The sequence below is a fragment of the Zea mays genome, chromosome 6 (genome assembly GCF_902167145.1).
Source record: "Zea mays cultivar B73 chromosome 6, Zm-B73-REFERENCE-NAM-5.0, whole genome shotgun sequence".
NCBI lineage: Eukaryota > Viridiplantae > Streptophyta > Magnoliopsida > Poales > Poaceae > Zea > Zea mays.
In genome coordinates this window covers 145,686,004-145,757,516 of record NC_050101.1, presented here as the reverse complement: position 1 = coordinate 145,757,516, position 71,513 = coordinate 145,686,004, and the positions used below count along the sequence as shown (strand labels likewise).

Sequence of the window (71,513 nt, the reverse complement as noted above, 5' to 3'; positions counted from 1 at the left end):
GAAGCCCCTGAGCAGCAGTCGGTTGGTGGAGGCAAGTGTCCCTTGACCTATCTATGTCCTATTCATTATTTAATTCACCTCCCGCCTTACACATTTATGCCTAAGGATTGACTAGCTTTTGTTATCCATGTCCTTGTTTACCTATCTGGGTTGGATTATTACTGTTTAGCTTTATGCTATTGCTTAACTCTAATCAATGAACATGATGAGATTATCTATGATACGCTGTTTTCCCTTCTCTTGTTATGATGTTGTACTTGTGGTCATCAAGGGGGCTCGAGCGGTTTCTCGAGTGCCTCTCCGTAAGGACCTGTTCTATGGATGACCGCCCGGGAAAACAGTGCAACCATGAGGGTGGAATGGGGTGCCCTTAGCTGAATAATTAGAGGATCCGGGGTGTAGTTCACTTAGCCGTCGTGCCGTCAATGGGGCTCGGTGTATGCGGCTCGCTCTGCCAAGTTTGGGTTCGCCCCTTGGGGAGGAGTGCGGTGCATTTAGGAAACCTAACGGGTGGCTACAGCCCTGGGGAATCTTTGTAAAGGCTACGTAGTGATGCCCTGCTAGGCCACCTAGGTAGTGGTCAATGGGGAGTAGCTCTCTCCGGGCAGAATGGGAATCACGGCTTGTGGGTAAAGTGCACAACCTCTGCAGAGTGTTTGAAAAACTGATATATCAGCCGTGCTCGCGGTTATGAGCGGCCAAGGGAGCTCCAATGATTAGTGGTACTTGATCAGAGATGCTTTGGTACAGGTGGTTATGAGATTGATGGTTTTGGTTATGACTATGATGCTGGTAAGTGGTACTCTTTCCGTTTGGAAAGGAGTACGTTTGGGTTAATAACTTGGGTTAATGCTAAAACTTGGCTTTCTACTAGTAAGTAATAATCTGACCAACTAAAAGCAACTGCTTGACTTATCCCCACATAAAGCTAGTCCACTACAGCCAAACAGGATACTTGCTGAGTATGTTGATGTGTACTCACCCTTGCTCTACACACCAAACCCCCCCATCCCCATGTTGTCAGCATTGCAACCACTGCTCAGGCGAAGATGAAGCTGTGGAAGGAGACTTCCAGGAGTTCCAAGATTACGACGAGTTCTAGGTGTGGGTTAGCGGCAACCCCCAGTCGGCTGCCTGTGAAGGCCGCGGTTATCTACGTTTCTTTTCCACACTTTGATTTATTGTAAGAACTATATGGACGTCTCAGACGTATGATGTAATCGACTATTTCCCTTATTAATACTATTTTGAGCACTGTGTGATGATGTCCATGTTATGTAACTGCTGTGTACGTGAATAACTGATCCTGGCACGTACATGGTTCGCATTCGGTTTGCCTTCTAAAACCGGGTGTGACAGCCCCTCCCTTAGCTTCAAGGATTTTCATCACCAGGGCTGGGGAGGGGAGTGTGCCGAGTGGGGTCGGTCCCTGCGTGGGCGGTGGCTCGCTCCTTCCCTCAGTGATCGGGGGGAAGGGCGGTTGTCGTCCGTGGCGTCGGCAGCTGCAGCGTGTCTGGCTCTCGGACCCGAGTGGCTTCGGAGCCGCTCTCGGCGCCGGCTTCCGCCACGGCAGCTGGAAGAGGTTCTTCCGCCGACGAGATAGCCAGGGCCGCCGACGGACCGACCTCCAACTCTACGGCCTTCTGCCCGTCCTTGCCTCACGAGTTTGGGTACGGGCGGGGGCCTCCTGGCAGCAGCATCCGCCCTGAGGTCATCGCTGCTGCTGTTCGGCCCCCCGGAGCAGAAGTCGTCGTCGCCGCCGCTGCTGGAGCGGGCGACGACGCGCCGTTCGTCGGTCTTCTGTTGCTCCACAGGCCCCCCTATCGAGTGGGGTTGTTCGTACCTGCGGAGGTGGAACCGGAGTTCCGTTTGTAATGGCACTTTGAATGCCAGTGTGTTTGTTCATTGTGGCTGTCGAGGCCTGAACATGTATGTAATTTTGGCGCGGAGCCGTGTTTTTTCCTCATTTTCGAGCACTAAGACTCGCCTGTTGGTTGTCTGAACCGCTTCACCAAGCGTGAGTCGCCCCGTGTAAAGGTGACGAGTGAGGTATCCGTATCCCGGAGGCGTAGGAGTCCCTCGGCTCGGTCGGCCTTGTTGTCCGAGGCTTCTCTAGCTTAGTTAAAGGAACCCCTCGGCCGCTCTTCGATGAGCCGAGGCCAGGGGTAGCGGTGTCAGCATGAACAGAGGCAGAGTTGGCTCGAAAAGAAAACCTAGTTGGCCGGAGCCTAGCCGGGTCGTCCGTTAGCGGGACCGACACCGGAGTTGACCAGCCGAGACCTCGGGTCGGGCTGACGTCCTTGGAGGACAGCTGGCTGAGGCCCCGGGGTGACCGGCCGAGCCGCCTGCTCGGGCCGGATTCCCGGAGAAGACCCTGGCAGCGATGGCCCGGGCGTGGCGATGACGTCGTCCTTCAGAGTGGAGATCTTCGGACCACGTCGCCGTCCGAGGCTAGGTCAGACCTCGCCGAAAGTGTTGTCGATGCCGAGGGTGCTGCTGCTCCCTTCCAGCGTCAAGACCCGAGCCTGCAGGATCGGATTGTCTTGTAGCGTGTGTTTCCTGCGGTCGCCGAGGCCAAAACACACCCTCGCCGTGCTGTAAAGCTGTGTCTCTTTTCCTCTTGTTTCGAGTATCTGGACTTTTTTGTCGGTAACAGAGATGTTTGTGCGAGCGAGAGTTGCTTCTCGCGGAAGGTGATGAGTGAGGTATCTGTATCCCGGAGGCGTAGGAGTCTGAAGCGTCCCGATCCTTTGGGACTCAAATGTGATACAATTACTAGTCCCAGGAGGCTAGTAATCACATTCATTACTTCAAATAGTTACAGAGTCTGAATAATGTTATTACAATACCGGGGATACAAGCTCGAAAGTGAGCCGAAACAAAATAAAGCGCAGTGGAAGATAAAATAGCCCAGGCCACAGGCAGAACTGGGTGAAGACACAGCCCCATCAATCAAGCATATCAGAAAAGAAGTCTTCAGCTGCTGAAAAACATAAATAAATCTGGGTGAATACACTAGGTATTCCGCAAGCCCACCCGGCTCCCGTAAAGAGAAAGTGACCTATATTGTACATGCTTATTATGGTGGAGTTGAAGTCACTCATACTTTTTCAGAGAAAGGCAGTACTCAATAGTTAGGGTTTTCCCAAAACAATAGAAGTAACACTTGTTTGACCACCACTGAGCTTCCCGCTCCCGTGGTACTACTTTCTTTCCAGAACATACACACACATTTCCCTGTTTCCAGTTGTAGTAGAAACACTAATTGTCATACCATACCAGACTCGTCCATACCAGTGGACACGGACTATTCGAATAGTTTTAGACTCTGCGCAGAGGGGTACACTTTACCCACTAGTCCGACTCTGCGATCTCATGGCCAATGAGATCCGAATCCGAAACTCTTTCCTTCCTTGTACGTCCGAACCTTAATGGTTATACCGGAAGGAGTCAGGCCACCACCATGTCCAAACCGGACAAAACATTCCCCTTCCTTATCCTCCCGGTGCTACCCCAGCCTTCATAACCCTGGGGTGGGACCGTACGAGTTCAGATTGAGTGGCTGCCCACACAGCCTCGAGTGGTTGTACTTTTTGAGAGTACAGGTAATGAAAGATGACAAACCGGTCCTTATATGAGAGGACGATCCTTCTGCTCACGCCTAAACCAGCTGAGCCAACACCTTAGGCCCTCCCCTAAACCAGGGAGTCCCTGATCATCCTACTTCACTAGGTGATGAGGGTGAGTACCCTTCATCGCACTCTTTTTGGAAAACATTTCACTTATACCCCTTTTTACTTGTCCCATATCTTTTAGTCGAAATAATAGTTAATGCGGGCTCTCTCATGCTTACCATGCAATTCGATTCCCATCCCATGATCCAGGCATAGGCAGTGGTAGAGAGAAATAGGTAAATAATGCATCAAGGGAAGGATGGACTTGCCTTCGTCGAAGCTTTCCTGGCACAAAAGGTTAATCTCGGAGGGGTCGGGTTCCTGCCCTTCTTCCGGAGCTAAGAGTTCCGGAGGATCGGATCCCTCTTCCGCTAATTAATCATAGCCAAAAACAATACATCAAACATGGTGACCTTGGTGGAGTGTGCAAATTGTTATACTTTATTATTTTTGTGCCCTAATAATTTATTTAAACTATTTTTGGTGCATAAAATATCAGCATATAAGTATATATGGGAAAATGGGAAAAAGAAAATGGGAAAAGAAAAAGAAAAAGAAAAAGAAAAAGGATTTCCTTTCCCTGTGGGCCGGGGGGGGGGGGGGAATTTTCGGCCCACTTGGGCGCGGGCGCTCGCGCGGGCGAGGCTGGCGGCCCAGTTGGCCCAGCTGTGCGGGGGAGACGACGGGGGACGGCGCGGAGGCGCGGGCCCACCAGCCAGGGAGAGAGGAGGGGGCTGACGGCGTTGGCGACAACGGAGGGGGGGAAGGGCTCGACCGGGGTTCGACCGGCGGTGAGGTTCCGCGGCGGTTCTCTGCCGTCGGTCCGGTTTTGCGACGGGGAAGCGGTGGCGGAGCATGAGTGGTAGATGAGGATCACAGGGGCAGGGCTAATTTCGCCTGCGGGGGCCTAGGGCGGCCGGTCCGCGTCACGGTGGCGGGCTTCCGCGGCGGCGAAGCCGCCGGTGAGTTTTCCGGCCGAGATAGAGTGGGGGAGGTGGCGTGTCGTGAACGTGGAAGTGTGGCGGAACTCTTGGCACTATTTAATTGAACGGAAGGTCGCCAGGGAGGGAGAGGGGAGCTTACCGGAGCGGTGGAGGGAAGCACGGCGGCGCTGCTAGCTCAATTGAGCTCGGGGAGGGGTGGAGGAGATGGCTGGGGCTGGTGTGGAGGGCTCGGGCTCGGCTGTCCCTTTTATAGGCGCCCAGGAGGGGGAGAGGGATGGCGGGGACGGCGAGCTCCGACGAGCTTCCATGATGGCGGGCATGGAGCAAACGGCGACGAGACGGCTCGGGCAGGCTAAGGATGAGGGGACGGCTCAGGCACAGTGGCGGGGTTGTCGCGGAGGCTGGCGAGCATTAATGGCGAGGCGACGAGGCGAGGGGTGCTCGGCGGCGATCGCGCCGGTGAGGGATGGGCGGGGGAGAAGGAGCTGACTGGTGGGGTCGGCTGCCAGCGGGAGAGGTCCGCGCGAGAGAGAGAGGGGCGGGGCGCTGACGGGCGGGGTCGGGCTGTCAGCGGGCGGGAGGTCCGCGCGAGAGAGAGAGGGGCGGGGCGCTGACGGGCGGGGTCGGGCTGTCAGCGGGCGGGAGGTCCGCGCGAGAGAGAGAGGGGCGGGGCGCTGACGGGCGGGGTTGAGCTGTCAGTGGGCGGGAGTGGCGCGCGGTGTGGGCCGCCTGGGCCGGAAAGAGAGGGGAGGGAGGCGGGCGCGCACGAGCTGGGCTGGAAGTCGGCCCAGCCGCGAGAGGGGAGAGGAATTTCCTTTTTCTTTTCTTTTTCTAATTCTTTCCTTTTTTTCTTTTTTTACTTTTGTGTCATTTTGTTTCTTTTTCTCTTAACAAAAATTCTCTAAATGAACTTGGTGATAAATGTGGTCTATGTGAGGTGCTTCAAATCATTTTAAGTATATGCAAATGATTGGGTGACCTAGGGGTAGGGTTAGGGAGAAGAATAAAACCAGGGGGAGATTAGGGGGGGGGGTTAGGGTTTCAAACCTGGGTTGGGATTTTGGGATGTTACAAACCTACCCCACTTAAAGGAATCTCGCCCTCGAGATTTAGACTGGATTTGGGAAAAGGTAAGGGTATTCCCTCCTCAAGAAGTCCTCACTCTCCCAGGTGGCTTCCTCTTCTCCTTCTCTGCTCCACTGAACTTTACAGAGCTTTACTTCTGAGGTGCGGGTCTTTCTGACTGCCGAATCAAGAATCTTCACTGGTTTCTCACGATATTGAAGGTCTTTCTGAATCTGCACTGTCTCTCCTTCGAGGTGACTTTCTGGTGCTTGCAGGCATTTGCGGAGCTGGGACACGTGGAACACATTGTGGATGTCGGACATGGATTCTGGTAGTTCCAGGCGGTATGCGGCGGGTCCTACCTTGCCAATGATGGGATAGGGACCTACAAAACGTGGGGCTAGCTTCCCTTTGACTTGGAACCTCCTGACACCACGCATTGGAGAAACCTTAAGGTAGACGAAGTCTCCTTCCTCAAATCAGAGTTCCCTCCGCCTGTTATCTGCGTAACTCTTCTGTCGACTCTGAGCTTCAAGCAACCTTCTGCGGATCAGTGCAACTTTCTCCTCTGCCTCCTTGACAAAGGCAGGTCCTTCTAGTGCTTTTCCCCCACGTTGGACCACATGAGAGGGGTCTGGCATTTTCGTCCATACAGTGCTTCGAATGGTGACATCTTGATGCTGGACTGATAGCTATTGTTGTAGGAGAACTCTGCGTAGGGTAGACTGGACTCCCAACTTCTATCAAAAGCTAACACACATGCTCTTAAGAGATCTTCAAGGACTTTGTTGACTCTCTCTGTCTGCCCATCTGTCTGAGGGTGATAAGCGGTACTGAAATCTAGCTTGGTGCCCATAGCTTTCTGAAGGCTTGTCCAGAATTTGGATGTGAACTGGGTTCCTCTGTCTGATACTATCTTCCTTGGGATGCCATGGAGTCTGACTATCTCCTTGAGGTAAATTCGGGCAAGGGTGGCTCCTTCAAAGGTAGTTTTCACTGGAATGAAATGGGCTACCTTAGTGAGGCGATCTATTATTACCCAGATGGAGTCATTCCCTTTCTGCGTCCGGGGTAGTCCGGTTACGAAGTCCATGCCTATTTCTTCCCACTTCCATTCAGGTATCGGGAGGGGTTGTAATAGGCCAGCAGGTTTTTGGTGTTCGGCCTTCGTCCGTTGGCAGATGTCACATCGGGCCACATACTGAGCTATTTCTTTCTTCATCCCCTTCCACCAGTATCTGGTCTTGAGGTCCAGGTACATCTTGGTAGTTCCAGGGTGGATGGAGTAGGCCGAGTCGTGAGTTTCCTTGAGTAGGACTTCTCGGGCCTCCCCTTTTGGTACACACAGACGGTGTTTGAACCAAAGGACTCCTTGATCATTTGTCCTGAGGTCCGGGAGTTGTTCCTTGCGGGCTTTCTCCACAAGCCTTGCCGTCTCTGGGTCTAGATGTTGAGCTTTGCAGATGAGGTCTTCTAGCATTGGCTTGACTTCGAGACTGTCGTTGTTTCCCAGACATGCATTTAGTTGTGCTGATTCTTCCTTCCAGTCTTCTAGAAAGTTGGTCCCTTTTATTCCGAATGGTTTTCGACTGAGAGCGTCGGCTACCACATTGGCCTTCCCGGGGTGATAGTGAATTTCTAGGTCATAATCCTTGATCAGCTCTAACCATCTTCGCTGACGGAGGTTGAGATCAGGTTGAGTGAATATGTACCTCAGACTCTTGTGATCGGTGAAAATGTGGCATTTGTTTCCGATTAGGTAATGCCTCCATATCTTTAAGGCATGCACTATGGCTGCCAATTCCAGATCATGGGTGGGGTAATTCTGCTCGTGCGGCTTGAGTAGGCGTGATGCGTAAGCAATGACTTTCTCGTTCTGCATTAGCACACACCCTAAGCCTTGCCTTGAGGCATCACAGAAGACGACAAAATCTTGATGAATATCTGGCAGTGATAGAACGGGTGCCGTTGTGAGTTTCTCTTTTATGATTTGGAAACTTTCTTCACATTTTGGGGTCCACACAAATTTATGGTCTTTCTTGAGAAGTTCTGTCATTGGCCTTGCGATGCTGGAGAATCCTTTGATGAAGCGGCGGTAATACCCTGCCATTCCTAGGAAGCTTCGAACTTCACTGACGTTGGTTGGTTGCCTCCATTTTGACACTGCTTCTACTTTGGAAGGGTCCACTTCTATTCCTTCTGCGGTTAAGATATGCCCAAGGAAGGCTATCTTTTCCAACCAGAATTCACATTTACTGAGTTTGGCAAAAAGTTGGTGTGCTCTGAGTTTTCCAAGGACGATCCGAAGGTGACGCCTATGGTCTTCGCGGTTCTTGGAGTAAATAAGGATGTCGTCGATGAAGACTACGACAAACTTATCTAGCTCATCCATAAACACTTTATTCATGAGGTTCATGAAAAAGGCGGGTGCGTTTGTCAGTCCGAACGACATTACTGTGAATTCATATTGCCTGTACCGGGTGACAAATGCAGTCTTTTGGATGTCCGCTTCCTTGATCCTCAATTGGTGGTAACCAGACCTTAGGTCTATCTTGGAGAAGTACTTGGCTCCTTGAAGCTGATCGAAGAGGTCGTCAATCCGAGGAAGTGGGTACTTGTTCTTGATGGTAACTTCATTTAACGATCGATAATCAATACACATTCTCATACTTCCATCCTTCTTGGAGACAAACAGGACTGGTGCTCCCCAAGGTGATGAGCTGGGACGAATGTACCCTTTTTGCTGAAGATCTGAGATTTGAAGCTTCAGTTCTGCTAACTCAGTTGGAGCCATGCGGTATGGTCTCTTTGCGATGGGTGTTGTTCCAGGAATTAGATCTATGTAGAACTCCACTTCTCTTTCTGGTGGCATTCCTGGCAATTCTTCGGGGAACACATCCATGAATTCTTCTACTACTGATATATTTTCCGTTGTTATATTGAACATCATTGGGTCACTGGCGGGTGGCTGTGCCTGGCAAGAGACTGACTTTCCCTGCTGGTCGGTGAGGAGGACTGTCTTGTCTGCGCAACTGATGATGCCTTTGTGTTTAGTTAGCCAATACATCCCTAGGATTACATCAATTCCCTTGGATGGCAAGACGGTTAAGTCTGCCAGGAATACTACCCCACTCAAAAGGATTCTGACTTGGGAACATTTTAGCTGGCATAAGAGGTCGGACCCCGGGGTTCGGGTGACCAAAGGAATCTCTAGGGGAGTAGAGGGAATGCCGTATTTTTCCACAAAGCTAGTGGCTATGAAAGAGTGGGATGCTCCAGAATCGAAAAGTACGGTAGCGGGAGTAAATTCAACAAGGAACTCACCGAGTACTACTCCCGGAGCCTGCTGAGCTTCCTGGGCATCTACGTGATTTACACGTGCCCTTCCTTGGTACGGAGTCTTGTTCTGCTGGCTGACGGCGGAGGGCGCCTTAGGGGCGGGTGCCGAGGTATTCTTGGGGCCATTCACCGAGTTGGAGTAGGCGGGTCCCTGAGGCTTCAGCTGCGGACAGTTGTTCTTGAAGTGACTTGGATCACCGCAGTGCCAACATGCATTTGCCGGAGGTTGGTTGCTTGCCACTGAGGGAGAATGGAAAGAGCTCTGACTCTGCTGGCTGAATCGTGACGGAGTGGGTCCAGCTGGCCTACTGAAGTTGGGCCCTTTGGGTGGAAACCCAAATGATCGAGTCTTCTGGTGCCGGTCCTGCTGTTGTGCCCGGAGAACCTGGAACTTTCTTTTGAGGTGTCCTTTTTCTTCCTCCTTAGCTCTTTCAACTTGCATGGCCTTGTTGGAAAGGTGAGAGAAGTTGAGGAAGTCTTGGCTAGCCAGAATTGTCTTGAGTTCTGGCCTGAGTCCCTTGAGGAAACGTGCCATCTTCTTGCTCTCAGTATTAACATCATCTGGCGCGTAGCGGGCTAACTCCGTGAACTTGTGCACATATTCGCTGACAGATCTTCCGTCTTGAGTCAATTCTCGGAACTCGTCCTCCTTAAGCTGTACTAATCCTTGGGGCACATGGTGCTCCCGGAAAGCTGCTTCAAATTCCGCCCAGGTAGCATCTCTGATGGTGACGTTGAAGGTGTCCCACCAGGCTAAGGCCATCCCAGAGAGTTGGTGGGCAGCCAGTTGAACACGCTGATTTTCTGGGCAACCAATGGCTTCCAGCTTCCTTTTGATCGTGCGCATCCAATCGTCTGCATCGAGGGGGTTGCTTGATCCGGCGAACGTGGGAGGCTTGAGTCTCAGGAAGTCCCCCATTCTGTCTTGCGGTCTTCCACCATTTGGTCGTTGATTTTCCAGATTTCGAGTGAGGACCTCGATGAGTCGGGTCTGATTGGCTAGAACTTGGGCTAGGTCTAAGGGTAGGGGTGGAGGTGCGGGGAGGTGGGTTTCACTTTCCTCTCTAACGACTTCCCCTTCAGCTCTTCGGGGGAAACCTGCTCCAATCCCTGAGGCGGTAGGCGTGGTTTTATCCGAAGCCATCTGCCAGGGAAGAGAGTCACTATTATGCACATGCAAATTGTTCTCAACCAAGTTATTTTATTCATTACACCATCACATTACAAGCATAAGACTACTACAGGGGAAGACTACACGAGTGCGTTCTTCGAGGTGCTAGCGAGTTCCTTGTCTAAGGTGTCCCCAAATGCCTTGAGAAGATCATCGAGGCTGGCTAGGGATACATCTTCTTCGTCAGACCAGTCATCGATTCTGGGGGGAGGTAGGGCTAGAGGGGCCTTCTTCTTCTTCTTCTCTGTCTGGCATCCTTGGTTAGTGGTCTTCTTCTGGATCTTCTTTTTGGGGGCGAGTGCCTTTAACTTCTTGTCAAAGTCTTTCTTCAAGGTCCGATAGGCCTCACGGGTGTTGGCTTCCTCGCCTTCCACTATGCTGAGACTCTCCTGGAGAGATGCCTTCTCTTGCGTAAGCTCTTTGACTTGCTGCTCTAGGCTTTCCACTCAGGAGTTTAGGTGGGTACAATGGGAGGAGAGCTCATCGTAGTGGTTGTCGAGGGTGTGGAGGTATCCGGCCATGTAGACGATAGTGGGATCATCTTCTATGGGATCTCCTCCTGACAGAGCCTGGAGTCTTTTCTTCCAGGTTGGGGTGTTTTTGTTGCTGGGTGGGAAATATCGGAGGGGAGTCTCAAAGATCTCTCGGCCATAGTTTTGGCACAGTTGTTTGAGGGCTTTTCGAGCAACGCTCTGGCATGTGTCTGGGAAGCGGTGCCCGATGAAGGTAATTTGGAAAGGAGGGTGGTTTGGGTAGTTCCGGCTTTCTCCCAAGTAGACCGCCATAGAGCACTTTTCCATTCCATTTTCACGGTACTCTTTCCAGACATATTCGGGCTTCTTGCGGATCCCCAAGCGCAGTGCGCAGCTTCGAAGAAGGTGAGGAAAGCCTTCCTCCTCTGAGCAATAGGAAGTCCTAATCACCCAGGGGTTTTCCATCTGGTAGACGAAAAGAAAGGTCTATTAATATCGGGGAAAAGGGGAAAGAGTGTTTCTTGGAGGTAAGAGGTGTTTTCTTGTTAAGGCAACTTTTAAGGTCAGGGCTGTGGTCTACGGCCAGTCCTATAGGCTTTGATACCACCTGAAGCGTCCCGATCCTTTGGGACTCAAATGTGATACAATTACTAGTCCCAGGAGGCTAGTAATCACATTCATTACTTCAAATAGTTACAGAGTCTGAATAATGTTATTACAATACCGGGGATACAAGCTCGAAAGTGAGCCGAAACAAAATAAAGCGCAGTGGAAGATAAAATAGCCCAGGCCACAGGCAGAACTGGGTGAAGACACAGCCCCATCAATCAAGCATAGCAGAAAAGAAGTCTTCAGCTCCTGAAAAACATAAATAAATCTGGGTGAATACACTAGGTATTCCGCAAGCCCACCCGGCTCCCGTAAAGAGAAAGTGACCTATATTGTACATGCTTATTATGGTGGAGTTGAAGTCACTCATACTTTTTCAGAGAAAGGCAGTACTCAATAGTTAGGGTTTTCCCAAAACAATAGAAGTAACACTTGTTTGACCATCACTGAGCTTCCCGCTCCCGTGGTACTACTTTCTTTCCAGAACATACACACACATTTCCCTGTTCCCAGTTGTAGTAGAAACACTAATTGTCATACCATACCAGACTCGTCCATACCAGTGGACACGGACTATTCGAATAGTTTTAGACTCTGCGCAGAGGGGTACACTTTACCCACTAGTCCGGCTCTGCGATCTCATGGCCAATGAGATCCGAATCTGAAACTCTTTCCTTCCTTGTACGTCCGAACCTTAATGGTTATACCGGAAGGAGTCAGGCCACCACCATGTCCAAACCGGACAAAACATTCCCCTTCCTTATCCTCCCGGTGCTACCCCAGCCTTCATAACCCTGGGGTGGGACCGTACGAGTTCAGATTGAGTGGCTGCCCACACAGCCTCGAGTGGTTGTACTTTTTGAGAGTACAGGTAATGAAATATGACAAACCGGTCCTTATATGAGAGGACGATCCTTCTGCTCACGCCTAAACCAGCTGAGCCAACACCTTAGGCCCTCCCCTAAACCAGGGAGTCCCTGATCATCCTACTTCACTAGGTGATGAGGGTGAGTACCCTTCATCGCACTCTTTTTGGAAAACATTTCACTTATACCCCTTTTTACTTGTCCCATATCTTTTAGTCGAAATAATAGTTAATGCGGGCTCTCTCATGCTTACCATGCAATTCGATTCCCATCCCATGATCCAGGCATAGGCAGTGGTAGAGAGAAATAGGTAAATAATGCATCAAGGGAAGGATGGACTTGCCTTCGTCGAAGCTTTCCTGGCACAAAAGGTTAATCTCGGAGGGGTCGGGTTCCTGCCCTTCTTCCGGAGCTAAGAGTTCCGGAGGATCGGATCCCTCTTCCGCTAATTAATCATAGCCAAAAACAATACATCAAACATGGTGACCTTGGTGGAGTGTGCAAATTGTTATACTTTATTATTTTTGTGCCCTAATAATTTATTTAAACTATTTTTGGTGCATAAAATATTAGCATATAAGTATATATGGGAAAATGGGAAAAAGAAAATGGGAAAAGAAAAAGAAAAAGGATTTCCTTTCCCTGTGGGCCGGGGGGAATTTTCGGCCCACTTGGGCGCGAGCGCTCGCGCGGGCGAGGCTGGCGGCCCAGCTGGCCTAGCTGTGCGGGGGAGACGGCGGGGGACGGCGCGGAGGCGCGGGCCCACCAGCCAGGGAGAGAGGAGGGGGCTGACGGCGTTGGCGACAACGGAGGGGGGGGGGAGGGCTCGATCGGGGTTCGACCGGCGGTGAGGATCCGTGGCGGTTCTCTGCCGTCGGTCCGGTTTTGCGACGGGGAAGTGGTGGCGGAGCATGAGTGGTAGATGAGGATCACAGGGGCGGGGCTAATTTCGCCTGCGGGGGCCTAGGGCGGCCGGTCCGCGGCACGGTGGCGGGCTTCCGCGGCGGCGAAGCCGCCGGTGAGTTTTCCGGCCGAGATAGAGTGGGGGAGGTGGTGTGTCGTGAACGTGGAAGTGTGGCGGAACTCTTGGCACTATTTAATTGAACGGAAGGTCGCCAGGGAGGGAGAGGGGAGCTTACCGGAGCGGTGGAGGGAAGCACGGCGGCGCTGCTAGCTCAATTGAGCTCGGGGAGGGGTGGAGGAGATGGCTGGGGCTGGTGTGGAGGGCTCGGGCTCGGCTGTCCCTTTTATAGGCGCCCGGGAGGGGGAGAGGGATGGCGGGGACGGCGAGCTCCGACGAGCTTCCATGATGGTGGGCATGGAGCAAACGACGACGAGACGGCTCGGGCAGGCTGAGGATGAGGGGACGGCTCGGGCACAGTGGCGGGGTTGTCGCGGAGGCTGGCGAGCATTAATGGCGAGGCGACGAGGCGAGGGGTGCTCGGCGGCGATCGCGCCGGTGAGGGATGGGCGGGGGAGAAGGAGCTGACTGGTGGGGTCGGCTGCCAGCGGAAGAGGTCCGCGCGAGAGAGAGAGGGGCAGGGCGCTGACGGGCGGGGTCGGGCTGTCAGCGGGCGGGAGGTCCGCGCGAGAGAGAGAGGGGCGGGGCGTTGACGGGCGGGGTCGGGCTGTCAGCGGGCGGGAGGTCCACGCGAGAGAGAGAGAGGGGCGGGGCGCTGACGGGCGGGGTCGGGCTGTCAGCGGGCGGGAGTGGCGCGCGGTGTGGGCCGCCTGGGCCAGAAAGAGAGGGGAGGGAGGCGGGCGCGCGCGAGCTGGGCTGGAAGTCGGCCCAGCCGCGAGAGGGGAGAGGAATTTCCTTTTTCTTTTCTTTTTCTAATTCTTTCCTTTTTTCTTTTTTTTACTTTTGTGTCATTTTGTTTCTTTTTCTCTTAACAAAAATTCTCTAAATGAACTTGGTGATAAATGTGGTCTATGTGAGGTGCTTCAAATCATTTTAAGTATATGCAAATGATTGGGTGACCTAGGGGTAGGGTTAGGGAGAAGAATAAAACCAAGGGGGGAGATTAGGGGGGGTTAGGGTTTCAAACCTGGGTTGGGATTTTGGGATGTTACAGAGTCCCTCGGCTCGGTCGGCCTTGCCGCTTACGCGCACTCTTACCCGTCCATGGGGCTCTGTCACCGACGCCGTCGAGAAGGCTCGAAGGATCGCTTCGGCAGAAGAGCTTCCGAACGTGAAGACTTGTTCGGTCCACGGAATCACTTATCCGAACGTGAGTTACTTATCGCAGAAGGTGATGAGTGAGGTATCCGTATCCCGGAGGCGTAGGAGTCCCTCGGCTCGGTCAGCCTTGGCTGCTTACGTGTACTCCGTCGTTTTCAGGATCCACTTTCGAAGTAGTCAAAAAGCACGAAAGACATTCTGGCAGAAAAGATCTTTTTTCGAGGAAAATTTTGACGCAGAGGGGGTTCCCCCCTTTTAGCCCCCGAGGGAGGGTCAGGCTTTGCCGAGGCGAGGCCGACCCTTCCTTGATGACTAAACTTTACGTGGGTGCGAGGTATATGATCAACTTGAAAACATCTTAAGGGTAGAAGCGACGTAGCTGTTGGATGTTCCAAGCGTTGCGGTAGACCTCGCCTTGACTGTTGGTCAGCTTGTACGTTCCGGGCTTCAGAACTTTGGCGATGACGAACGGCCCCTCCCAGGGGGGCGTGAGCTTGTGCCGCCCTCGGGCGTCTTGTCGCAGCCGAAGCACCAGGTCGCCCACCTGGAGGTCTCGGGACCGGACCCCTCGGGCGTGGTAGCGTCGCAGGGACTGCTGGTACCGCGCCGAGTGTAGTAAGGCCTTGTCCCGAGCCTCCTCCAGCTGGTCCAGCGAGTCTTCTCGGCTAGCTTGGTTGCTTTGGTCGGTGTAGGCCCTCGTCCTCGGGGAACCGTATTCTAAGTCTGTGGGCAAGATGGCTTTGGCCCCATAGACTAGAAAGAACGGCGTGAAGCCCGTGGCTCGGCTCGGCGTTGTCCTCAGACTCCAGACCACCGAGGGGAGTTCCTTCATCCACCGCTTGCCGAACTTGTTGAGGTCGTTGTAGATCCGAGGCTTGAGCCCTTGTAGAATCATGCCGTTGGCACGCTCTACCTGCCCATTCGTCATGGGATGAGCCACGGCGGCCCAGTCCACCCGGATGTGGTGATCCTCGCAGAAGTCCAGGAACTTTCTGCCGGTGAACTGGGTGCCGTTGTCGGTGATGATGGAGTTCGGGACCCCGAAGCGATGGATGATGTTGGTGAAGAACGCCACCGCCTACTCGGACCTGATGCTATTCAGGGGTCGAACCTCGATCCACTTGGAGAATTTGTCGATGGCGACCAGCAGGTGCGTGTAGCCCCCGGGTGCCTTTTGCAAAGGGCCGACGAGATCCAGACCCCACACAGCAAAAGGTCAGGTGATGGGTATCGTCTGCAGAGCCTGAGCGGGCAGGTGGGTCTGCCTTGCGTAGAATTGACACCCTTCGCAGGTGTGGACAATTCTGGTAGCGTCGGCCACCACGGTGGGCCAGTAGAAGCCTTGTCAGAAAGCGTTCCCGACAAGGGCTCGAGGCGCTGCGTGATGGCCACAAGCCCCTGAGTGTATCTCTCGCAGGAGTTCCTGACCTTCGGCGATGGAGATGCATCGCTGGAGGATGCCAGAGGGGTTGCGGTGGTAGAGCCCCTTCTCATCACCCAGCAAGACGAACGACTTGGCGCGCCGCGCCACCCGCCGAGCCTCGGCTCGGTCGAGGGGTAGCTCTCCTCGGTGGAGATATTGCAGGTACGGGGTCTGCCAGTTTTGATCAGGCGTGACCCCGCTTTGCTCCCCCTCGACGTGCAGCGTCTCGCCCTTGGGGGCCGAGGGTACCTCGGGCTGAACCGAGGGCGCCTCGGGCCGAGCTGAGGGTGCCTCGGGCTGTGCCGAGGGTACCTCGGGCTGGGCCGAGGGTACCCCGGGCTCGGGCGTGTCGTCGATCTTGACGGAGGGTTGATGCAGATCCCGGGAGAAGACGTCCGGGGGAACCGTTGTTTGCCCCGAGGCTATTTTAGCCAGCTCGTCCGCAGTCTCGTTGTAGCGCCGAGCGATGTGGTTGAGCTCGAGACCGTAGAACTTGTCTTCCAAGCGCCGAACCTCATCGCAGTAGGCCTCCATCTTCGGGTCGCGGCAGTGAGAGTTCTTCATGACTTGGTCGATGACGAGCTGCGAGTCACCGCGAGCGTCGAGGCGTCGGACCCCTAGCTCGATGGTGATTCGCAATCCGTTGACCAGAGCTTCGTACTCAGCCACATTGTTGGACGCCGGGAAATGGAGGCGTAGCACATAGCGTATGTGCTTCCCGAGGGGCGAGATGAAGAGTAGGCCTGCGCCGGCTCCCGTCTTCATCAACGACCCGTCGAAAAACATGGTCCAGAGCTCCAGTTGGATCGGAGCCGTCGGTAGCTGGGTGTCGACCCATTCGGCCACGAAGTCCGCCAAGACCTGGGACTTGATGGCCTTCCAAGGGGCGAACGAGATTGTCTCGCCCATGATTTCCAACGCCCACTTTGCAATCCTACCCGAGGCCTCTCGGCACTGGATGATCTCCCCCAGGGGGAAGGATGACACCACAGTTACCGGATGAGACTCGAAGTAGTGTCGCAACTTCCGCCGTGACAGGATCACCGCATACAGCAGCTTCTGAACTTGTGGGCAGCGGATCTTGGTTTCGGACAGTACCTCACTGACGAAGTAAACTAGCCTCTGAACGGGCAATGCATGCCCCTCTTCTTGCCTCTCGACCACAATCGCGGCGCTAACCACCTGAGTGGTCGCGGCGACGTAGACCAAGAGGGCTTCTCTAGCAGCTGGGGGCACCAAGATAGGCGCCTTTGTGAGGGGCGCCTTCAGGTTCCCAAGGGCTTCCTCGGCCTCAGGGGTCCAAGTGAAGCACTCGGCCTTCCTCAAGAGGCGGTACAGAGGTAGACCTCTTTCGTCGAGGCGTGAGATGAAGCGGCTCAGAGCCGCGAGACATCCCATGACCCTCTGTACGCCTTTCAAGTCCTTGATGGGCCCCATGCTGGTGATGGCTGCGATCTTCTCCGGGTTGGCTTCGATGCCCCGCTCGGAGACGATGAACCCCAAGAGCATGCCTCGGGGCACCCCGAAGACACACTTCTCGGGATTGAGCTTGACTCCTTTCGCCTTGAGACATCAGAATGTCACTTCAAGGTCGGAAAGGAGGTCGGAAGCTTTCCTCGTCTTGACTACGATGTCATCGACGTAGGCCTCGACCGTGCGGCCAATGTGTTCGTCGAACACATGGTTCATGCACCGCTGGTACGTCGCGCCCGCATTCCTCAAGCCGAACGGCATGGTGACATAGCAGTACATGTCGAAGAGTGTGATGAAAGAAGTCGCGAGCTGGTCGGACTCTTTCATCCTAATTTGATGATACCCTGAGTAGGCATCAAGGAAAGACAGGGTTTCGCACCCAGCAGTGGAATCCACGATTTGATCGATGCGAGGCAGAGGGTAGGGAACCTTCGGATATGCTTTGTTGAGACCAGTGTAGTCTACACACATCCGCCATTTCCCCCCTTTCTTTCTCACAAGCACAGGGTTGGCAAGCCATTCGGGATGGAATACCTCTTTGATGAACCCTGCCGCCATTAGCTTGTGGATCTCCTCGCCTATGGCTCTGCGCTTCTCCTCGTCGAATCGGCGCAGAGGCTACTTGACGGGTCGGGCTCCGGCTCGGATGTCCAGCGAGTGCTCGGCGACATCCCTCGGTATGCCGGGCATGTCCGAGGGACTCCACGCGAAGACGTCGACGTTCGCGCGGAGAAAGTCGACGAGCACTGCTTCCTATTTGGGATCGAGCCCGGAGCCGATCCGGATCTGCTGAGGCGTCGCCGCTGGGGTCGAGGGGGACGGACTTAACCGTCTCCGCTGGCTCAAAGTTGCCGGCATGACGCTTCACGTCTGGCACCTCCTTCAAGAGGCTCTCCAGGTCGGCGATGAGGGCCTCAGACTCGGGGAGTGCCTCGGCATACTCCACGCACTCCACGTCGCATTCGAACGCGTGTTTGTACGTGGGGCCGACGGTGATGACCCCGTTGGGCCCGACATCTTGAGCTTCAGGTAGGTGTAGTTGGGGACGGCCATGAACTTCGCGTAGCATGGTCTTCCCAGTACCGCGTGGTAGGTTCCTCGGAACCCGACCACCTCGAACGTCAGGGTCTCCCTTCGGAAGTTGGAGGGTGTTCCGAAGCAGACGGGAAGGTCGAGTTGTCCGAGGGGCTGGACGCGCTTCCCGGGAATGATCCCATGGAAGGGTGCAGCGCCTGCTCGGACGGAGGATAGATCGACACGCAGGAGCCTGAGGGTCTCGACGTAGATGATGTTGAGGCTGCTGCCTCCGTCCATGAGGACCTTGGTGAGCCTGACGTCGTCGATGATGGGGCCGACGACGAGCGGGTATTTCCCCAGGCTCGGCACATGGTCGGGGTGATCGGCTCGGTCGAAGGTGATGGGCTTGTCGGACCAGTCTAGATAGACCGGCGCCGCCACCCTCACCGAGCAGACCTCCCGGCGCTCTTGCTTGCGGTGCCGAGCCGAGGCATTCGCCGCTTGCCCACCGTAGATCATGAAGTAGTCGCGGACCTCGGGGAACTCTCCTGCTTGGTGATCTTCCTTCTTATCGTTGTCGCGGGCCCTGCCACCCTCCGCGGGTGGCCCGGCCCTGTGGAAGTGGCGCCGAAGCATGACGCACTCCTCAAGGGTGTGCTTGATGGGCCCCTGGTGATAGGGGCACGGCTCCTTGAGCATCTTGTCAAAGAGGTTGGCACCTCCGGGGGGTTTCCGAGGGTTCTTGTACTCGGCGGCGGCGACAAGGTCCGCGTCGGCAGCGTCGCGTTTCGCTTGCGACTTCTTCTTGCCTTTCTTCTTGGCGCCGCGCTGAGTTGACGCCTCGAGAGCATCTTCCGATGGGCGGCCCTGGGGCTGCTTGTCCTTTCGGAAGATAGCCTCGACCGCCTCCTGGCCGGAGGCGAACTTGGTGGCGATGTCCATCAGCTCGCTCGCCCTAGTGGGGGTCTTGCGACCCAGCTTGCTCACCAGGTCGCGGCAGGTGGTGCCGGCGAGGAACGCGCCGATGACATCTGAGTCGGTGATGTTGGGCAGCTCGGTGCGCTGCTTCGAGAATCGCCGGATGTAGTCCCGGAGAGACTCTCCCGGCTGCTGCCGGCAGCTTCGGAGGTCCCAGGAATTCCCGGGGCGCACGTACGTGCCCTGGAAATTGCCGGCGAAAGCTTGGACTAGGTCGTCCCAGTTGGAGATCTGCCCCGGAGGCAGGTGCTCCAACCAGGCGCGAGCGGTGTCGGAGAGGAACAGGGGGAGGTTGCGGATGATGAGGTTGTCATCGTCCGTTCCACCCAGTTGGCAGGCCAGACGGTAGTCCGCGAGCCACAGTTCCGGTCTCGTTTCCCCCGAGTACTTTGTGATAGTAGTCGGGGGTCGGAACCGGGTCGGGAATGGCGCCCGTCGGATGGCCCGGCTGAAGGCCTGCGGACCGGGTGGTTCGGGTGAGGGACTCCGATCCTCCCCGTTGTCGTAGCGTCCCCCACACCTGGGGTGGTAGCCTCGGCGCACCCTCTCGTCGAGGTGGGCCCGACGGTCGCGGTGATGGTGCTCATTGTCGAGGCGACCCGGGGCCGCAGGCGCGGTGTTGCGCGTGCGCCCAGTATAGACCGAGGCTTCCCGCATGAATCGGGAAGTCGCGGCATGAGGTTCCGAGGGGTACCCCTGCCTTCGAGAGGCAGAGCTCTCGGCCCGTCGGACCGCGGTGCCTTCCAGGAGATTCTTGAGCTCCCCCTGGATTCGCTGCCCCTCGGTGGTTGATGGCTCCAGCATCGTGCGGAGAAGCATCGCTGCTACAGCCAGGTTCTGGCCGACCCCACTAGATGCGGGTGGTGGCCTGACCCTGACGTCGTCGGCGACACGGTGCTGGAAGCCCTGGGGTAGATGACGTATTTCTCCGGCCGGAGGCTGGCCCGCCCATGCCTGCCCGACATCCCGGCGGATCGGCTCAAGCGCTCCTGCTCCCTCGTCGAGCCTGGCCTACACCCCGCGGATTTGCTCGAGCTGTGGGTCATGGCCCCCCGCCTGAACGGGGACCACAACTAGCTCCCGTGGGATGTCAACGCGAGGCACCGGCCTAGGGAGATCACCGTCCTCCGGCATACTGAGATGGTTGCCTTCAGAGGGACCCCCTAGATCGACGTGGAAGCATTCGCGACTTGGGCCGCAGTCCTCGTCGCCGAGGCTACGGCTACCGTCGAAACAGTCGAAGAGGCAGTAGTCACATGCGGTCATGAAGTCCCGCATGGCACTGGGGTTGCCAAGTCCAGAGAAATCCCAACAGAAGCTGGGCTCGTCGTCTTCCTCAGACCCAGAGGGCCCGTAGGTCGAGACGTCCGTCAGCCGGTCCCAAGGTGACCGCATACGAAACCCCAGTGGGTTTGGACTCGCCTCTACGAGAGCGCCCGCCAAAGCGGGGTCGCTAGGCGGGTTGAGGCTGAATCCAAATGACGTGGAATGGGAATCGGTCAGTACCTCTTGGTCGACGAGCGGCGATAAAGTCACGTCGGGGACTGACTGCACCGTCGTCTCAGGTACGAGGGTGACGTCCAGCAAGCTTTTCGCGAGCGCGCTGGCGTCGTCCGCTTGCTCGGGATTGGCGTGCCGCGGGGAGACGGCGCTCGTCTTCGTCTCAAGCGCGAAGTCGATACCCGGTGCGCCCCCCGTTGGGGTGCCGGCGCTGTCGACTCGCTCGACAGCCGACGAGGCGCTGCCTCCTGCTTGGCCTTGGTTGCCCTGCCTTCCCCTCCGTCGGCGGGGAAGAGGGCGGGATGAGCTCGAAGGTTGTTCTTCCACCACGCGGGGAAGACGTCGTCGATTCCGCCGCCGACGGGCGGGCTGTCGGCCGCCATTGTCGTTGTCGCGCGGCGGTGGAAGGAGTATCATGTCGTAGCTGCCGTCGAGGGACATGAACTCAGGACTCCCGAAACGGAGCACCGTCCCGGGTTGGAGAGGTTGCTGGAGACTGCCCATCTGGAGCTTGACGGGAAGCTGTTCGTCAACACGCAGCAGGCCCCTACCTGGCACGCCAACTGTCGGCGTTTCGAGACCGGGGGGTCCCTGAGTCGACGAGTGAATGTCGCCGCGTGCCCCAGCCCAGATGGGTCGAGCGCGAGGGCGAGCGCGAAGGGGGGAAAGCGAGGCGGCCGGAGACCGGCGTGAGAGAGGTGGGAATCCCGCGGCCTTCGTGTTCGTTCCGCGCCCAGGTCGGGTGCGCTTGCAGTAGGGGGTTACAAGCGTCCACGCGGGAGAGGGAGCGAGCGGCTTCAAGCGAGCGCCTGTCTCGTCCTCCTCCCCGCGCGGCCAACCCTCTCTAAGAGGGCCCTGGTCCTTCCTTTTATAGGCGTAAGGAGAGGATCCAGGTGTACAATGGGGGGTGTAGCAGAGTGCTACGTGTCTAGCGGAGGAGAGCTAGCACCCTAAGTACATGCCGTTGTGGCAGCCGGAGAGATTTTGGCGCCCAGCTGGTGTGATGTCGTGGCCGTCGGAGAAGCGATGGAGCCTGGCGGAGGGACAGCTGTTGGAGCGGTTGAGTCCTTGCTGACGTCCTCTTGCTTCCGTAAGGGGGGTGAGAGCCGCCGTCGTCACAGGGTATGCGGGGCGCCATCATTGCCTATCTGGCGGAGCGAGCCAGATGGGACGCCGGTCTTGTTCCCTGCGGCCCGAGTCAGCTCGGGGTAGGGTGATGATGGCACCTCCTGTTGACGTGGCTGGTCTGCGCCCTAGGTTGGGCGATGTGGAAGCTCCTCCGAAGCCGAGGTCGAGTCTGTCTTCCGTGGCCGAGGTTGAGTCCGAGCCCCTGGGTCGGGCGAGGCGGAGGCCGCCGGCTGAGGCCAGGGTGGAGTCCGAGCCCTGGGGTCGGGCGGAGCGGAGTTCGCCGTCTTCTGGGGCTGAGCCCAAGTCCGAGCCCTGGGTCGGGCGGAGCGGAGTTCGCCGTCTTCCGGGACTTAGCCCGAGTCCGAGCCCTGGGTCGGGCGGAGCGGAGTTCGCCGTCTTCCGGGGCTTAGCCCGCGTCCGAGCCCTGGGTCGGGCGGAGCGGAGTTCGCCGTCTTCCGGGACTTAGCCCGAGTCCGAGCCCTGGGTCGGGCGGAGCGGAGTTCGCCGTCTTTCGGGACTTAGCCCGAGTCCGAGCCCTGGGTCGGGCGGAGCGGAGCTTCCTATGGTGCCTTCGGCCGGGCCTGACTGCCTGTCAGTCTCACTCTGTCAAGTGGCACCGCAGTCGGAGTGGCGCAGGTGGCGTTGTCCTTCTGTCAGGCCGGTCAGTGGAGCGGCGAAGTGACGGCGGTCACTTCGGCTTTGCCGGCTGGGGGGCGCGCGTCAGGATGAAGGTGTCAGGCCACCTTTGCATTAAATGCTCCTGCGATTTGGTCGGTCGGTGCGGCGATTTGGTCAGGGTTGCTTCTTGGCGAAGACATGGCCTCGGGCGAGCCGGAAATATGTTCGCCGCTGGAGGGGCGCCTCGGGCGAGACAGAAATCCTCCGGGGTCGGCTGCCCTTGTCCGAGGCTAGGCTCGGGCGAGGCGTGATCGAGTCCCTCGAATGGACTGATCCCTGACTTAATCGCACCCATCAGGCCTTTGCAGCTTTGTGCTGATGGGTGTTACCAGCTGAGAATTAGGAGCCTTGAGGGTACCCCTAATTATGGTCCTCGACAATTATTAATGTTATTTTTATTATTTATCTTCCTCCAAACCATTTAATTAAAAAAATGTTTTAGAGTTATATGATTATCATAATTACTTTTCTCTAACTCTTTCCTATTTTAATTTTTTTTCCAGATTTTCAAATGTATCAATTGAAATCCAAATGTGAATATAAACCATATTATTTTAAATATTGTTATTTTATTCTCCTTCTCATATTTGTCTCTAACAATAGTTGACTTTTATTACAAATTTCTTTTCTCATTCCCTAATTCCCAAAACACTATAGAAACTATATTTGTTTATTTATTTTATCATTATTTTTTTCTACAAATTTTGGGTCTTACACCCGCGAGCTCGGTTTGCGATGAGCACGTCGTCGGGAGCTTCAACGATGGGGACACGGTCCGGGAGTTCGCCAAGAGGTAGCCTAAGTTGCAACTCTTTTACGATTGTTTGGAGGCCGTATATTTGCAATGCTCATCGGCTGCTCCCGTTCATTTTTTGAGTTATGTTATTAGGTGTGGGGTCCTAACAGTGGAGATTGAGCATGTTGATGCCGCCACACTCGAGAAGCTAGAAAAATAGGGCGTTGACTGTGAGCCTAAAGCCTCCACAATCACGATTATTCAGGTAAGCTGATCACTGCTACTTATTCATCTGATTTTGTTACGCCAACTGTAACACTTTAACAAATTGTCTCACTGATAGTTTGTTGTGTATCGGTAATCAATTGCAGGACAAGTACAGGCAGAAAAGGCATTTCTCAAGATGCGAGATCCCATTGCCTGACTCATGGAAGTAATGCCCAAACTTCTAACCTGTGGGCTAGTATTGTATCTTACGTGTTTCTACACAGTGTAATAGTTCTGATTTACAGGTAGATACTTTACGCAGTATAGAGGAGACTGGGGAAAAGTTTGGCTATCCCCTAATGGTCAAAAGCAAGAGATTAGCATATGATGGTCGAGGAAATGTTGTAGCCAAGAATAAAGAGGAGCTACCTTCTGTTGTTGCTTGTTAGTAGATTGGAAAATGATTTAGATTCTCTCTTTGAATTCTTAAAATCACATGGTTTTTTAGCTGATTGCTCATTTTTCTCTGAAAATTAGCTTGTAAGTAGATAAAACTACTCGGAGGTCTATATTTTTGAATCTAGTGTTTTCTCCATTTTTTCGTGCAGCACTGGGTGGGTTTGAGCGTGGCTTGTATGTTGAGAGATGGACTCTTTTCGTAAAGGTTAGTTAAAATTCAGTTTAGTATGCATGTACTAAATGACTCTTCTTAGTCTGTCAATTTTAGGTTCAAATCCTGTGGTTTATTCTTTTCTTATTTTTTTTCATTTTTATGTCTTGTCTCAACTTTATGCTTAATAAAATGATGTTTTAGGCGCAACATTATTATTTTTTTCTCATAATCATTTTGTAAATTATGCTAGCGGCCTACTATCTATCTGTTAATTATTCTTGATGCTTGTGTTCATGATATTTTCATGTATCTAGGATGTGCTTTGCATGTTGATTAGAATTATTTGCTCTTCGTTGACAAAAAGTAGGCTAGCTATAGGGTATCCTGGATGTATGTGGTATAATACCTTCTCTTAATCATGGTCCATAGCCAACAACAATTTTCGTTATATTATGAGGACTTTCTAGGTACTTATTTTAATTACAATAACAGTTTATTTTATTTTCTATCTTTTGTATTTAGGAGCTTTCTGTAATTGTGGCAAGGAGCAGAGACAACTCTACTGTCTGCTATCCTATTGTGGAAACAGTTCACAAGTAAGACTGTTTTTTAATGATAAATTGTTATTTATTCTTGTTTATTATTTGAATTACATTTTTCTCTGTACTTTTAAATTTCGAAAACACAAAGAATGTGTGTGAACCTTCAGGGAAAATATATGCCATGTTGTTGAAGCTCCTGTTGATGTATCTAACAAAATAAAGAAGTTAGCTACTAGCGTGGCTGAAAAAGCTATCAAATCATTAGAAGAAGCTGGTGTCTTTGTTGTAGAGTTGTTTTTAACAGAAGATGATCAGATTTTTTGGACCATCTACATATTTTTTCAAAATTTATTCCTCTTGGAGTGGTGTTTACATCATTATCCTTATGTTGTTCTTTCACTAGATTTTATTGAATGAGGTAGCCCCTAGGCCTCACAATACCCTGTTCTATAACCTATTCATGTTTTTAGAAAGAATATAACTCGACTCATATATTATCTAAAGAAGAAAATAAAATATTACAACTCTAGCTTACATGTACAACGTCATTTAATACAAGATCTTTTAGGGATCTTTATAGAGATATGTTCTTTGAGAAAAATTTGTCCTTACATGACTCCTTATGTATATTGTCTTTCCACTATAATTATAATTTACAAGCTCAGAGTTATATCATGTAGTCTTTTAATTATCTCACATACATAAAAAATCGATAAAAAATGAGAGTTAGGGTATTTGCAACCCTGAGCCTTTGGATCGTTTTCCGAGTACAAAAGACAACTAAGAGACTGGATGATACAACACTGAGCCTTCCAATTATAAATACATCTAAGACACAATATACATAGAGAGTCATGTAGATACAGACTCTTTATAAAGAGCTCGTCTCTTACTTTTTTCACTTAGCCCCCCTAGATACCGTATAATAGACTTCTCATCTAATTGGGTTGCACATTCCCTTAAACTATCTCCATCAGCTTACCTGTAATGCCCTAAATCACGCTTTAGGTAATAGGGAAACTTCTTCCAAAAGAAAATAAACAGGAGTAATTTCTAATAAGGGGCCATCATATGAATCAACTTAGCCTTGGTGGAGTTAGGCATTTGGACATATTCTCTAAAAACATAGAGTTGAAGTTTTAATAGAGATTATACATTAGAAATTACTTTCTAATCAAATAAATAAGTAATGAATATTGAATCGCTGAATGTACCTTTAAATTGGATTATATATATATATATCCAAAATAGTATCTTCTTTAGAAAAAGTCAAATGCTCGTTTTGTGCATGACATATTTGAAGCATTTTTATAAAACCACCAATAAATAAGTTGAACTTTCATCTCATGCTAAGATTTTTATTTGCTACATCTAATTTGAAGTTGAGATTCAAAACTAGACTTGAATATTTGAGTTTGAATTAGAGAAATAGGAATAAAAAATAGAAAAAAGGAATCTGCTCTCTGGCCACATTCACATGATCGACCCAAGTAGACTATACGTTCTTTCTTTTTGTTTTTTTCTCTATCCATGGAAGGCGTCGCTATGTTATCATTAGCACAAATTTAATCATGGTCATCCACTGGCGCACGATTGTGTTCACCGGTGCATGCCGCTAGCTTGTGGGACTGTGTTGCCACAGCTTATCTTCTTATAGCCACGCTAGGACGTTGCATCCGCCAGGCCCATGCCAGCTGGGGATGGTTACGATTCGCGTGGATAGGATAGACCGAGTTGCCAGGTCCTTCTACTCGAGATTGGATAGAGCTCGCCGTAATCCGCAACTGCAACAAACGCGAACCATAACTACCTCCGTAACAAACTTCCCCGCTGATTCCTTGGTTCATGCTTTGCCAGTTCGCCTCCAGGATATATAAACCAGCCAGGGTCGTGTCGTATCCTTCGTTGAGTCCATGGAAGCAAGCGAGATACTTCACCACGAACCGAGAGATGGAGACCCACCATAGACACGAGACAGGAAGGTGCCTACCGAGGAGGAGCTGAAGGCAGCCACAAAGGAACCGGGGCACACCGTCGCCGGGTTCTCGGGCTCAGGCTCTAGGAGTTCGTGTGGATGTGCTGGTTGCGCATGTAGGGTGGTGCGCTGGGAGATCGAACCAATGCCATGGAGAGGCTCGCCAAAGGTCGTCTCCTCCACAAACACTGCCTGTATTATGGGTAGCAACATCGGCACCATTGTTTCGGGTAAGATCAAACCGACATGCGTCGCTATCCCTTCAGCTTCGTGTAGCACCATCCCATACAGAGTTTAGGACACTAGTTGGCAATCTGGGCAGTTCATTGGGTATGACCGCCGCAGGGGTTGAACAGGGAGGCACCCCTTGTTCGGTCGTAAGGAAGAAGACGGTCTGCTGGCCATCGGATCGATAGTGCACGGCTTAGATTGGTCGCGTGAATCGTTTAGGCAAGGATTAAATCCGGGCCGTAGGATCGGATCGGATGGATCCAGAGTGATCTCATCTTCTTTAAATCCCCGCCCTTGATTTTAGATCCAAGGGTTCCTGCTGCGTACCGTTTCGATATTAGGGCAATCTAATCTGGGCCGTAGAATTAGATCTGGGCGGCCAGGATCGCTGCGTACCCCTTCGGCCTTGGATAATTGCATAAGAGCCCCTATACTTGTGTTAAAACAACCCGCAGTCCACACTGTGGGAGTTCTCAGTCTTGGTGTCTTTTGCGCAGAACCCCCTGGGTTTCTGTTAAATAGTGGCCGCAGTCCAAGTAACTCAGAAAACTATTAGATTTAATTCAAAAATTCTTTTTAATGCAAAATAATATCCCAAACTTAGGAAATTCATAGTTAATTCATTTTAACTCCAAATTGAGTCATTCTAGTTGCAATAATTTTGTATTAATATTGTTTATCACCTAGTACCTTTGTTTAACCATGAAACTTGAATTAAAATTGCTCAATTGAATTAATCTATTCTAGGTGCTAAATGATTTTAGAAATTCATAACTCAATATCCGTAGCTCCGAATTTAGGGGTTCCTGTTTCTACGATCTTGTAGCAACGCGTAGATCATAATTATACATTTTATCCTTATGTTTGGTGTAATGTTAATTTTGCCTATACACTGTTTGTTTGTAATGCTACGACTAGCGTGAGGACACGTGTCATTTGAAGAGCAAGTTGGTACCTGGAATCTCAAGTGCCAGGCAAGTTGTGCCCTTGATCACTTCTTTTTACCCACTCATGTTCTAATTAATCATAATGATCTGCATAGGTTAATTTTGATGGGACCCAATAGGTTACCCTAGTTTGATTATCTTTATACCTTGTTTACCACTGAACTTTTTGGGTAGTACTTGCTAGTGCTTTATGTGGTTTTGGGTATGAAGATACATTATTCATGATCACACTTTTATTATCTGTTTATTATTACTGTTTATGATAAGATCATTATGTTAATTGGAACATGGAGCGACCACCCGGGGAAAATAGTGCTACCACAGGGGTTTAATGGGACGCCCTTGGCTGATTAATTAGGAAAGCTAGTGGATGACTACCTTACCCGCAAGGGGCAAGGGCAGTAGGGGAGTGGTCAGTGTAGGGAGGCCCTTGGGATGATTTTGCTGCGATGGCGGTCATGCGAGGGGTCCCTGCATTGGAGCTTCCTATAAACTGTAACGGGTTTTCTGAAGTGGAACTTTGTAAAGGCCTCGTAGTGTTACCCTGCCTCTCCTCCTCGGTAGAGGTGTATGGGAGGTCGCGATCCCTTGGCAGATGGGTAACATGACTTGTGGGTAAAGATGCGCAACCTCTGCAGAGTGTAAAACTGGTATACTAGCCGTGCTCACGGTCATGAGCAGCTCGGACCCTCACATGATTAATTTATGGAACTAAATTCAATTTGTCATATGCATTGCATCACAGGTGATGTTATTACTTTTCTTAATTGGGTTGGTATTTACTTATACTTAGTAACTGCTAATAAAATTTTGACCAACTTTAAAAGCAATGCTCAGCTCTAACCATCCTCTTTGGTAAGCCTTACACTTCACGTGAGCTCCCACCTTTGGCGAGTTCATGCACATTATTCCCCACAACTTGTTGAGCGATGAACGTATGTGAGCTCACTCTTGCTGTCTCACACCCCCCACAGGTCAAGAATAGGTACCGCAGGATGAGGCGCTTGGAGGATGCTACGATGTGTTCGTGAGAGGTCTAGGCCGTCGTCTCCCAGTCAACTTTGGGTTGCTGGACCGTTGTCTCCTTATAATGTAATTATTTATTTATTTTGTATAGAACTCCTATTGTATAGTAAAGTTGTGACATTCGATCCTGTGCCATGATTCATCATATGTGTGAGGCTTGGTCCCAGCACACCTGGTGATTATGTTCGCGCCCGGGTCTTGGTGCCCCGAAACCCGGGTGTGACATTACCCATCATCATCCCCATATTCAAACTCGACTCTATGAATAGTGCAGTCTATAGTGCATAATAGTGTTAAAACAATGTTTTGGGGGGTAAACTGATGGATATAGCCTTATACATGCCTTAAGTGCACACATATCAATGTTTCGAACCTCGCTCTCACAAGTAAATTTATTGTGTGCGTCTCGGGCTCTGCACGGTGGCGCGGTGGACGCAAGATTTATACTGGTTCGGGCATAACATCCCTACTTCCAGCTATCGGCGGCTTGCGCTACCGGCACCATTGATGATCAAAACTCGTAGTATGGGTCACAAGCGGGCGAGAGAGGGACGAGAGGCTCCCAAGTCTCTTATTCGTGGTGGAGGTGGTTACAAGTGGAGTCCTAGCTAAGTCTTGTCTTGGCGGCAGGGTTCCGGTCTCTAGGCTCTCTTCCTGTTTGTCGGTCCTTCTAAATGTCTTATCGTCTGGTGTCCGTCCTTGCGTCTGTCGTGTGTTCGGGGGTCCGAATCCATTAGATTGTGGTCCGACCTCCTCCTTTTATAGGTCGAGGAGGAGGGTGGGCCAACGGTGGCTTCCTTAGGAAGAAGCCACTAGGCGATGGTAAAACTGTGTGTTCTACTATGGGGTAAAGCGATGTGTGCTTGTGGTCACCTGGCTGTCTTGTACTCTTTATGGTGGACGATGTGGGCAACGTGGGGGCCGAGCGTCATCATTCGGGCTATATTGACTCTTGTCCTTCGTAGCCTGGGTCTCGACACGGTTTGTCTTGTTGCGCCCTGTCGGAGGTCTACGCACTCAGGGCAATTCCCGGTAGGTCATGATTGTGTTGTAGGTCGAGGCGTGCGTAGTCCATAAATGTGTCATAGTTCGAAGGTTTCGTAGGTCATGAGTGGTCTGTGGTCCGAGAGGCTCGTAGGCTATGAGTGGGAGACGGACCAGTGTCTCTGTGTCTCGACGTCATACATAGTTAATGCGGCTAGTCACTTGTGTATATTATAATATATTGGTTCCATATGTCTAGATATGTCTAGATGAGGTATTTTAATTCATCGCAATACTACTTTATTTTTATACTCTATATGATAATGTTTATGATTTTTACGTCATTTGTTTTGGTTCGTTTGCCTCATCTCGCTAGTCCAGTTTTCGATCCCAATTCTAAAATAAAATGTAAATCCTTAATCACACTGTCTTTGTAATATATGGTCAGCCTGACGACGGGCCTGCGTGAGGCGGAGGTGCTAAATGACCCGTCCGGCCGTTGGGGAATAACGGATGATGTACCTGCTTTGGAAGTTCTGATTGTGCAGCGTTGGCCATTCCATTCAGTTTGGAACAGTCATTCTAGCTGTCCAGACTCTGAATGCGACGGTCTCCTGTCAGAGTCCCTTAATTACACCTGCAACAAGTCAGTTCAGCCCATAATGCTAAACCCAATTTGACAACGGTCACCAGCTCAACGCAATGACAAAAAAAACCGGCACCAAAACAAAACGACCCCGCTGTTATAGATAAAATACGTAACGTAGTTACACAGCACAAATGCATGATGATGCATCCATCTTATCTTTGGAGAGGAACACCACCTAGAAGGAGAGAGAAGCAGCACGGCCATCCCTTCATCCAGCCTGCCGCCGGAGCCGGAGCATCCCGTCCATCCAGGCGACGATCTCGGCGCCGACCTCGTCGCGCTCGGGCTCGAAGAGCAGGTCGTGCAGGAACCCGTCGTACAGGCGCAGGTCCTTGTGCGCGGACGCCGCCGCGCCGTAGAGCTCGCGCGACGCCAGCGGGTCCGTCACCCGGTCGGCGGTGCCGTGCAGCACCAGGAACGGGACGGTGACCTTCTCCAGGCGGTGCAGCAGGTGGGAGGAGATAGATGCGCAGGATCTCGTGCCCCGTCCGCACCCTGATCGGCCCCGTGTACACCAGCGGGTCCGAGTACTTGGCCAGCAGCGCCGTGGGGTCGCGGGACACCGGGATGCCCCTCTTGTTGGCGCCCTTGAACGATGCCTTCCAGAGAGAAGATCGGCGCCACAGCCCCAACAATAGGATGCGCAGGCTTCACACGCAGCGCGGGCGATGTCAGAACGATGCCTTCCAGTTTCTCCCTGATGTGAGGGTACAGAGATGCCTGCCAAGTTGTAAATGCCAGTGGAATGAGCACAGCAAACCAGGAGAATACAGCCATCAGGCATGTAAAAAACGAGCTTATGCAACCATGCAGCAGCAGCAGCCAGACCATTTTTTTCAGGTTTCAACGACCAGGCTACTTCGCTAACGTTTTGCACCATTTCTCTGCCCGGCCGTCAGGGTATCCGTTCGTTCACAGGGCCCAGAGAAGTAGGGGTCAGTGTCTAAACCCGGCCTGAATATGCTGATGGAAAGCTTCTGTTAGCACACGCAAGGATGCCAAGACAAGTGAACCTGCGCCAGAGACTGGAAGCGAAGAAGATGGTGTGCTGCTACAGCCAAGATTAAAAAGGAAGCTTAAGCCCAATAGCAAGGTGTCCGGTCCAGAGTGGGTTCGTTGACTGTAATAGTGTGGCCCAGTCGTTGTGCCATATGTATGGCTTCAGTCTGTAAACTGAGACATCGAAAAAGAACAGAAAACACTACTGCCTATCTTCTTCCCCTCTTCCAAGTCTTCTCCTTCTCTGCCACCGTCTTGCTTTCCCCTTCCTCCAAGACGCTGTGGCGGATTCCAGCGCTGTCGCTTTGATACCACTGTGTTGACGCCTTTTCGGAGCGCCAAATACTCAAGAAGAACCGGCGGCGGTGCTCTCTGGTCAGGCGCGGACGGTCCGCGGCCTGGGGCCGGACGGTCCGCGACCTGGCGCAGGGGCTAGGTTTTCCTGCCTGACGTCCGGACGGTCCGCGCCCTGGGGCCGGACGGTCCGCGCGTGTGCAGGGGCGGCGGAAGATCACCGGAGGCGCCTGGATCTCGCTCCCGGGAGGGACCCCGTCGGGGAGGAGAGATCCTAGGGGTTGTCTAGGCTCGGGCCGGCCGATCTAGACTCCTCTAATCGACGTAGAGTCGAGGAGAGGCGGAGAATTTGGGGATCGAGAGGCTAAACTAGAACTAGACTAGAACTACTCCTAATTGTACTGGAAATACATGCGAATAGAAGTTGTATTGATTCGATTGTTGATTACAAATCGGCCGTAGGCCTCTCTTTTTATAGAGGAGGGGGGCTGGACCCTTTACACGACCGGATTCCGAGCTAATTCCGCGGATATAGCTAACAAACATAGCACAAAACTCGGAACCCTAATCTATTCTGCGCGTGCGCGGACCGTCCGGCCCACAGGCGCGGACCGTCCGGACCGCGGACCGTCCGGCCTCAGGGCCGGACCGTCCGCACCTCATTTTGGTGCTCAACATATGCCCCCCTGCCTTTTGGTGGAGCTGAGCAAACCAAAAGCAAATAACTCGATGAGATTACATCGGTTCTCTTAGGCATCTTGCCACATACTAGGATGGTACTGTTTGAGGAAACACCCATTCAAAGCCTTAGGCAAATCCTTGCCTTGTAATGTTTGTAGCAAATAGGCGTTGCCAGACATCACTTGTTTTACTTTATAAGGACCCTCCCAGCTTGGCGACCATTTCCCGAACTTCCGGTCTTTATTCCTTAGAGGCAGAATAGTCTTCCACACCAGGTCCCCTACTTGAAATGATTTTGCTTTGACCTTCTTGTTGTAGGCCCTGGCTACCATGATCTTGTCCTTTTCTATTGCTCCCAAAGCTATCATCCTCTTGTCGGTCACCTCATCAATATTATCCATCATTGAATTATAATAATCAGTAGCATTTAAATCATTTTGTCTGGCGAACCTGACAGCATTCAAACTTATCTCCACAGGCAACACTGCTTCCTGACCATAGACAAGCTCAAAAGGAGACACTTGAGTAGCCCTATGTTTAGATATCCTATGAGCCCATAAAGCTTCAGACAAAATCTTATGCCAATGTTTAGGATTATCAGATATCTTCTTTTTTATCAAATTAATCAATGTCCTATTACTAGACTCGGCCTGTCCATTGGCCTGAGCATAATATGGAGATGAATTAAGCAGCTTAATTCTGTATAATTCAGCAAATTCACGTACCTCCTTTGACATAAAAGAAGTACCTTGATCTGTAGTTAAGGTCTGGGGAATGCCGAATCTATGAATAATATGCTCAGTTATAAACTCAATTACCTCCTTGTGTGTCATGTTCTTTAGAGCAACAGCTTCAGTCCATTTGGTGAAGTAGTCAGTGGCAACTAACACAAACCGATGCCCCTTTGATGATGAAGGATGAATTTCTCCAATAAAGTCTAATCCCCATCCTCTGAACGGCCAAGGCTTGATGATAGGATGTAATTCGGCTGCAGGGACTAACTGTAGGTCGCCGAATTTTTGACACACTTGGCAGCCCTTGTAGTACTTGAAACAATCAGCTATCATACTAGGCCAATAAAAACTAGACCTTCGCAACAACCACTTCATCTTTGGAGCTGATTGATGAGTACCACAAATTCCTTCATGTACTTCGGCCATGGCTAATATAGCATCATCTGGGCCCAAGCACTTAAGCAGGATATCATTGACTGTTCGGCGGTAAAGTTCATCACTCATCAAAACATACTTGAAAGTTGTTCGCCGAATGTTCTTATCTGTCCTTATATTGGGATTTCGTAGATAATTAAGTATAGGTGTCCTCCAATCACTTGCATCGGCCTCATTGTCGGCCGAATTGATCAAAAGAACATTTCTGGTAACCCCGGACGGTCCGGCGTCATCACGCGGACGGTCCGCGACCTGGGAATTTGGCTTTGCACCGGTTATCAGATTTTCAGTTTTGTGAAACTTTCCTCTCTTTATCCGATAACCTAATGCATCTTGTGCCAAATCGTTAGCTCTATGATTCTCAACTCTAGAGATATGCCGAATACTGAATTCGTCAAAAGAATGAATTATGCTCCAACATTTCTCAAGGTAACTATTTAGAGTACCATCAAAACATTGATATTCTTCTAACACTTGTTGGACAATCAGCTGAGAATCACCAAATACCTTCACATGTTTTACTCCCATACCATTTAAAAGTTCTAAGCCGAATAGGAGGGCCTCATATTCAGCTTGATTATTAGTGCAATAAGTTTTCAATCGGCTAGAGAAGTCAAAGGAGACATTACTTGGTGAAACAAGCACAATGCCAATTCCTTGCCCTTCATTGCAAACCGATCCATCAAAATATAAAGTCCAAGGAGTAATAGTGAGGTATGACATGTCTAGTTCATGAATATCATTAACCCGATGTTCAACAATGAAATCCGCTATGACTTGGCCTTTCATAGATTTCAATGGTTCATAGGCCAAGTCATATTCTACGAGTGCATAAGCCCACTTACCAATTCTACCACTCATAATTGGGTTATGCAACATGTATTTGATCACATCGGCTTGACCAGAAATAGTGCAATGACTAGACAGTAAATAACATCTACATTTGGTGCATGCAAAAAACAAGCATAAGCATAACTTTTCAATAAAAGTGTACCTTGTTTCAGCATCCACCAACCTTCGGCTTAGATATGTCACCACATGCTCCTTCCCCTCGGTTTCTTGTGTCAGAACAGCCCCAATGACCTTATCCTCAGCTGCAATGTATAATCGGAATGGTACTCCTGCTCGTGGTGCTTTTAATACGGGAGCCGAAGATAAGTATTTTTTGATGAGATCAAATGCTTCTTGTTGTTCTACCCCCCAAGCGAATTCGGCATCATTCTTAAGCCGAAGAATAGGGGTGAACGCATCAATCTTCCCGGCTAGGTTAGAAATAAACCTTCGTAAATAATTCACCTTGCCGAGAAACCTCTGTACCTCGACCTTACAGGTCGGAGGTCCCACATTCCGAATAGACTTGATTCGGTCAGGGTCTATTTCTATACCATGTTCATGTATGACAAATCCTAAAAACTTACCAGCCGACACTCCAAAAGCACATTTACGTGGGTTCATTTTCAAACCATACTGACGCATTTTATCAAAGGCTTTGCGCAAATCAGCTATATGAGAACTAAACTCAGCCGATTTGACTACAATATCATCAATGTAAACTTCCACAGTGTTTCCTAACAATTCATGGAAGATCAAATTCATAGCCCTCTGATAAGTAGCACCAGCATTTTTCAGACCAAATGTCATGACAACCCACTCAAATAAACCAATGAAGCCTGGACATATAAAGGCCGTTTTAGACGCATCTTCTTCGGCCATGAAAATCTGATTATATCCGGCATTACCATCAAGGAAGCTAATAATTCTATTTCCTGATGCATTATTGATTAATGTGTCGGCTATGGGCATGGGATATTCGTCTTTAGGAGTTGCTCTATTTAAATTGCGAAAATCAATGCATACTCTAAGTTTACCTGACTCCTTCTTCTCCACCGGCACAATATTGGAGACCCATTCTGCGTATCTGCAAGGTCTGATAAAATCAGCTTCTAGCAGCCGGTGGATTTCGTCCTTGATGCGTGGGAGAAGATCTGGACGAAATGTTCTAGCTCTTTGCTTGAAAGGTCTGAAACCAGATTTAATAGGCAGCCGATGCTCTACGATCTCTCGGCTTAATCCAGGCATTTCAGTATAACTCCAAGCAAAGCAATCTGAATATTCCTTCAATAGACCGATCATCTCATCTCTAGGATCGGTCTCCAGGGTCTTGTTTACAAAAGTCGGCCTTGGAGTTTTACCATCTCCTATGTCAATCTCCTCCAAAGGATCGGCCGATGTAAACCCCTGTCCTAGTTTATCAAGATCTCTGAATTCCTCTATTATGTTTCCCATAGAGGAATTAAAAGATCTTTGTGTGACGGCGGACTCTCCGGTCTCGGGGATCGGATCATCCGTAATACTGTCCTTTTGCTGTGATGTATGTTCGGTCTTAAAGTCCGAACCCTTTTGTGAAAGACCAGACCATCCGGCCTTGGAAGCCGAACTGTCCGTGGCCAGAGACTCATGAGTTTTGTGTGTATTCATCATTTAAACTTTATTTAGGATTTAGCCGATTCTCCATCGGCTCTAGCATTACAGGAATGAAACCTTTCTTATCTATACTTATGAATTGATAATCAGAAAAATCAACTCCTGTGAGACATGTAGCAGTCTCATAAGTCCAGAGTACAGGGGCATCGGCCACAGCGATGCAGGCCGATACATCAGCATGTACTTGTTCTATGTCATCGCCTACCCATTGTATTAGCATTTGATGTAATGTAGAAGGTATACATTGATTGGCGTGAATCCAATCTCTGCCTAGAATTAAACTGTAATTTCCTTCTACATCAGCGACGAAGAATGCAGCAGCAAGAGTCTTAGTCCCGATGGTTAATTCAACGGACGTGACTCCCCTGGCTTTGATCGAACTATCAGTTCCAACACCGCTGAGGGTCATGTTGGTCTTGACAAGTTCGTCATCTTGTTTACCTAATTTTCTGTATAATGAATAAGGCATTAGATTTACAGCCGCCCCTCCGTCTACCAACATCTTAGCAATCGGTATCCCATCAATGTGACCGCGCACGAAGAGCGGCTTTAAATGATTTACCGATTCCTTTGGTTTAGTAAAGGCGGCTTCTTTAGGACCAAAATCAAACTGGGCAACAACAGGTTCATCGTCGCCGATGATAGTACAATCAGCAGAAAATGTAATAATATTTACATCCATACCTGGGCGTTCTGGAGAAGCCTCGTAGTCGACCAGGTCTTCTCCCAGCAGGTCGTCCTCTTCCATTGATGTTGTCGTGTCGTTGGAGGCTTCCTGGTGAACGGCGGACGGTCCGCGTGCGGGGGCCGGACGGTCCGCGCTTGGTGCAGGTTGTCCAGAGACTTCCTGGTGAACGGCGGACGGTCCGCGCGCAGAGGCCGGACGGTCCGCGCCTGGTGCAGATTGACTTTCTATTTCTGTGGCCGTTTGTTTTTTCTCAACGGCCTTCGGTCTCCATTTCTTTTGCGGTGGCGGGTATAGTGGATGTGTGTCATTAAATGTCTTTTCCGCCTCCTTCTCCTGGCTCTCCTTTGCTCTTAGGCGCTGTAATTTTCTCTTTTGGGATCGTGTCAATCCCGCTGGGCACCATCGAGGCATGGAGTATTTTGGATCGGCTGTTTTGATGGTAACTGTATCCTTTTCTGTTGTGTTGGCCGATTCGCCGAAAATCATCGGCCCTTTATTGTCTCCCTGTATGACAACATCTGCAGTACCTATTTTGATGATGTCCTTTTTTTGTTGTTTTTTGAGTTGCTACAGGCATATGCCCCCCTACCGGATTGGTCGGCCTAGGAGGCCGAGTAGTCCGGCAATCTTGTTGGGCCTGTGCCTGGTGACCTGATTCAGCAGCGCTCAATCGGTCTTGTACTGGCGGCGCCAACCTATCAAAAACGGACGTTTGGGGTGCCCCCCAGGCGGGGTACTGTGGCATCCCAAATGGATATGGTGGCATGCCCCACATTTGATTTGGGACATATGGTGGAGGTAAGTATGTGTATGGATATGGCATAGATGGATAAGGAGGTGGAGGGGTCCATGTCGGCATGTTAGGTCTCAATTGTACAATAGGACATTTCATTTCTTCCGATTGGTGAGGTGGTCCAATCGACCTGACCTGACGTTGCTCATGAATGGGTGAGCGGGGTCGCTTCGGTGGCCGGTCACTGGGGCCGGCCTTCTTTTTCACATATTTAGACAACAATTGATCGAAAGTTGGGCCAGGCTTGATCAGCCGACCAGCTGCTTTAAATGTATTTGTTTTCCACGTACCTATCTCTGGTCGTCGTGGTTTGAAGGTACGTGGTCGCTGCGAGTCCTGAGCATGGCCGGACCGTCCGCCAGAGTCCTCCGGACCGTCCGGAGAAGCGTCGGACCGTCCGCGTCGGGACGGTGGACTGTCCGTGATGCGCAGCACGGGTTCCCGCAACTGTCTCCCTGTCGGCGCTTGCCCCCCAGTGCTAGAGGCTGTAATGGTCACCTTCAGGGTCTCCCCTCCATCGGGAGTCTTCTCGGCCACCACTTTCCTGGAAGAAACTTTACAATCCCCATCGGCCTTTTTAGCATTGCCGATGATTGTTTCCTTGCCTTTGCCTTTATCGGCTGTATTTGGCCGAACCAGGACTTTCTTGCCCTCGAAGTCAATCATGTTCATCGGAAAGGGCACTGTATCCACCTGCATTTCCTGAAATTTCAATCGTCCTTCGTTAATGGCCGATTGAATCTGTCGTCGAAATACATTACAATCATTAGTGGCATGAGAAAATGAGTTATGCCACTTGCAGTACGCACGACGTTTTAGCTCGTCGGCGGATGGAACAGTGTGATTTATTTTAATATTGCCATTTTTAAGTAACTCATCAAATATTTTATCACATTTACCAACATTAAATGTAAACTTTACCTCCTCTTGCCGTTTCTTTTGAACCGGCTGTAAGGAAGCACAAGCCGAAGATTTGGCCTGCTTTGGCCAAACCATTTCGGCAGCGTACACCTCTGCTGATTCATCATCTGAGCTACTTTGGTCGCATTCTACTATGTGTACGTTGTGACGCATTGTTTTAGCAGTTTCTTTGCTCCGGCTTTCGCAAGCCAAAGCTCTCTGGTGTAACTGTGCTAATGTAAAAAATTGGATGCCTTCTAATCTTTCTTTTAAATAATATCGCAGACCATTAAAGGCTAATCCTACTAGCTGTTTCTCTGCTAAATGAATTTGAAAGCATCGGTTTCTTGTATCTCGGAATCTCCGGATGTAATCATTAACCGATTCATCTTTTGTCTGTCGCAACGACACTAAATCTACCAAATCCAACTCATAGTCACCGGAGAAAAAATGATCATGAAATTTTTGTTCTAGATCCCCCCATGATGAAATGGAATTAGGAGGTAAAGTGGCATACCATGCAAACGCGGTTCCTGTTAGCGATAATGAAAATAAACGTACGCGAAATGCCTCTGTGTCGGCCAATTCTCCCAATTGTGCTAAGAACTGGCCTATATGTTCGCGTGTGTTTTTCCCTTGATCACCCGAAAATTTTGCGAATTCGGGTATTCTAGTTCCCTGTGGGTATGGGTGGTGATCAAATCGGCTGTCATAAGGCTTCCGATATGATTGCCCCCCAGGGACCATGCTTACTCCGAACTTATCTCGGAACGCCCCGGCTATTTCTTCCCTCACTATATCAATGGCAGCCGGTGCAAGACCACCGGCTCTCTGGTCAAACATAGGTGGGGTTGGTTGCATGTTGGTATGTTGTCGTTCCCCCCATTGGTTTGAGCTACGTGGTGCATTGCCATTTGCCCTATATGGTTCGTGTGTTTGATCGTTCCTTTCCGGCCTTCTAGGTGGGGCCGGAAAGTTTTCCTGGACTCTAGATCTCGAATTAATAGGTTGATGCATTGTATAGTGCGATGGGAAGTGTTGCTGGGACGGGTGAGGATTCAGGTAGCAATCCTCCTCAAAAAGGTCATGCGCGGACTGTCCGGACATTGGCCCGTACCGTCCGTGATTATGTGTGGACCGTCCGTCGTTGTACGCGGATGGTCCGACTGGGTAGTTTAGATTCTGTGTCGTGTGTGGTGGTTCGGGCGCATATCTAGGTAACTCATTAAAAATAGGCCCGACTGTTGTTGGCCCGGACGGTCCGCGCTCACGTGCGGAGGGTCCGGGCATGTGCAGATCAGCTGATTTGCTGCCGATTTGCGGTTGTTCAGGGTATGTGTCCATCGGCATCCCATAAAGGGGTTGTGACTGGTCGTGACAACCTGTAGCCGATGTGTTACGCGTGTCACCTCCTAACTCAACCTCGTGTGAAGGAAAATTTGCGATGTTAGATTTATCGAATGCACGTACTAGTCTCTTAACATCGCTTTGCATACCCCCTATGATGTTCTGCATTTGTTCGCGCTGCTCTTCTACATAATTTCTAAGAGATTGTAGCTCGTTGGTATTACTTACATTGGGGATATCTGGCGTGGGTTGGAGCGAAGCCGGATCCGTCGCCCGATGTCGGACGACCTTGTTGTTCCTGTCCACTTTGAAGTTGGCCAAGAATTTTGCTTTCGCCTCCTGGATCATCCGCTCCTTGTGCTCCTCAAACTGGAGCTGCTCGTCAGCCGGCAAGGTTTCCCAAGTCGGCTCTATGATGTTGCTTGGAGAAATATCAGAGCTCTCCCTTGAACCGGCCATTGAGGCCGATTTGATGAGCCTAGATGTGTTGTCCCCAGCGGAGTCGCCAAAAAGTATGTTGACGCCTTTTCGGAGCGCCAAATACTCAAGAAGAACCGACGGCAGTGCTCTCTGGTCAGGCGCGGACGGTCCGCGGCCTGGGGCCGGACGGTCCGCGACCTGGCGCAGGGGCTAGGTTTTCCTGCCTGACGTCCGGACGGTCCGCGCCCTGGGGCCGGACGGTCCGCGCGTGTGCAGGGGCGGCGGAAGATCACCGGCGGCGCCTGGATCTCGCTCCTGGGAGGGACCCCGTCGGGGAGGAGAGATCCTAGGGGTTGTCTAGGCTCGGGCCGGCCGACCTAGACTCCTCTAATCGACGTAGAGTCGAGGAGAGGCGGAGAATTTGGGGATCGAGAGGCTAAACTAGAACTAGACTAGAACTACTCCTAATTGTACTGGAAATAAATGCGAATAGAAGTTGTATTGATTCGATTGTTGATTACAAATCGGCCGTAGGCCTCTCTTTTTATAGAGGAGGGGGGCTGGACCCTTTACACGACCGGATTCCGAGCTAATTCCGCGGATATAGCTAACAAACATAGCACAAAACTCGGAACCCTAATCTATTCTGCGCGTGCGCGGATCGTCCGGCCCACAGGCGCGGACCGTCCGCACCTCATTTTGGTGCTCAACACACTGTTAGTCTCAAAGGCGTTCATTCTGACTTTTGCGAGGCTAGGATAGAATCAACCGCAGCAGAGCGCTACAGGATTGGCTGATGACATCTGGTGTCGTGTGAAGTAAAACACTCTTCTTGGGTGATCAAAACCCCAGACAGGTGTGTTACTGTTCATCGCTCGTTGCTGTTTGTGCATGGTCATGGAATAGATCGGAAGCAAAATGCCTAGGCCCAATTAACCAGTCGCCATCAAACGCCGAAAAAACAAGGGGGTGTTGATTGTTGAACGAAAGTCGTTGCTTTATTTAAAAAAACAGATGATAGAAAGTTTCGGTTTTCTCGGCGATCATCGTCCACAAACCAGAATTCCGAATAAGTTGTCGACAGGAGGAACTTTAAAATATCTAAGGAGAACACACGACTTAAATGTTTTGAAGGTATTTGCGCAAATGTTTGGCCAGCTATGGTGAAATCTCAGCCACAAAGTAGCAACGAAGAAGTACAAGATGTAACTCAGAAGTCAGAAGTGACTACGGTGAAAACGAAATGTCCAGAAACAAAAAAACATTTTTTTAAAAAAAAAGTAAGGGAGGGGGGGGCGAGAAGCGGACACTTCGCACCGCCGAACGGAAACTCCAAGGAACCCAAGACACCATTAATCGAAAACGCCGGCGGCGCGCTCACGGCTCACCTCATCTCGTCGACGGCCGGCGCCCAGAGGCGGCAGAAAAGCGCGTTCCTCCTGGCCCCGGTGACGAGGAAGGTGGCCCACCTAGTGCCCCGGTCCTCCTCCGCGAGCGCCCTGCGGCGGCGCACGTCCTCCTCCTCCGCGGCCTGCAGCCGCAGTCGCCACCGCCGCGCGCTCCAGGTCCCGGCCCCAGCCCCCGCCTCCGACGCCGAGGCGTCGGCGCCGGTCCCCGCCTGGTGCCGGCGGAGGCCGCGAGCGAGGAGCAGCAGCCAGAGGAAGAGCGAGTGCAGCGCCACGGCGACGCGGAGCAGAGCGCGCCGTGACAGCACGGAGCGGAACACCGGCACGATCCGGCCCGTCGCGCCCGAGGTCATCATCATCTCGTCCCCGCCGCTGCCGCCCCTCTCCATCGTCGCCGCACTGGACCCTTTTACTTTTTCTTTGCCGTTTACGCGGTGGCGCGTATTTATAGGACGGGTGACTGAGGTGTGGAAGGAGGCGACACGCGGCTGGGATGGCTTCTTCCTGGAATTCAGCCTTGATGCGACCCCGCCCCTCAGGGCTCCCTGGCTGGGGTGGAGACCTGGAGTGGGTTGTCGTCTCCTCTGCTCTGGCCTCTCTCGTGATGGGCAGTCATATTGGGGCTAACGACAAAGGTGATTCCTGACCTTGCCATCTCTTAACTACTTTGCTATTACTGAGCACATATATAAACTGCATGGTTCTGGGTGCGTACTGCATATTTTTGAATTGAACTGAAAGTGCCATTACCCAACTGCGCAGAAGCACAACCTCCAAACAGAACAGCTAATATTTCACTGAGATAGGGCAGCAGCCCCTTCTGTTATTGAATTCTTGCACATCATGCAACGTGTGTTCAATGTGAACATCCATGTGCTGGTGAGATCTGTGGGTAGCTGTAGTGTCCTCGACCTATGTATGGATTAGCATTGTAGAATTTGTCACCATGTCAACGTATTGATTACATGATTTTGTTAATTGGATTATGTCACACTTAGTGGAGGCAGGGGGCCTAAACCAGACAACATCTCATGAATCTATAGCTTTTAATAATCATCTATGTCAAGGCAGGTAGCAATTCTTGGGTTAGCTTTGTAATGGGGAATATATGTATTTGCAGGCATACTATGTCTTAACACTAAATTAACTGAGCCATACTATTTTAACATCCTCCATTCCAAAGTTTTTCTTTATGTCTCCAGGCTAAATAGGTATGTGGCACTATTTGGTGAATTTAGTCATGTAAGTATTTTTTCAGACAAATGACTGCCTGCCGAACTGCTACCTGCGCGGCCTGGTAGGCGGCGAGCGTGGAGTCCGTGGCGTCCTTGCGCTCGGTGCCAGTCTTGAATCAGAGAGACAATCATTGTTTGTTTCTTCATTTTGTCATAGGCAAATGTTTACCAGAATGATAAATTTGTCTGAACATTGTGGCAGAGGTCATGAATACCCTAAAACAAAATTGTGATTTTGTCTCTGCATAAGGAATTACTTTAAACCCATTCATGAGGAATTCCATGTTGCCTTGTTCTATAATGAGTATCATGAAGTAGCAGTCAGCCTGTGTGGAGCTTTCTAATGCTTGAGCCATGTGTGGTGTTCGTTAACTTGTACTCTTCACTTGAATGCCATCCTTTGAAATGCTATTTATGTTTGCCTTTTGGCATATAGTTTTCCCATGCAAAGCATAGGGCTGCCCCGCACATCACTTTAATAGAATATGTTATTTTTTTTCAGGAAATGGAAGTAACAGAGCATAATTTAAAGACACCAGCTTGAAAATGCTCTGAAGGAGCTAGAGGCTGCTCAACATAAAGCATCAACAGCAACCTCTGGAACAGCTGAAAATGCTCTACTGGAAGCTAAGTCAGTGACTGATCTTAAATCTAAAGATTTGGAGGAGAAGGCTTTTGCGAATCACTTGAAGCGTTAGTACTTTTGTGAATGATTTTGTAAAGTGTTTGCAAATATGTGCAAAACATAATAACATGTGTAGGTTTTGTGAATGATTTTGTTGTGGTGCTTGTTGATGGTTTATGTGATGTGGATCTATCATTGTGCAATACTAATTAAATTTGTATATCTATGTGATTATGTGTATAAAAATTGGTGATTTGTGATGCTTTTGTATATATAACAGTTGTTGAATGCTAATTAATGGTATATTATCATTATTAACGACTATAACTAGGGGCAACTTTCTGTTGGTTGCTAAATGTATAGTATAACGACTCACGATTGGTTGCTAAATCTATAGTACAACAACCCACAGTTGGTTGCCAAATATATAATATTAGCAACGGACGGTCGGTCGCTAAAAAGATGTCGGTCGCTAAAGCCTTTAGCGACGGCACTTACAGCGACCATCCTTATGGGTCGCTAAAAGTTTTTATTTGAACGTAAAATATTCCTATATTTCTTCCAAATCAATTCAACGTAAAATATTTAAAAGTGGTGCATCAAGTGGGATTTGAACCCACATCCTGTTGGAAGAAAGGTAGAAGACACTGAGCGAAGCTGTCTAACCACTAGAACATCATAATCAAACGTTTATATAATATTGAATATAAATTATACATATGTATATATAAGATTTTTTTGTAAAATAAAAAAAATCGGGTCGGGCTAGGCTAAGCACTACGGAGCCTACGGACCAAGCACCGCACGACGCTCGTGCTGGGTTGGCCCAGTCACTATTAAATGGGTCGTGTCTCGGGTCGACTCGCCAGACACGGCTCATTTGACCATCTATACCTCCGCACGATAATGATGGTTCTCATCTCAGTTGCCACCACCTCGTTTGTCATTCTACTTCTTTTCTCTCTCCCCTCATGCCTCCACCTCCGCGCCACCCCATTCTCGGTAGAGGGCATAAGAGCAGGCGCCTCCTACCCATATTCGTCCGACACCAGCTCCGACATCGACTCGCGCAGTGGCTATTGCACGGCCACGAGGACGTTTCACATCATGCGCGCACCATTGTTTTCGCCATCGTCGGACGCCCCGTTCGTCTTTCCGGCCTTCGCCCTGTTCTTCCTCTCCGATGCATGCATCTGCAAATGCATATGCGCAGGCGACGCACGCGTCTGACGCCCAACCACCCGATACGGTCACCAGATACCAATGGGAAATTTCTCTGCATATGCATGCATCTGCATATGCATTTTCGAGGTTGTTCGTTGCAAATTAAAGTTAGCTATTTAGACTGCTGCAACTATAATTTATATAGACAAAAAGAACACTATAGAAGCTAGTTTGGTAACTCTATTTTTCTAAGGGTTTTTCATTTTTTCCAATAGAAATTAGTTCATTTTCTTTGAAAATTGAAAATCTTATAGAAACTAGTCAATAGAAGAAGCCTGTATAGATAAATCCAAGTGAACAGCCTTTCATCACAGGCACAGGCGGACAAGACGAGACGACGCGCGGTGCGGTGATCTACTATAGCCGATATAAAGCGACGGTGATGGCGAGTCCGATCTACTGGCGCACACAGCCTCCATGTCCATGCACGTCGCCATGGCCCGTCCATCCGGGGACGATGATGTGTACGTACGTGACCGTCGAAAAGCGGCGACGCACGTCAGCGTCGCTCCCTCTCGCCGCTGCTACCGTACCTAGCGCAGCGCAGGCGCAGCCTAGTCGATCTATGATTTTTGCAATAGAAATTGACAGGAGGTGTGGATCATGACGATGCAAGGCGAATATACCCGATCAGGTACATGGACGGCCAGCAACGCCGTTGAGTACACGAGCAAAAGCCAGGGCACAGGCACACCGCCCAAGCCTAACACAAATACATGAAGAGGGTGTTTGGTTTGAGGAATGAAGTGATTCTTTCATCTTCTTCTCACTCCTCACTTTTTTATTTGGTTTGTGGAATAAAATGGGTTGATCCATCATCACCCCTTTCCTCATAAGCTAATAATTAGTATATACATGAGGAGTGGGTTGATTCCACCAAAATTGATGGAATAAACTTATGATGCATCACTTCATGAAGCATAGAGTGACTCCACAAACTAATGAGGTGTTTGATGAACCACTCTATCCAAAATGAGGTAGTGCATCATAAGTCCATTCCTCAAATTTGATGGGATGACTTCATTTCACATATTAGTACTAAACAACTAACTATAAGGGATGAGGTGGTGATGGATTAACTCACTCCATTCCACAAACCAAACAAAAAAATGAGGAGTGAGAAGATGATAGACTATATTATTCCTCAAACCAAACACTCCATAAACACATCATAAAGTGACGTAGACGGTACCTAAGAGATGTCGTATAGAATATAGGTTTGTGGTTACATAAAAGAAAGAGAAGCGAAAAAAAGGAAAAACATACTGCTCACTCGTAGCTAGCTAAAAACACATTATTCTTGAACTCTAAACGTCGAATTGGTTGCGGTATCAGTCTGTATCAGTCTAACTAGAATGCCCGAACCAAGCTAAGTTAAGTAGCATCAGGTTGAGCTCATGCAAAATATATTTGTTTGATTGCTTTCACATACTCATATAAACTACTAGATTCGTGCCCGTGCGTTGCCACGGGAGTAAAAATTTAGTGTGAAACATCGATCCACTACTCACCCAGTCATGCTCCTCCCTCCGTCGTCGCCTCCAGTCTAACCATGATCGACGCTGCCATAGGGCACCCTACATCCGTCGTCGCCTCCAGTCTAGCCATGATCGGCGCTGCCATAGGGCACCCTACAGCCGTCGTCGCCTCCAGTCTAGTCATGATCGACGCTGCCATAGGGCACCCTACAGCCACACCATCCTCCTCCCGCTCGCGGCGACCACCGTCCACACTCCTCCGGCCCACCACCATCTTCCTCTCCGCTGTCGTCAACGCACTCAGGCGGTAGGCTAACATCAACCTTGTCATCCAGTCCGATGTCTTTCCCACGGTCGTGACTGCTTCTTCATCCAGTACCACCGACATGCCGAGGCGGAGCGCGCGAGCTGTAGCGACGGAGAGGAGCATACGACAGCGGCGGTGTGGGGGCGGCGCAAGGAGTTCCACGTCGTGCCCTGTTAATAGAATGTTACTGTGGCTTGGGAAGGACCAGGGACACAGAGAAGTAGGGGCGACGGGTGCGGATGGCTAAGGTCGTCGCCATTGACGGAGAAGAGAGCACCGCATTTGTAATTCCCTTTTTGGTCTGTGTCTGCTCGACTCTCTGGAAATATCTCGTGTGGGGGTGAATTTCTCGATACATATTTATTTTCCTCTCGAAGATTCTGGCGGCTGATAGAGAACACGAAGGACACTCCCATGAGCGCTTTCTTTAGCTTCACATGACCGCTCTGACGGCTGATATTAAAGACGACGACGACATGGACATCCTGGTAGCGCGGTTTTGCGTCGCGCTCTATCTTCATCTATTTTAACTACATGAGTGCCCGTGCGTTACAACAGGAACATATAATACCACGATAACATATGTATGTCCATATGTTGTGCCGTTAATCAAAATTTAGCAATCTCTAGAACTTTGTGGTAGTCATACTACAACAACAAAATTAAACCCATGAAACAAATATAGTAGACGAGCTCTATATAAGAAATATTTTGATACATCTCTGATGACCACTCAATTTTAAAGCAACTTGCAAATATTGCAAAGAAGGTTGAGCTAAAAACAGCAAACTGGAATGCTACCTACAGTACATTTCAACAGGCTTAATAAATCACTACCCTGGTTGAACAAGCCTAATTGTGACGACTGCAGCATCAAACAAAGCACAAGCCTTCCTTGGACATGGACTGGTAGCCTAGCCCATTCAAGACCCCAGCCTCTGCACCCTTGCGCTGACATTAGTGGAGATGGACGTTGTATCCAAGTTCATAGTCAACCTGAAACCAAAAAAACAAACAAACAAATTGTTCAGGTTCTTTCCTGGTATTTTTAAAAACACGTTATCGCACGTTTAACCTCATAATTCTTTATACAGCCAAACAAACAAAGGACACCAGATGCAGTTTCTGCAGTGGAGTCCCTTCTTCGCCCCACCAGCACAAGGTTCATTTCATATGAAGAACTGAAAGTGGCAACAAATAACTTTCAGGCGTGATTATAGAAAAAGTTGATGGCAACATAGATTTCAGGCATGTAAGCTTCAAATACCCATCCCGCCCAGACGTCCAAGTGCTCAACAACTTTACTTTGGCCATTCCAGCAAGAAAGGTACTGCTTGCTTGATGCTTGTCATCGTTAATTCATAAGTTGTTTGACTGGAGGTGGAGGGGGTAGTTAGTTATTCATTGATCATTGGGAGTAACAGGGGATGGGAACTTGGGTGGTTGAAAGTACCAAGTTAGACCATGCTAGACACTTCACAAAAGCGTTATGGTAATACTTGGTCAGCTTAAATAATAGGAAATTATCAAATATTGGCTACAAATACAGTAACTGTTTGCTACTTTGCTCAGGTAATCAGTGCTCATTGCTCAATTCATCTTACCTTAACATAAGTTTCAGAAAAGTTATGTACAGGTGGTATGAAATTCATTCAGCCTTCTGCAAAATTTTAAGTTCAAACTCCATTTTCACAAGGAGTAGAAAAGGCAGACAATATGAGATGAAAGTAAATAAAAAAGATTTACTATGAATTAAGGGTTTTTCCCATGCTATTTTATCTCTTTAGAAAGCTCAATTGCCCGCAATACCTACTTTATACTCTAATTGAAAGTAAGAGCTCATGCAATTTGTGTTCAAAAAGGCTGGATACTTCTGGTCAATAAAAATGAGCCTGAAAAAGAATCAAAATTAGTTCTTGTTTTCACATTTTCCTCTATATCTTGTTTTTCTTCTCTGCACCATTGTTGGTCATGGCAATACGCCTGTTACCCCTTGTCCGAAAAAGGTTTGGCTGACAACCCCATAGTACAAAGCAGAACACATGCAAGATTTATTTAAAAAAACAAAGAGAGGAGAAACAAGGATAGAAACGTCAGAAATATTTTTGCTATACAATTATTGGTCCCACACTCACAGTGAGCCAAAGGTCCTGCGTTCAATGCAGCCTCGCCGCAAAATGCTGGGGTAAGGCTTGCCTCGTTTATTCCTTTCCCAAACCCCACCCATGTGGGATTCTTCAGCACTGGATCTGTCTTTAATATAATTATTGGTACCATGGAACCCACATTTAGAAGAGGTAACAGTTTTTTATAATATTGATTTTATTATCACGAGCAACATGCTATATAATATAAATCAAATGCGAAGGTATAGCACCAAATCAAACTGCATTTTGAAATGGAGTACCAAGTATGTAACATTGTAGATTTAGTGTACTTCATGGTAATTTAACTTAGTCTTCTATATCATTATTGACCAGTGAAGAGCTAATATATTCCACCTTTGCTCGCAAGTGTCCAACACGACTGTTGAATTCAGGAAAGACATGTCGGACCAACATACTCTCAAGCTCTGTTTTATATGGATTTGTTTGCTTCAGTTTATCACAGAGTGTCCCAATAGCGAGAAGAGCACCATCTTTTTGGCGATATGGCTTAAGATCAGCAGGTGCTTCATCATACCTGTTGAGTATATCATCAATTAGAAACAATGTGGAAAATAGTGGGCAATGAAATTTAGCTTGGTTTGTTGAACCCACTATGACAGATATAGTGGTCACTCTACCATTTAGTGTTTTGGGAAATGCAAGCAATTTATAGGCCATAACAGCTATTATTCTAGCAGAAATTCAAATGACTGCTCACATAACATTAGAGATAAGTAGGTATAAGATATACATAACACAAGTGCTTGTCGACAGCCCAAGACATAAGCAAATCGCCAACCAGACAATCAAATGTTGGTTGCTTAAATTCTTAACAGAACATGTGAAATCTGTTTAGCGCCGTTAAATAAATAGCCCGCTAGTCACTTTAGCGCTGTTAAATAAATAGCCCGCTAGTCTTTTTAGCACCGCTAAGTGTCTATAAACAAATAGTCTGTTAGGCAGTATAGTGCAGCTATTGCCTGATATGGCTCCAGTAGCAGCCACCCATAGCCCCATAGCACAGAAAAAAGAGCAAAAGCATAAAGAGAAGGTGCTCCAGCCACTATAGCAGCGCTATAACACTGTTATAGCCTACTATTTTCAACATTGATTAAAAAGTCCATAGAAGTTAACAGTTACAAGTTGGTAGGCCAAACTTACCTCCTAAAAATATCCACAATGAAATGGATGAACTTTTGGAGATTGTTTTTCCCTCGCTTTCTAATCAATTCACTCACAAAGTCCATAGCAGTTGTTCGGGGAATGTACAAATCTTCGATGATATCTGTAAACATGAAATACAACAATGAGTATTCAAAATACAACAACGAGTAATCTGGTTACACTGCTGAACTGAGACAAAAACAAGAACCACATGATTCTTATCAGTAATAACCCATTCTAACCAAGATTGATATACAGAGAGCAGTAAATTCACCATAGCCCTTGCGAACATATTCATGGGGATCTTCTTCCCATAACTTTTGGTCATTGTCATTGAAGCACATAAGAGGAAAAATTATCTCAAAAAGAAGTATATCAATCTGAGGCTGCATCATCTGATACATACTGTTCTTTGTAACACTGCAACATATAAACCAAGCAAATACTGATAAGCATTTCTAAAATCACCAAGTTGGATAACACGTAAGCAAGGGATATCATAAATTGAGTTTGGCAAAAAATGACCTAGCACATTTTAACTGTGCACCAGAATTTTTCAGAATATTTACCAAGTATTTGGACAGTATCCCATATAGTAAGCCTTGAATATAAGATAGTGCATGATTAGTTGCGCAAAACAAAACATTCTCAAGTCAAAAGCAAGATGTTATATCCAAAGTCCAAACAGCATCAAAGTCAACTATTATCATGAAGTGCCCTACTTCAGTAGGGACCAAAAGAATACAAATTTAAAAAAACACAGTAATGAAACAGATGTTCCTTGGATTTACCACCAGAGGCCAGAACAACCAGTGCACAAAAAGGCACACCAGGCATAGACAATACCCCCAACAGCTCAAACCTAGTCAAGCTATGGCTCCTGTAGCTGTAGGGCTTTATCAGATTTTATAATTATGTACTCCCTCTGTAGTTATTTAAACATACATTTGCCTCAGCAATTGATTCAGAAGTAGCCAGTGCTATAACAGTGATCATTTATTTCTTCAGTTAATTCCTTTTCAGATTGGTATGGCAAAGCTTTTGTGCTGCTAGCTTCCATCTGCACTGCATATTGTTCACATACACCATCATCACTGGGCGTGTGGTCTGATGGTTTCCAACTTATTGGCTATGCCGCTTAATTGGCCGGTCAGCACAACAAAGATGAGGGCAGTGTGAGAGCGACCTCACAAAGCAAGAAATCGTTACCTGAGAGAGCTCATTATGAAAGCCTGTAGCATTTTTAATCTTTTCGAAACCGGCAGGAGGTACTTCATCTGATTATGTGACATCCATTGCAGCATGGCATCTCCAAGAAGTTGCATTGATCTCTGAGTTTCACAGGAACTGATTATACGAAGTACTTCATCTAGCCTGAAAAGACATAGAATCTATCATTTATTGGCTGAATTAAAATCAGATAAAAAAGCTAGATGAAGAATAGATTAAAAGACAAGTACGGTATTTGATCAAGCACCTGCGGGTGCAAAGGCCACCAAAACTATTCCTGTCCCGGGTGATCATAGCAACGATTTGATCCCACAGCTGTGATTGAGGACAAGACGAAATAGCCGATGTCCATGTCTGTTCTCCAAAAGGTCACAGGCGAACGACACGATACTCTTGGGGTTTCCTTGGACAACGCCTGGAGCAAGGATTCTCCGTTACCAGGAAAAAAGAAGTTGAGGGTGGTAGAGTGGAGGGTCATCTTACTCCGCAAAGGCCGCGACGGAGGCGGAGGCAAGCAGACAAATGGCGCGACGTTGAACACACATGATAATCTCCACCGTGTGCTGGAACTCGTCGGTGTCGGCCGCGCCCCAGCAGCACGCTCGCACCGACATGGACAAACACCGTCGCCCATTCTCCGACTCCGACCACTGCAGCTCGAGGGCCTTAGGGAGGGGGCGTCTCACCTGCACCAGCTGTCACCGCTTGTTGCCGAGGCGGAGGGGGAAGACTGTAGGGAGGAGTTAGGGCTCGGATGTAGGGAGGGGAATGCAGCCTGGTGCTAGGATTAGGGTTTTACCCCAATTTGGGAGCGAGAGGAGCCCGACGCAATTGAGGAATGCAGCGAAGAAGGGGACAGGGGTGGGTCGTGCGGCGGCTGCGGCCGTTGCGGGCGTGCGGGATTCGTTGGCGCGGGCGTTGCGGGAGCGGTGGTTTCGCGGCGCGGGCGTGCGGGAGCGCGTGGGCGCGTGGCGGACGGCGGGGCGTGCGGCCGTTGCGGGGCAGGACTTAGCGCGTGCGGGTAGGAGCGGGGGCAGTCTACACTGCCCCCTTAATAGTTAGTAGAGATATACAAACTTTGTTTGATTGGTCGTATATAGATATGTATTAGGAAAGATTTAGATACATAAATATAAAATCGATTCAATGATTAAATCTTTTACTTAAAATATAATAAAAAACAAAATGAAATAACATTTTGTATTGCGTGCCTACATGTGGCCGGCGTGCTTGTATCCTGCATGCGCGGAGATGCTCGCGTCGTCTCGACGGAGCCTAGACGGGTGACCAATATTGCATCAGCTGATCCTCCATAGCTACACACATGAACCAAACATGAGATGCTTGAGGACTCCGTGGTGCACTGCACCGATAGAGATGCGAACCAAACAGTCAGTAAAACACTCTGTGGGAGGAAAGATGAACCAAGTATTAGATATATATCTTGTACTATGATATATTTATTATATGACTAAACTTTTAGTTTGCTAAAGATGGCATGGCCACTTCTTAAAGCTGACAATGAATTGTATTACTACCCATGCTCTAATGCAGGTTGAACCGACGGACGCTAGATTTGGTCGGTTAGTCGGTCGCCAATCGATTAGGTCAAGCGATGACATCTACGATGGAATTGGGCTAGTCGATACCGATCGGTACATTGGAGCGGGTCTGATATCAGTCATCCTACCGGTTGACGTTTGCTAATGTGGCACACTCTGATTCGTCGACGCTATTTTATTCGTTTGAATTTAAGAGATAAAGTAGAAAAAATTCTAAATTTTCACTCTATAAATAGAGGAGGGGCTTGGGTTCATTCACTCAACTAACTTTATTTGTATGTCATCTCCTTCATTGGTAGCTTTTCACTATCAGTTTTGATTTAGTAGCTTTTCAATCTCCATCTTAACATGGATCCTAGATAGAGTCCTAACTTTGATATGTTTACGGACTTGTTCAACAAGCAATCTCTGTAACGTCCTAAGAACCCTGTGGAGCAGAGTAAATCTTATTCGATGGTCTTTCTCACATTCATCATCGGTAAAAGGACGTTCCTGTTCATACATGTTCCCTTACTTCCCAACATCTCTTTTTTACATGTATGCTCCTCCTCCATATATGTAGCAACCAACTGTTCATGGTCTTTCCGACTACTAGGTCTCTAACGACTGACACTTCTCTCTCATATGCTTCTCTTTATGGTGCTCTCATCTGTTCCCTCCTTCTATGGTGCTCCTCCTATCTCTACTACTTATTAAGACTGCAAGGGTAGCATGTCATTCTGCCATTGTGCAATCTCAACCGTCCGTTCTACTCTTCTGCGATCGTAGTCGTCCGATCCTGCCCACCAACCCCACACGGCCTCTCCCACCCTGCCTTCCGCCGCCAGGCCCGCATCTCGCAACCGTCCTGCGCGAGCAAAGAGCCCCCGTTCCGCTCCCACGATCGCCTTCGCTCTACCCTCGTATCCCCTCCCACGACACCGAGACAATGACAACGCAGACTGCGGAGGAGCTCGCCACCCAGATCGAGCAGCAGAAGACCGAGGTGAGATTTCGCACACACTCCTCCCGTTTCTGCCACCCTAGCTAGCTCTCGCTACTCCCTTCGCATCAACCGCCTCCCACTCCCCTCATCTGTGTGAGCTGCAACCGGCGTTCGTCGAGCCGCCGACACCACGCCTGGCCTCCACGTCGAGCCTCCGCGCGAGGCGCGACCGTGCCTCTGAGCTCCGTCGCCCCGGACCGCCGGCACTAGGCAGCCGTGAGCTTCGATTGGACCTGCCCGCGACCAGGCTGAGGCGTTACCTACCCAAGCTCCGCCCAGGCCGCCCGCCCGCTCGGCACGGCGACTGGACGAGCTCCTCGCCGTGGACGCCGAGCAGGCGAGCTCCTCTCGCGGATATTCTTTTCATTAAATAAAATTCCTCTTCGATTCCTGTATCTGTCATGCATATTCGTGTCATTCATGATGTGATTTGGGGTTGATTTGAACATCTATTTTTGGACGATGGAAATGGTTAGTTCTGATGGCTGCCTGAGGCAAATGGCGGCATGAAGAAGAAGCTGGAGAAGGAGTCCTCGCTGGACTGGGAGAAGTACATGAAGGACAATAACAAAATTCTTGGAGGTTCAGATCTCACTGTTCGGTGCACGGACAGAAAAGAAAAAGGGTACGAGTACTACCCTTGGATCAAATTCGGTGCACGGACAGAAAAGAAAAAGAAGACACTGTTTTGCAGGAACCTGGGTCCAATTATTAAGTATGGGATGTGTGATTTATCAATGACAACATCACAGTGGTGTAATTAGCCACTCAGGCAGCAACCTCAGTAATTGCCCCAGATGGATGGATCAACAGTGATATCAGTGTCACCACCATGCATCCCGCCGGAGCAGGAGCAGCAGCAGCTAGCATTTCGCGTCGATTCACTGTCAGAGTTGACGGCCCTGGACAAAGACGCAATCTTTCCCGTCGAGATCTGTCCCCCTGCCACCATTGCCGGACTTAATTTCGCCATGCACTACCGCGGCGGCCCGACCGGGGGGCGATCACTGATTAGGTATGCGCGCGCAAGCTAGCCAACGCAGTTATTGGCCGGCTGGCTGGCCACCGCCACAGCCGTCTCCATGTAAGCTCGTCGCGGACCACCATCATCCGACTGGTTTATTGTTGTTCACTGTAATTCTGCAGAACCACATGCCTTTTATTGTGATAATTTGATGGTCCTTTCACCACTCCTCGTTCTATAGAACCCCTGAATTTCTTAGATGGTCTCGCTTCATTTCTGTGATATGAACAAAGTAGTGTGTCACCATCTACGGCCCTCGAAAGACTACTTGCCTGTTCTGCTGGGACTAGCACAACATGGTGAGGAACAACTGCTACAATAATGTAGTGAGTGGTTGGTTTGCTCTTGTTTCGGTTCACAGTCCTGTTGTTGTGATTCGCCCGATCTGTAAAACGTGTAGGTAGCGTCTTGAGGCACAAAGTGCAGTTCACCTGGAGTAACCAAGAGGATAATGCTGAGGTATGTGTGTCCAACCGTGGATTCCGTGAACTCATTGTTGTCTTGTTGCTCGAAATCAGCTATATGTAAATACAACAGCTTTTCAATCTCAGGAGACGACCATGTCAGATGTCTAGTACGAGGTGCTGCACTTGATGGCCATGGTCTGCTTGCAGCAGGCCAACACCCTACTTCTCCCAAGGTCATACGGCAATGGCTATGCCCCAAGAGTTTCTGAAGGTACTACAACTGTTAGCTGTAGATGAATCCAAAGCGTTGTCGGCCTAGAGACTGTTGTGTCCAAGTTTCCTTTATCCTTTATTTAAATTAGGCCACTGAAAGATGCTAACAATTTGTCGTGCGTTCAAGTACTTCTGTCTATAGTGCTCGTGCGCTGACAAGGCCACATATTTCCAATGTGCTACAGAGAGTAGACGTGCCACTGTTGATGTCTTCTTGAAGGCAGCTGGATAACTAGACTGCGCAATTCGGCATGTACTTCCGAAGATGACACTGGAACTAAGGTTTTGTTACTCTTGAGCAGCTTCCTAGCATTGTTATGCTTCGATTCAAATTTGAAGACAACTACTGAAACATTCCCCTTTGACATGTGGATTATAGGAGACAACTTCCAGTCGACCTGGCTGAAGGAAATCTCGAAGCTCTAAGCCTGCCAGCCTTGGGTCAGGTACTGTCTTCTCAACTCTGCAAACTGGATTACCTAATTTTCATAACTTCTCAAATGGTGTCATAGTTTTAATCAACAGTTCACTTGATTTGACGATTTCCCCCCTAAGATAACACACAATACTTGCTTATAACTCATTTTTTAACAATATATATTATGTATTACTGCTGAAGCAACAAATGTAGGTTTCAATTTTGAACAACACACACTTTGTACTACTTGAGTTGCAAATTTGCTTTAAAAAGCCTAAGAAACCTATCATCAACATTCTATCAACACTTTATCATATCTGTTACGTTAGTCCTATTACCTCTGCTTTTGTTAGCCACTAAATTTGATATTAGGCATTTCACTTTTATTCTGAACATTGGTATTCTTCTTTCTTAGGGGGTTGACATGCAACTGTTGTCGCCACTTGCACCGCCTCCTCTCCAGCAGCAACTGTTGTCGCCGCCGCCGCCTCACCGCATAGGAACGGGAGCAAAACCTCGCGCTGATGATGTACCTGGCGCGGTGGTGCAACCGTACTCGCACGGCCACCGTCGCGCGTCGTCGAGGCACACGGCCCCGTCCCTGTCTTGCCGGTCCATGGATCCCACCGTCGTCGTGCGCAGCAAGTACCAATACCATCCTCGTAAGGTGGAGTTCAGCTGCAAGAGCACGCTGGCGCCATCTGCACCTACATCAGAGCTCCTAGTGGCGGTATGAGCCTCGCACTACCTCTCTGCCATCAGGCCTTGCCATGCAAGGTTCCTTTCTTACTTCCGCTATTTCTGTCAACAGTACTTCTCACAAGGCCTCAGTTCAACCACAACGCATTCTCTAGGTGTTCCTAATGAAGGGAAGAATACAAAGTAGCTAGCAATTACCTTTATCTAACAAAATTTTGCAAGTGATATATCGGTCGTTTGTGCACAACAGAAGAGCAATATTTATTACAACTAATATATTGCATTCAGTCAAGCAGACAACTGAAGATGCTAGAAAATGTTACCTTGAAAAAAATGATCATACCATTACAAGCAAGTATATGGGGGTTTCCTCTCTGAACCTTAAGCTATAACTCTAATATTTCTCGATCTCAACTCCTATCCTCAAGTCATACTAACTGAGACGTGAGTCGTTAATTGGTTTATTACCAGACCATGCATTGTTTGGATGCAAGTATGGATTGTAGATGTGTAACCAAAAACAGGAATTTTTTTAAAAAAAATCCAAAACCAAGATTCTGTCTATCAGTGGATATTACCAAACAAACGGCATCGAACTGCTACAGCATACAACCTGCCTAAAGTTCTCCCAAGCATACTTAGCGCTCCATCTGTGCACTCCTAATTAAAGGGTGAACATTTCAGTTCTGGAACTCAGTTGCATGCTCCGGTAAACCTCATTCTTTAGTACAAAGATTTTCATGTCTGTTATGTGATGTTCTAATTATCAATTGTTTGCTATTTGAAAATACTAGAATTTGTTGTGCAATCATGTCTACAAATAATTTGAAATTATCCTGTGCTTTTTTCAAAGTCACCACCTTCAGTCTTTGCGCTATCAGGCCAATCCTTGGAGGTGACAAGATTCCTTACCCACGCCGGTGCTGAACTGGTCGTCCCCCAACTGATACCGGTATGTTCTGTTGTTCTTTCAAAAAACAGAAAGTTCAGTTACCTTTGGAAAAAATGTTTGCAAAAAAATGGCAATTAGAATTTGGCCAAAGGCAAAATGATGCTTGTTACTTTCCAACTATAACCACAATGACATATATGCATGTCTAATTCTACTTTAGTCAAATGCTTTGTCACTTTCGGAACTGACATCTTCAGCCATCAGACACCTTCACCATGTGGGTTTATGATGTCTAGATTTTGAACAAGATAACATATGGCTTTTGAATTTTGCTTTATGCCTTAGTTGAGGAAGACAAAAATTAGATTGGACCATATGATTTACAGAATCTATTCCAAAAGCTTCACTTCTCATAGCAAATTAAATCTGAGTTATCACGTTTTCAGTAGAACAATTCAACAAATTCAGACCAGGGTCATGGAAATGTTCTCGGTCAAGAGTCTCAATAACTACCTTTGGAACTGCATAGACTACCTCGACTCGATAAATACTTTCTTCAAAGATCAATCTATTAACTTATTTTTTGAGGCTAGCATGATCATTTAACTGATTTTGTTCTGGCACATGGGAATAGGCATCTAGGATATGTTTTGGTTGAAAACTTGAATGGTTGAATTTTAGAATATTAAGTTTTTATTTTTCAAACAGAATAGTAGTAAAAGTCCTTTATTAGACAGTTAGTCTAGCTGGTTTGGTTTGGCCGCAACTAATCCAGTCTTTAGCTGAGAGTCATCAGGCCACCGTCAAGTCTCCTTTGTTATGGAGGTCCACCCAAATCTCTACTATATTAAAGCAATAGTTTCTCTACTGTATTCCAGTGTTGTCATGTATCCTTGCTGTTCTAATTATAAGCTATCATTTTCATGCAATTGGTTAGGAAGCTTGGCCTTTTATCTTGATTCAAAAGGCAGCACATTTCCTTTTTGTTGATGCTTAGTCTTTTCTTCTAGAGTTAAAATTGCTATTAGTCTTCACGGATCACATATTTTAGCTAGAAAATTTACTCATTCTTTAGTGAAAAGGATCATATGTTGGTCGTTATTTCCTGGTTCTTTCCGTTAGATATTGCAGGACTTTGTCTATGAACAACCTACAAAGGAATAAAGTGGGTTGCCCTTGCCTCGACTCTTGCTTCTATTGTGTTGGATTCTGTGATCAACGATTTTCATTTACCGATGAATTGTTTCAAGTTAACTTGTAACCTTGTAACTATTTTTTATTTAATACCAAGTAAGGTCGCGATCTGAAAGAGTTGTTGTCCTCGGTGGTAATGAAGGTACTTATTTTGGCAAATAGTTTTTGTTGAGCACCATTTATATCATGTTGTCGTGATGATTGAATTATACCTTATTCTTTGTGACTTGACTGACTTCCAAGCCGGTGTGTGTGATGGTTCATCAAACTTACTTCCATTTTATTTTTTTTCAACTAAGAAATTTGGCTGCACTAATTTCATTAACCATAAGGACCACGTCAACCTCATGGGGTGAGTGTGAAGCTCTCGTGCTGTGTGATTGACTGCTTTCTCCGATGCTTTTGACTTGGTTGGACCACCAAGATTGGTTACTGCTTTGTTTTCAGTTGTTACTGGAATGCATGATGGTCTCATGGTAAGAAACGATTTTTTTGCTGGGGAACACTTGGCAGTGCTTTTGATTGGAAACATAGAAGTTCAGTTAGCAGTTAACATGAAGAGTATGCACCATGTGAATCTTGTATTATTATGCTATAATGAAGAGTGTCTCAAACGTTAGTTGGGTTCTGATCTTGATGTCTCTGCTAATTATGGTGTATCTGCTATATGATCTGATGGAATTGCTTTTTGCCATCGCTAAGCATCTTTTCTTCATTGTCTCTACCGACGGGCAATGACAGAAGAGGCTTTGTTGAAGCAACCTAAAGTGTTCCCTTTGTAATAGTTGAAGCAACCTAAAGTGTTCCCTTTGTAATATTTCAGCGTTTATTTCTGACGTGCATTTGTTTCATTCTTTTATTTATGTGAGGCTTATGTGTGTTTTGGAATTGAGATCCAAGAAGGCCACCAAGGGGAACAAACCTAGCAAAGGAAGAAATAGATTCTGGAGGAACATTGGCCTTGGTTTCAAGATACCCAAGGAAGCCATTAAAGGTCAGTATCTCTTTTCTTGTCTAGCCAAGTAGTTGGTGTTTCTGTTAGCTTGTTAGTCCATACGAAGCTATGAAGAGCCCACAACACACATATAGTACATGACTGTTTTGAAATGATAATATTACTAACTTAGTTGTGCAACTGATCAGTGAGCTCTAAGCTCCCATCTTGCTCTTGTTTCCTCTCTGTGGTGACAAAAGTCTTGTCTGGTATTTGATTCATACGATGCTGCATTGTGTGATGGTTGCTTGATTTTTGCACTAGGGAGTTTTGGTACTCTGTAGGGGTTGGTACTTATTACAGTGTTGTGCCTTTTCTCAAAACTAATTTGTACCATGTGAGTTCTTTTTCCATTCTATACAGTTGATGATTTCCCTTGAGAACCTTGTTATCTGCTCATCATGATTAGGCGATCTGATCCCTATTTCGTTCTTGTGGTCCTTGTTTCATCACGTGCAATGATTTTTTTCATGTAGGTATAAGCAATTTTCTGCATGATCTAGGTAAAAATTGAGTTTGTCCATTTTGGCTCAGAACAACGCGCCAACTTGCAGATGTTCTTAAGCTCAAAGATATATTATGCATTAATGTATTGCAGATAAAGGCCAATTTGATGCATGATCTAGGTAAAAATTAAGTTTGTCCATTTTTTGCTCACAACAACATGCCAACTTCCAGATTTTCTTAGTCCCAAAGATTTATTATGTATAAAGTGTATTGTAGTTGTTGATCAAGTGATTGTTTTATGTCTGTTTTATATGCAAAAAAAATATAATCAAGTTATGTGTTTAAAAATGAAAAAATACTTTCGGCTCTATATTTTGTGATTACACAGGTTTGTAGAAAGTCACTTGGAAAAAGTGATCAAACTATATTGTTTATTTGTTTCTGTATTTTCATGTCTAAATGTATTATCTTTCAGGAGATATACTTGGAGCATCAGAATTATAAGTGCATCTACAAGAGCAATTACAACAATTCTCCATCAGGTTGTGCAGCTTTCCTTGCAAACTACAATTCTAACTCCTACGCGAAAGTTGTGTTCAACAATGAGCAATACAGCCTCCCACCTTGGTCGATTAGCATCCTTTCTCACCTTGGCCGATTAGCATCCTTTCTGATTGAAATAATGTTATTTTTAATGGTGCCACAATAAGTTTCACTTATGCTTATTTTCAGTATGACACATTCTCCTCTTATTGTATTTGTCCCCTTTTGATGACCTGGTTTACTTGATTATAATTGTTTGTCCCTAGTGGCTTGCAGGTTGGTGTTCAGAAATCTCATATGCAAATGTGGGAAGACGATGCCTCATCAATGACGAGTAGGTTGATTCTCTCCTAGCGGCACCATTGCTCACCACAACTGGTTTGCTTGAGCAACTTAATGTCACTCTCAAGGGGGACCACCCTTCGACCGACACCTTGAAGCACCACATAAGCTTTAGAAAGTTGGAATTGTACTCCGTGTACATAAATTACCATGATATTATATGTTCCTGTAATTCTATGTTGATTCTTTAGAAATAATATATACGATATTGTAATGTTTGTTCGACATCAGTTGATTTTATTTGAGTTGACGTATTTATAATAATATTATATATTTATATTGTCACACAGATTTTACATATCATATTGATATTTGTTATTTCATATCTATGTTTTACACTATTGTTTAACTTTTGTGACAAGTATGAATAATTGAAAGATTAATATAGGCCTGATTGGATGCCGTTGCAACGCACGAGCACCTATATATATATATATATATATATATATATATATATATATATATATATATATAGAGAGAGAGAGAGAGAGAGAGAGAGAGAGAGATTGTATATTAGGAGCCCTGAGCTTCCAATAACTAAAGGAAGCCCAGGCCAGACAGTGCAATCCGGTCGAGCCGGACCAGGTCCACACGTCTATAAAAGAAAATCTGTAGTGCTAGGGATCCGTTTTTCACGCTCCATCTCGATTCATTAGCGACGGTGGTTGCCCGATAGCGCGCGCGGCGATGGACCCTCGACCGGTGGCTGCGGTGGCCACGACTCCCCGACCTCGACATGCGGTGGCGGCGGTTCCTAGGCTGGTGGCCGCAACTCCATTACCTCGACGCGCGGTGGCGGAGTTTCCTCGATCCGGAGTAGTGGCGGCGGTTCCCCGATCCAGAGGGCGAGTGTAACGCCCTGAATTTGGGGGTAGAATTTTTCTTCTTTTCTCTCACCAAATTCAGGCGTTACTCTTTCCTTTTTCCCTTTTCTTCTCGCCAAGCCTTGATATTTTCAAAAGTTATAGCGAGAATTAGCTCGACATCTTGTGCAACCAAAACCTAGAACTATTTTTGTTAGTTGCATCATGCCGGATTATGCACTCTTTTGTTTGTGGTTGAGTGAAGTGGAGAATTAGGCATATAAGAAATTGTGGAAATTAGAAAAAGAAAAGGTCTTTTCTTTTTCTCTCTCCCCCCTTTTCTCTCTTTTGGCCCAGCCGCCCCCTCCCCCCCCCCCCCCCCCCGCCGTGGGCCGTTCCGGCCGGCCCACCCTGCGCCCACCCCCCCTTTCCCCCCCTTTGGGCCCAGTCGGCCCAACCGCCCCTTCCCCCCTTTTTTTCTTTTTCCAAAATTCCCTCCCCGCGGGCCCCGCCCGTCATCCCCTCCCCCTCCCCCAACTCTCTCTCTCCCCTAACCCTAGCCGCCGCCGCCCCTTCCCCCGGCGCCGTCGCCGCCGCGCCGCCCCCTCCGGTGAGCCCCCCCCCCCCCCCCTCTCCTCCCTTCCCCCCTCCCCCGCCCGCCGGCGCCGCTCCCCGGCGCGGCGTTCCCCGCCCGGCCCCAACGCGCCGCCCTTCGGCCGCCCGCGCCCCGCCGTGCCCGGCCGAGCCCGGCCGCCCCGCCTCGCCGCACCTGTCCCCGGCGAGCTCGGCCCCGCCCTCGCCCGGCCTCGCTCCGGCGAGCCCGCCCCGCCCTCGCCTCGAGCTCGCCGCCCCGGCTGCGCCCCGCCTCGGCCCCGCCTCGCCCTGGCCACCCCCGGCTGCGCCCGGCAAGCCCGCCCCCTGCTCGTCGTCCCCGACGCGCCCGGTCCCGGCTCGGCCGTCCCCGGCAAGCCCCGCCCTTTGGCCGCCCGCCCCGTGCCCGACTCAGCCGCGCCGTCCCCGCCCCGGCGTGGTGGTCGGCCGTGTCTTCGCCCTGGCATGCTTGCCCGCTCGCCCCGCTGTGCCTTGCTCGCGTCGTGACGGCCCCGGCATGGCCTCGAGCTCGGCCCAGCGTGCCTATGGCGCGCGACTTTGAGCTCGGCTAGCGCTCGGCCCCGACGTGCGCACGGCCAGTTCGTGGCATGTGCGTGCGGCCTCGCGCGCGTGCTCGCGTAGTGCGCAGTGCCGTGGCACGACCCGTCGTGTCCCTGTCTACCCCCAGACGCCCCGTCTACCCCCCCCCCCCCCCCCCCCCCCCGTGTCCTATGCGCGCTAATCACGTGTTGATATTAATAAGATAGGAGTCTCAATTTGGAAATTGGTTACGTTAGTTAATTTGTATAACTAATCATCTGTCTCATTCAATGTTGATCTACTAAAAGTGGTCACGTTTACATTAGTGCATGTAGCTAATTCTTTTGTTAGAACCAACTGGAACTAGAGCACGTAGCGTTTAGTTATTCGTTTACCCGTAGTGCGTCTCGGGCATAAGCTTTAACTCTCGCGAGACCTTTTCCCATTTCTTTCTAACCATGGTGAGTTCATTATCATATGTGATATTCTATGCATGTTCACTTTATTTGTTCCCTTGTATGGTGTACTGTTTGTTTCCTAATTTGAATGGATGAATGTATGTATGCTTGCAATCGCATAGAGAACGATCCGGTTGAAGAGCCCGAGGAACTCGCAGGAGAAGCCCCTGAGCAGCAGTCGGTTGGTGGAGGCAAGTGTCCCTTGACCTATCTCTGTCCTATTCATTCTTTAATTCACCTCCCGCTTTACACATTTATGCCTAAGGATTGACTAGCTTTTGTTATCCATGTCCTTGTTCACCTATTTGGGTTGGATTATTATTGTTTAGCTTTATGCTATTGCTCAACCTCTAATCAATGAACATGATGAGATTATCTATGATACGCTGTTTTCCCTTCTCTTATTATGATGTTGTACTTGTGGTCTTCAAGGGGGCTCGAGCGGTTTCTCGAGTGCCTCTCCGTAAGGACCTGTTCTATGGATGACCGCCCGGGAAAACAGTGCAACCATGAGGGTGGAATGGGATGCCCTTAGCTGAATAATTAGAGGATCCGGAGTGTAGTTCACTTAGCCGTCGTGCCGTCAATGGGGCTCGGTGTATGCGGCTCGCTCTGCCAACTTTGGGTTCGCCCCTTGGGGAGGAGTGCGGTGCATTTAGGAAACCTAACGGGTGGCTATAGTCCCGGGGAATCTTTGTAAAGGCTATGTAGTGATGCCCTGCTAGACCACCTAGGTAGTGGTTAATGGGGAGTAGCTCTCTCCGGGCAGAATGGGAATCACGGCTTGTGGGTAAAGTGCACAACCTCTGCAGAGTGTTTGAAAACTGATATATCAGCCGTGCTCGCGGTTATGAGCGGCCAAGAGAGCTCCAGTGATTAGTGGTACTTGATCAGAGACATTATGGTGCAGGTGGCTATGAGATCGATGGTTCTGGTTATGACTATGGTGCTGGTAAGTGGTATTCTTTCCGTTTGGAAAGGGTACATCGGGCTAATAACTTGGGTTAATGCTAAAACCTGGCTTTCTATTAGTAAATAATGATCTAACCAACTAAAAGCAACTGCTTGACTTATCCCCACATAAAGCTAGTCCACTACAGCCAAACAGGATACTTGCTGAGTATGTTGATGTGTACTCACCCTTGCTCTACACACCAAACCCCCCATCCCCAGGTTGTCAGCATTGCAACCACTGCTCAGGCGAAGATGAAGCCGTGGAAGGAGACTTTCAGGAGTTCCAAGACTACGATGAGTTCTAGGTGTGGGTTAGCGGCAACCCCCAGTCTGCTGCCTGTGAAGGCCGCGTTTATTTACGTTTCTTTTCCGCACTTTGATTTATTGTAAGGACTATGTGGACATCTCAGACGTATGATGTAATTAACTATTATTTCCCTTTTAATACTATTTTGAGCACCGTGTGATGATGTCCATGTTATGTAACTGCTGTGTACGTGAATAACTGATCCTGGCACGTACATGGTTCGCATTCGGTTTGCCTTCTAAAACCGGGTGTGACATAAGTGGTATCAGAACCGTGCTGACTGTAGGACCGCTAACCTAGAATAGAATGGTCGTTCTAAGGACTATAGACCTCTGTCCCTGCCTTGACTTTGATATCCCTTCAAAAGTTGGTCATACCGACCAAACCTATGTTCTACTATATATTATACCTTGCTGAAAATCATGTTTTATTCTAATCCTTCATTTATTTATGATTCATTACTTGCTGGTCATATTGATTCTGTTCTCACCCTTTTGCTTGCGATGTCTTTTGTAGATGGCTCGACTTAGACACACTGCACGAAAGTCCGTCATCCCCTTCTTACCCTCCCGCCTTGCTGAGCGTCCGCTTCGCCGTTCCGTGGCCGGACAGTCCAGTCACTTGGAGAGGCTGCACCACCGCCTGCATGAGGAGCAGGAACGTCGACGACAGGAGCAGCAGGGCTCTTCCTTCTCGCTCCAGCAGGAGATAGAGTCTGTGAGGAGCTGCTCCTCTGTGCTTCCCCTGGAGGCGCCCCCTGCACCACCACCGGGCGCCCCAACTCCTGGAGTAGCTGCTGGAGGAGACCCAGACGACGGAGGTGGCGACGACAGCTCGAGCCACGACACCGACTTCCCTGCTGACCAGGAGCCGGAAGGATGGGTTGCTCGACCCATCACTCGCGACGCTGCTCGCGGGTGTCACTTCCACGATGCGCTCGACACCCTGCTACGTCGGGCACTTAACCGGCGTACTTGGTCCATCGAGTATCGTTGTGTGGTCTACCAGCATAGTCGCGGGGTCTACCCGGACCGCTGGGAGGCGACCTGCTTGGTGCGCCGCCCGGAGAACAGTCTCCAGGGTGCGGAGGCCTGCTCAGAGCACTATTCTATCTCTGAGCGGGACTCAGCTGAGGTAGCCATGCAAGATGCTACACGGCGTGCGCTTTCGCACTACTGCTCGGTTCTCGGTGGGGTAGCTGACGGTCTCGACCTGAAGTATTACCCCCACCGTCCATCTGGCAGCACAGGAGGCGTGATTGTCTCACCTGTTGGTGAGGGCAATCCTAGGTTGAACAGCACAGTCAACCTAGCCGCCGTGCTAAACACGGAGCTGGACCATGCATTAGACGAGCTGAGTAGGGCTCGTGCTGAGATCGCCCTGCTGCGGGCTGAGCGCGCGGAACGTCGTCACCTGGATGACGGTTCCCCCGCTCCCGTCGGGACTCAGCACCCGTACCGCTCACCTCGGCGTGGACACCAGTCTTATGGCAATCCCGACTGCAAGACCAAGATAAATCTAGAACCATAGATCGTTAGAATCGGATCTTGTAATTAATACAAAATATATACGTAGAAGCTACAGTCTTAGCGTTAGTCTCGCTTTTAGTTAGTCTTAGTTAGACAGGGTAGTTTGCTATATCCTGTGCACTTATGTTTGTCATGATGAACTATGTTTGGTTTGGATCTTTGTAATGACTGTCACCAGAATGTGGGTATCCCCTGCATTTTGGTTTACCTATTATGTTAATGGAGTTAGTTATCTAGTTGGGAAAACCTTTTATTCCACTTTCCTCTTTATCTGAGAAGATGTGTGGTCTGTGTTGGAGATCAGTGAAGATGCTCATCTATTCAGTGCTGTTGAAGAATTCTATACTCTTTTCTTATGCTGCAAGATTTGCCAGATTAGTTTTGATGTGTGGTTGCATTCTGCAGATGTCAGAGAACAGGCGTAGAGGAGGAAGGCGTGCTCAGCAGGAGCGAGCCGCTCAACAGGAGGAGGTGCCCCAGCAACAGCACCTGCCGCCCCCGCCCTCGATGTCCATCGAGCAGATGTTTTTGATGCAGACTCAGGCAGTTCAAGCGATCGGTCAGACTCTGGCCGCCATTCAGTAGCAGCAGCAGCAACAGCAGTAGGCCCCACCTCAGCCTCAGATGCCTCAGATGCCCAGAGACAAGCGTGCTGAGTTCATGAGAGGTCATCCACCAACGTTTGCTCACTCTTCTGACCCCATGGATGCTGAAGACTGGCTGCGCACTATGGAGCGGGAGTTACATACCGCTCAGTGCGATGATAGGGAGAAAGTCCTGTATGGTCCCCGTCTGTTGAGAGGAGTAGCTCAGTCATGGTGGGAGTCTTACCTCGCCACCCATGCCCACCCCGACACCATCACCTGGGAAGAGTTCAGAGGAACCTTTCGTCAGTACCATGTTCCTGCAGGTCTGATGACAATGAAGAAGGAGGAGTTCCTGGCCCTCAAGCAAGGGCCATTGTCTGTCAGTGAGTATCGGGACAGGTTTCTGCAATTGTCTCGCTATGCTCCTGAAGATGTCAACACCGACGCCAAGCGGCAGTACCGTTTCCTGAGAGGCTTGGTTGACCCTCTGCAATACTAACTCATGAATCATACCTTCCTGACATTCCAGCACCTGATTGACAGAGCAATCATGACAGAGAGGAAGCGTAAGGAGATGGAAGATCGTAAGCGCAAGATCAGTGGACCCCAGCCTGGAAGCAGCAACCGCCCTCGTTTCTCAGGCAATCAACCTCAGCAGTTCAGGCAGAACCAGCGTTCACCTCAGCAGCATCAGCAGTTCCTAAGGCAGTATCCTCAGCGCCAGTATCAGAACCGTCAGAGCAATCAGTCAGGACGTCAGTTTCAGAAGCAGAATCAGCAGGCACCTCGTCTTCCTGCCCCAGCAAACCAGCAGAACAGTCAGGCAGCACCAGCTCAGGTTGGAAACATGGCATGTTTCCACTGTGGAGAGCAAGGCCACTGGGTGATGCAATGTCCGAAGAAGGCAGCCCAGCAGCAGTCAGGCCCCAATGCCCCAGCAAAGCAGAATGTACCTCAGCCTGGAGCAGGCAACCGCTCTCAACCACGCTATAATCATGGGAGACCGAACCACTTGGAGGCTGAAGCAGATCAGGAGACCCCCGGCATGATAGTAGGTATGTTCCCAGTCGACTCCCATATTGCAGAAGTGTTATTTGATACTGGAGCAACACATTCTTTCATTACTGCATCATGGGTAGAAGCACATAATCTTCCAATTACTACCATGCCAACCCCCATTCAAATTGACTCAGTCGGTGGTAGAATTCGAGCTGATAGCATATGTTTGAATGTATGTGTGGAAATAAGGGGGATAGCATTTCCCGCCAACCTTATAGTAATGGGTACTCAGGGAATAGATGTCATCTTAGGGATGAATTGGCTAGATAAGTATCAGGCAGTTATCAGTTGTGATAAGAGGACAATCAAGTTGGTGTCCCCACTAGGAGAGGAAGTGGTGACCGAGTTAGTCCCGCCTGAGCCAAAGAAAGGAAGTTGTTATCAGATAGCTGTTGATAGCAGTGAAGCAGACCCAATCGAGAGTATCAAGGTTGTGTCCGAATTCCCAGATGTGTTTCCAAAGGACTTACCGGGTATGCCACCAGAGCGGAAAGTTGAGTTTGCCATAGAGCTTCTTCCTGAAACCGCCCCCATCTTTAAGAGAGCTTACAGAATATCCGGACCAGAGTTGGTTGAACTTAAGGAGCAGATTGATGAGCTGTCAGAGAAAGGTTACATCCGGCCAAGCACCTCGCCTTGGGCCGCTCCTGTCTTGTTTGTGGAAAAGAAAGATGGCACTAAGAGGATGTGTATCGATTATCGAGCTCTGAATGAAGTCACGATTAAGAACAAGTATCCCTTGCCCAGAATAGAAGATCTGTTCGACCAGTTGAGAGGAGCCAGTGTGTTCTCCAAGATTGATCTGAGGTCAGGATATCATCAGCTCAGGATCCGACCTTCGGACATTCCGAAGATGGCATTCATTTCCAAGTATGGTTTGTATGAGTTCACAGTGATGTCTTTTGGTTTGACCAATGCACCAGCCTTTTTCATGAACTTGATGAACAGTGTATTCATGGATTACCTTGATAAGTTTGTGGTGATATTCATCGATGACATTATGATTTATTCTCAAAGCGAAGAAGAGCATGCAAGTCATTTGAGGATGGTATTGCAGAGATTGCGAGAGCGCCAGTTGTATGCAAAGTTGAGCAAGTGTGAGTTCTGGATCAATGAAGTCCTGTTCTTGGGTCACATAATCAACAAAGAAGGATTGGTTGTGGATCCGAAGAAGGTGGCAGACATTCTGAACTGGAAGGCGCCAACAGATGCTCGAGGAATCAAGAGTTTCATTGGAATGGCCGGATATTATCTGCGATTCATTGAAGGGTTTTCAAAGATTGCGAAACCAATGACAGCGTTGCTAGGCAACAAGGTTGAGTTCAAGTGGACCCAAAAATGCCAGGAGGCCTTCGAAGCGCTGAAAGAAAAGTTGACAACAGCGTCTGTCCTAGTCTTGCCTGATGTGCACAAGCCCTTCTCGGTGTATTGTGATGCTTGCTACACAGGTTTGGGATGTGTGTTGATGCAAGAGGGAAGAGTTGTGGCTTACTCGTCCCGATAGCTGAAGGTTCATGAGAAGAACTACCCAATCCATGATCTAGAGTTGGCAGCAGTGGTTCACGCACTGAAGACATGGAGGCACTATTTGTATGGACAGAAATGTGATGTTTACACAGACCACAAGAGTCTGAAGTACATATTCACTCAGTCGGAGTTGAATATGAGGCAACGAAGATGGTTAGAGTTGATAAAAGACTATGAGTTGGAGATTCATTACCATCCAGGCAAAGCAAACGTAGTGGCAGATGCTTTGAGCAGGAAGAGTCAAGTCAATCTGATGGTCGCTCGTCCGATGCCTTACGAGTTGGCCAAAGAGTTCGACAAGTTGAGTCTCGGATTTCTAAACAATTCGCGAGGAGTCACAGTTGAATTGGAACCTACCTTGGAGCGCGAAATCAAAGAAGCGCAGAAGAATGATGAGAAGATCAGTGAGATCCGGCGACTGATTCTAGAAGGCAAAGGCAAAGATTTTCGAGAAGATGCAGAAGGTGTGATATGGTTCAAAGACCGCTTGTGTGTTCCCAGTGTCCAATCCATTCGGGAGTTGATTCTCAAGGAAGCTCATGAGACAGCCTATTCGATTCACCCTGGCAGTGAGAAGATGTATCAGGATCTGAAGAAGAAATTCTGGTGGTACGGAATGAAGAGGGAAATCGCAGAGCATGTGGCTATGTGTGATAGTTGTCGAAGAATTAAGGCAGAGCACCAGAGACCAGCTGGATTGTTGCAACCGTTGCAGATCCCTCAGTGGAAATGGGACGAAATCGGTATGGATTTCATAGTCGGATTGCCTCGCACTCGAGCCGGCTACGATTCCATTTGGGTAGTAGTGGACCGCTTGACCAAGTCAGCCCACTTCATACCTGTCAAGACCAACTATAGAAGTGCAGTATTGGCAGAGTTGTATATGTCTCGGATCGTTTGTCTTCATGGTGTGCCAAAGAAGATAGTGTCAGACAGAGGAACGCAGTTCACCTCTCATTTCTGGCAGCAGTTGCATGAAGCCTTGGGCACCCATCTGAATTTCAGTTCAGCTTATCATCCGCAGATAGATGGCCAGACCGAAAGAACCAATCAAATTCTTGAAGACATGTTGAGAGCCTGTGCGTTGCAAGATCAGTCCGGATGGGACAAGCGATTGCCTTATGCGGAGTTTTCCTATAACAACAGCTACCAGGCCAGTTTGAAGATGTCACCATTTCAGGCGCTTTATGGAAGGAGTTGTAGAACTCCGTTGCAATGGGATCAGCCTGGAGAAAAGCAGGTGTTTGGGCCAGACATTTTGCTTGAAGCTGAAGAGAACATCAGGATGGTCCGAGAGAATCTGAAGATAGCGCAATCAAGGCAGCGAAGCTATGCAGACACAAGAAGAAGAGAGCTGAGTTTCGAAGTTGGAGACTTTGTCTATCTGAAAGTGTCACCGATCAGAGGAGTCAGAAGGTTCGGAGTCAAAGGCAAGCTAGCACCCCGCTACATTGGTCCGTACCAAATTCTCTCAAGGCGTGGAGAAGTGGCCTATCAGCTCAGTCTGCCAGAGAATCTGTCCGCAGTGCATGATGTTTTTCATGTGTCTCGGTTGAAGAAGTGCTTGCGTGTGCTAGAAGAGCAGTTGCCAGTGGAAGGTCTTGAAGTCCAGGAGGACTTGACCTACGTTGAGAAGCCAGTGCAAATCCTTGAGGTTGCAGACAGAGTCACCCGAAGGAAGACCATCAGAATGTGCAAGGTCAGATGGAATCACCATTCAGAGGAAGAAGCAACCTGGGAGCGTGAAGATGATCTGTTGGCTAAATACCCAGAGCTCTTTGCTAGCCAACCCTGAATCTCGAGGGCGAGATTCTTTTAAGGGGGATAGGTTTGTAACGCCCTGAATTTGGGGGTAGAATTTTTCTTCTTTTCTCTCACCAAATTCAGGCGTTACTCTTTCCTTTTTCCCTTTTCTTCTCGCCAAGCCTTGATATTTTCAAAAGTTATAGTGAGAATTAGCTCGACATCTTGTGCAACCAAAACCTAGAACTATTTTTGTTAGTTGCATCATGCCGGATTATGCACTCTTTTGTTTGTGTTTGAGTGAAGTGGAGAATTAGGCATATAAGAAATTGTGGAAATTAGAAAAAGAAAAAACCTTTTCTTTTTCTCTCTCCCCCCTTTTCTCTCTTTTGGCCCAGCCGCCCCCTCCCCCCCCCCCCCCCCCCCCGCCGTGGGCCGTTCCGGCCGGCCCACCCCGCGCCCACCCCCCCTTTCCCCCCCCTTTGGGCCCAGTCGGCCCAACCGCCCCTTCCCCCCTTTTTTTCTTTTTCCAAAATTCCCTCCCTGCGGGCCCCACCCGTCATCCCCTCCCCCTCCCCCAACTCTCTCTCTCCCCTAACCCTAGCCGCCGCCGC

At 49.1% G+C, this 71,513-nt stretch overlaps 1 protein-coding gene, 1 long non-coding RNA gene and 1 pseudogene across 3 annotated transcripts; 1 reads left to right on the top strand and 2 right to left on the bottom strand.

Moving 5' to 3' along the window:
- Positions 1-23,237: 23,237 nt before the first annotated feature.
- On the top strand, positions 23,238-25,052 carry LOC103630170 (uncharacterized). The gene is made up of 4 exons (XR_002263246.1): positions 23,238-23,313; positions 23,410-24,127; positions 24,599-24,672; positions 24,786-25,052. It is a non-coding gene; the product is annotated as an uncharacterized lncRNA (long non-coding RNA).
- Positions 25,053-30,572: 5,520 nt separating this feature from the next.
- LOC100383615 (alpha/beta-Hydrolases superfamily pseudogene) lies at positions 30,573-31,640 on the bottom strand (annotated as a pseudogene). Its single transcript, NR_151635.1, has one exon. The product of NR_151635.1 is annotated as an alpha/beta-Hydrolases superfamily pseudogene (transcript).
- A 17,278-nt stretch (positions 31,641-48,918) lies between these two features.
- LOC103630169 (importin beta-like SAD2 homolog) lies at positions 48,919-50,244 on the bottom strand. The gene is made up of 3 exons (XM_008651249.2): positions 50,066-50,244; positions 49,789-49,912; positions 48,919-49,162 (listed from the first exon to the last, which is right to left on the bottom strand). Exons 1-3 carry the CDS (start codon positions 50,193-50,195, stop codon positions 48,934-48,936), a joined length of 483 nt encoding a protein of 160 aa, XP_008649471.1. The 5' UTR covers positions 50,196-50,244; the 3' UTR covers positions 48,919-48,933.
- Positions 50,245-71,513: the final 21,269 nt, after the last annotated feature.

Coding starts and splice junctions, on each gene's coding strand:
- LOC103630169 (XM_008651249.2), bottom strand. CDS start 50,195: ATGTATCAGATGATGCAGCCTCAGATTGATATACTTCTTTTTGAGATA. Junction 49,913..50,065: donor ATATGTTCGCAAGGGCTATG/GTGAATTTACTG, acceptor TCATGTTTACAG/ATATCATCGAAGATTTGTAC. Junction 49,163..49,788: donor ATTGTGGATATTTTTAGGAG/GTAAGTTTGGCC, acceptor TATACTCAACAG/GTATGATGAAGCACCTGCTG.